At 34.3% G+C, this 72,089-nt stretch overlaps 2 protein-coding genes and 1 long non-coding RNA gene across 3 annotated transcripts; 2 read left to right on the forward strand and 1 right to left on the reverse strand.

Annotated features, from left to right (window-relative positions):
* The first annotated feature begins 3,633 nt into the window (after positions 1–3,633).
* Positions 3,634–28,502, forward strand: LOC123666497. The gene is made up of 4 exons (XR_006745254.1): positions 3,634–3,645; positions 12,165–12,169; positions 13,916–13,924; positions 28,437–28,502. It is a non-coding gene; the product is annotated as an uncharacterized LOC123666497 (long non-coding RNA).
* A 1,188-nt stretch (positions 28,503–29,690) lies between these two features.
* Positions 29,691–32,520, reverse strand: LOC123666496. The gene is made up of 2 exons (XM_045600584.1): positions 30,134–32,520; positions 29,691–29,829 (listed from the first exon to the last, which is right to left on the reverse strand). The coding sequence occupies exons 1-2, from the start codon at positions 31,925–31,927 to the stop codon at positions 29,761–29,763; spliced, it is 1,863 nt and encodes a 620-aa protein (XP_045456540.1). The 5' UTR covers positions 31,928–32,520; the 3' UTR covers positions 29,691–29,760.
* Positions 32,521–54,650: 22,130 nt separating this feature from the next.
* Positions 54,651–56,513, forward strand: LOC123666483 (piggyBac transposable element-derived protein 4-like). The gene has a single exon (XM_045600573.1). The coding sequence runs from the start codon at positions 54,651–54,653 to the stop codon at positions 56,511–56,513; it is 1,863 nt and encodes a 620-aa protein (XP_045456529.1).
* Positions 56,514–72,089: the final 15,576 nt, after the last annotated feature.

Genomic DNA, 72,089 nt, shown 5'->3' on the forward strand with positions numbered 1-72,089 from the left:
ACGACTTAGTAGATTCTGTTCGGTTATGCCTGGTGAAGGAAAAGGGTTGCAAATAGTACATATAACAGTACGTTTATTTATCGCCTAAGTTGTATGAACAAAATCAAACCTACTGTGTCTCGAGCACAATATTACTAAGTACACAGACACAAATGTTGTACATTATCTTTTCTCGATTCAATATTCAAAATGAACTCAAGAACGTTTCTTCGATATTAAATCTATTCTTTGTTCTCGAAAATTCGATTCGATCGTAACCGTGGAATTCTCTGGAAATTTTGCTGAATTCATTCGATAGATTGGGTAGATATTTGATCTGGTTTCGTACAGCGATAACGTTAAAATGTCCATCGAGTTTGTAGATTCGATTCCCGCTTCTGTGATATTATTTCACTTTGGTTTGTTTATGGATATTCATTGAATTTTCGTTTTGATTGTAACAATTAATATATCAATAAATCCTTTAGTGTCAAAAAAATTATTTGATATTATTTAGCCGTAATACATAATGACTGCTCTTTTGTTAGTCATGATTATAAAGATAGTATAATTTAATGTTTTTTAATGGATCTATATTGATGTTATAAACCTAAAAGATTGTTTGTTTGTTTAGTCCAAGCAAGGCTGTAGGCAATTTTTTAACTCAAATTAACGCTAGTCAAACTGCGGGCACAGCTAGTAGCATTACGAATTTATAAAGTAAATACATCTACTATTCCTAATATCTATTGATATATATTATATTTGGGAAAATTTTCAAAAATGAGAATATATTCCTTAAAAAATTGCACAAACTAGAACAACGCATACTTTTTTTTTGGTATCGCTGGGGTACCCATTTACGGGTGATATCCAGGATGGTAGGCATTCCTAGACCACAACTACAACAACTACAGCAACGCATAGATACTAATCTCAAAATATCAAACACGAAAAAAAAATCATACAAAATCAGAAACCTAGTTTACAACAAACCTACGCCTGTTCTCTTTATACATTATTTAACTTCGTGAAAATTTTTCAAGAGAAAATATCGTTGTTTATTTACTCTCATTCCATTCACATTTTCTTTATTAGAGATTTATTAGAATATCCAAATAAAAGATTTCCACTTTTATCTTGAATAAATTTACGAGGAAAGGGAATCTGTTTTTTTTTCCTTCGACAGATCAGCAGAAATCCTATTATGCGGTTAATAAAGGTCCAGAGTGCCATAAATTAGCATTAAAGGGAAATCATTTGATGCCCGGTCGCGATCAGATGGTGTGTTTTTGTCTTCTATTTTCTGGTCACCGTTGCCCATTTTCAAATGTTGCGCGTCTGTTTACTGTTTCTGTAAATAACATGTTTTATATGTAAACGTTTCCTTTGTAGATTATTATCCAGTATTTGGAAATGTAAAAGAATCCCACCAGCTATTCAAAAATATATTTGTCACTATTTCAATACATAGCAAAAAAGTTATTCGACGTCACAGGAGACCGAAGAGCTGGCAGCTACTTCGGACAAAGCATTAGTCTAGCTATTCAAAGGCGGAACGCTGCCAGTATCTTCGGAACCTTGCCTAAAGGGACTCCTTTTAATAATGTTTTTTAGTTATTATATTATTATGTATATACCTATATATACTTAAGGTTTTTAGTTTAGTGTAATTTATCTTATTATTATTATAATATCTATACATATTCCAACAATTTTATCATCACTATATCAGAATCTTCCACTTTTATATTAAACTCTGTTATTAGTATGTAAACGGTATTTTAACGAATCTCAGACTAAATTTACGAAAATTATAAAGAGAAATATTTAAGCGGACACTAAAACTAAACTTGACGCAATATTAAATAAATTTCGAAGTGAGGAAATTACGAAACGCAAATGTTTATCTGCAGGACGGAGTACAAACATGCAGTAATTCCTCAAGTTTCCACTGTACAACATCAAGTATTCATAAAGTTTCACTTTAAAATTTCAGACGTTACTATCTCGTGTATGGGATACAAACTGTGGCTTTGTGTTTAACTAGCCTCATTAAAAGGGGACTATGTTTGACGTTGAAACATGAATAATGCCGGAGTTTGAGCCATTCTCCAGGGATTTATAATTCTTTCTCTGTGTGTGCTTTGCACTCCACATTCTCACATGTTTTACCTTCTATTTCGTTTTTAATGCAGCTATACGTTATATATTTTATGTAATTAATAAAGTTATTTACTTATAATATATTATCTATACAAATAAATAAAATTGGAGTGTCTGTTTGTAATATTAAATTAACCGCTTTTTACTAAATGTATATGGATGTGTACATGGTACATATACCAAAATGACATTTTTTTACAAATTTTGTCTGTCTGTCTGTATGTTTCAGTTAATCTCTGAAATGGCTGGACCGATTTTGACGAGACCTTCACTGGCAGATAGCTGATAATATTAATAAGGAGTGATTTAGGCTACTTTTTTTCAGGAATTTATTTATTTTATAACTCTGCGAACTGAATAATAACTTTTTTGTTAATTTCCAGGCGGACGAAGTCGCGGGCACAGCTAGTTATGTAATAAAATGTCAGTGCCCAGTAGAGTTCTACTTCAACTATCAATTCAATATATCGTTCAACTTCAACTATCTATTTAAAGTATGAATTATGTTTTAATATAATGAAAAGTAATAAATATTTTACATTTACAGGACCATATTTGTATTTATTTTTGCGTTAATAAGCGTGCTTACTGCTTACAGATCTCGTAGTAAAGGGTGGCGACCTCTCTCATGTTAAGGGGGTGAAACCACACCAGTAATCTAGTACACAAATATATATTTAATTTATGAGATAACCTTTTAATTTATAAATATTCATTTACAAGTTTGTGATATTTAAAAAATAAAAAGAAAGCCTTTATGATTGCGATCGTTAAACTTCGATATTAATTAAAGTCATTAATATTTAGTCATTAAACATTTTAATCACACGAGACGATATTTTCTATCGTAGAGGTATGTCATTAAATTGAGTTACACGGTTTTTTTTACTTAAAATTTAAACAAAGAATTTGAGATGCCAGCGAGGTCTAACAGCGATTCTTTGCTATGAGCAACACTCTTGTTGCATCTTATGTGATTTTCTGTTTTAAAAAATATAATCTTTACATAGTATTAATTATATTCATCCTAACATCATTGCCACGGTAGGTTAAGATCAAACTACAAAAAACTCCCATTACAGAGGTCTCAGAACTCCCATTACTTAAAAATCGTGTCTGTCAACCCATTGATATTCCACGCGCCTTCCATCGGCTCACCATCAAAAGAAATAGGAATTTACTCGAGCCCTTTATTTTATTGTAAATCTGTGACCACACTGTCGACGAGCCCTTTTAGGGCGGAATTGAAAACGTTACAGTGACACTAAACGTTGGGGTGACGCTTTAAGACCGCGGTGAAACTTCGCTTTTAAGTTACTACTTAATGTTTTTGGGTGATACTTGATTGAAATTTTGTTTGTTTTACTTTTTGTATATTTTTGATTTATTGATTTTTAAGTCTATACTTATATTACGAAACTGATGTATTTTTTTAAGTGAGAATTCTTTAGAATCGTTGTTAACGCTTTGCAAGTGTGTGTCACACACACATTCGCATACGTCGACCGATTCATCGGACGCGCCCGCTGCGGCGGCCCGCTCACTTCATTCTCGTTGACGATTGTACAAACACAGGTCTATGTATCTTATTTATACTTGCTCATTAAATTTGTATTACTGTTGATATCGAATTTAAATACTACCACAAGCGAGCACCCACCAACACAGACGACCAATCCATACAATCGTTGTGATTTGAAACTCGATGAAACGAAAATGCGTCACAATAAAGAAACAAACGCATAAATGTATAGAATAGACTAAAATATAAGACATAATTGGGTTTGCTAGCAAACGAAAAAAAAAAACCGACTTCAATTACATCGACAATTAATACAACGCAGGTAGACGAAAAAATAGTCAAGTAAATACGTGTTATCAAAGATAACTCAAAAAGTTATAATTAGATGTCGATGAAATTTAAATTTAACCACATGGTAAACATCAGCTTTCGATTAAATTACGCTTAAAGCTTCTACCTGTAATATCCCACTATGGGCATAGGCCGCTTTCCCCATGTAGGGGGAGGATCAGAGCTTAATCTACCACGCTGCACCAATGCGGGTTGGCGGATATATTCCCTACTATGAAAAACGATCGCTATCAGGTGTACATGATAACAACCGGGACCCACGGCTTGACATGCTCTCCGAGACACGGTGGGGAGGCTCACAAGGGCTGTACAAACACCCAGACCACGGCAAACATCTGTATGGCCAATACAAATGTTTATCATGTGCGGGGAATTATACCGCAACCGCCAGCGCAACAGCCACTAATCAGTGCTGTGCCCGTTGTGTCAAACGTGTCATAATTTTATCGTTATAGCAAATTGACTTTATCACGAACACACACACCATTATCACACATAGCGTTATCTGTACTTTTTTGACAAACTCATCTTATATACGATATATTATTTGGAGGTTCTGTAAGTACAAACAATTTCAGATCTTAACGTCTTTCGGACAAAGTTTTAATATGTGTATCGATTATTTCATCTAACGCCAGCCATAAATCACTCGCAACGATGAGTGTCTCTCAAACTAAGTTTATTTCATTACACTTATATATTGTATTATTATACACATCATGTACGAGTCATCTATCATGGTTTATCATCTATCCGTCTTTGGGCCACGACTCTCGTCAAAGTAAAGTTTTGTCTTAACTCCTAAGAGTTGTGAGACGGTGTTGTATAAATATTTTTCTACTTAAGAAAAGCGAACCGACCAATCTCTAAAATAAGAATGTTTTGAAGATTGTTCTGATTGGAAAATTAGATGGAGACCGGATGAAAATTGCTGAGCGTCGAGAGATTTGGCTCAAACTTAAGGACACATACAATACAATACAATACAAATATACTTTATTGTACAACCAAATGCAGTACATGTAACATAAAAGAAAAAGAAACAAGCAAGAAAATAATAATAATAATAACAAAAAAAAGGAATCTACAAAAGGCGGTCTTATCGCTAAAGAGCGATCTCTTCCAGACAACACTGTCCAGCAGTAGACTGCGATAGGCAAATGTGATGTCTTATGTAGTTTAAGGCTGAACATGTTAGTTGTATGGGACTTGTAGTTATAAGGTGGCGTGATAAATAAATTCTTTTAATGAACAATGTTAATTTTTTTTTAGTTTTTAGTATAAAATAACGAGTACTACCTAAAATTTAAGACTCATATTGTATTTTATTCAGATATTTATTAATCCAAAATTAAATTCAAGTAAATCCAGGTCCAGCTGTATGAAAAGTAGTTTCTCTATTGACACAATTTAAAACAATCTAAAAATCAAATATTTCTATAAATTCGAAGACATATAAAGCTTAAAATGAATTAAAGGTAAAAAAAGAAAGTTTAAATCGTTAGAAAAACCGCAGGACCACAAAGAACAATACGCTGCTCCAATTTGTCGCTCCAACTCTGCCCGTGGTTTCTTTATGAAAAATCTGAGTAGATTTTTTTATGCGGACGGAGCACATTCTTTGATGGAGCTCGCTGCTCGTTTTGAGCTACGTCAACTACAGATAAGCTGCATTTTAATAGCCTTTTTAAGCTGAATATAAACAGTTTAAGTTTTCGGTATGAATATTTTTTGAAACAAAAATTTAATCTTAGTTAAATTTCATCGTTTTTAAATTTTTATCGTCACAGGAATTTTAGTTCGGTTTCTTTTGAAATGGGGGTCATAAAAATTACGATCACAAGATAACTTGTTTTGTCGTGTTCACGACATTTTTTACCGTTTCAGGGCGATATATGTATATATATTTATACAATTAGGTCGGTAAACAAGCGTACGGCTAGCGTAATGGTAAGCGATTACATTAGCGTTGCCAACCATATTCCCAATACCCCTCAGAAAACTCTGATCACCATACTCACCACAGGAACACAACACTGCTTGAAAGCAGTATTATTTAGCTGTGATCTTCTGTAAGGTCGAGGTATTTCCCCAGTCGGGCTGCTTCAGATTTTGAGCAGGATATTTACTGCCCTAACGCTTCAGCCTGTAATATCCCACTACTGGGCATAGGCCTCTTTCCCCATGTAGGAGAAGGATCAGAACTTAACCTACCACGCTGCCCCAATGCGGGCTGGTGGATATATTCCCTACTATGAGTAACACCGGGACCGACGGCTTAACATGCTCTCCGAGGCACGGTGGGGAGACCCACAAAGACTGCACAAACACCCAGACCACGGTAAACACCTGTATGGCCAATACAAATGATTGTTTACTGCCCTATCTAAGTTAATTATTAATATAATATTTGCAATATAAAATAATATTTGCAAGGAATAAAAAGAAAAAGTTGACTTACAGGTTCGTACTTACTTCTCTTTTATGATTTTTCTTAATTTGTATACCCGTACTCAAGTTTGATGTTATTCATATCGCTTATAGACATTTCACTTTTTATATTTTGTTTTTCCTAATGAACACTATAGAGACTGATTCAGATACCAGTAAATTTGCCTAATTGCAGCAATACAGTGAGTTATTCTCCATCTGGCCTTCTTTTTTGAACTAGCCCAGTGGACATTTGTGAATCGTTGGAGTAAATTAAGAAAACGTAAATTGAGAACGTTAAAAGAAACTCTTTGACGAATGCTGCTAACAGATTTTCCGGCCAAAATTAGGAGTGATTCTGCGAACAACATCTAGTTAAGTAAAGTGGGGTATACGTGATAAGGCTATATTATTCAGAGCGAGGAGTCATCGCTAGTAACGTAACCGAGTTAGAAGTTAGCGAGACATGTATATTCAGTACCGCATAAAACGTAAAGTGAATCACGGAAGTCGGTAAAACTTATACGAGATAAAGTTTAATGGTCCTTGAACCGCCTTCACCCCGCCTTATCTTAACGGAGCTTTGCGTTCCGAAAAATAAAAATTCAGTTTTCGTCATGTTCCACTTGTAGCCGGGAAATTTTCGTGTATAATTTTTTGTGATTTCTTCTGTTATACAAACATATTGAAGTAGCTTAAGTAAGTTACAATTATTCTCCTTCATATGGGACGAGCAGTTGTTTCTAGTTGATTATTATATTTTTTGTGTCACAAAGGTGGTGAACAGGTGTATGGTCCTACTTATGGTAAGCGGTTATCGTAGCCAATGGATGCCTTCGATACCAGAAGCATTCCAATTGCATTGCTGACTTTTGCCCTGAACTTCACCAGGAGCTGTAGCTAACTTACTCACCTCAGGAAAATAACTTATAATATAATTAAGCCGTGATCTTCTCTAAAGTTGAGTTACTTCCCCGTGCCCCCTCCTGCTGGTCCAAAAGCAAGATATTTCTTGCTATGGTCTATACCTCATAGCAAAAAAGTTTCAAAACAGAGTTAACTCTACAAAGGTTAGTGCAGATAATAACTCTAACTAATAACAGGTCAAATGTTTCACCCTAACGACGTTTTATAACTTTGGTAGACAAATAGTAGATAATGAATAACAATTATCTTCAATACTGAAGTTGTTACTATTTTTTACTAGAATTCAAATATTCAGATACAGTGGGCAGACCAACAAATTAAAAACTCACACATACCAGAAATTAAAGTTACTGCTTTAAAATGAACCCGTGGCTAGTGTTAATGAAACTTATTCTCCACTATACTAAAAGAGACCATTCTTACTGTACATTATATATCAGCATATCTCGTAGAACTCAACAAGTTTCCACGGTAAAGTCTAATTAACCTTAGAGGAAACTTCTCTTCGATGTGCAGATAACTGGAGGTGAAAAATAAGTTTAATAAAATGTTAGCTACATTAAGATTGTGTAGCGATAATACTTTTGTATTACACGTTTCAGAACGGAACTAGTTATTTTCATATTACGTCTCAGAATGTTTATGTAAAAAGAAAAATATCTCTTCAGTGTAAAATATTCTAAATAGTTTTACGTTATCTAAAAATGAAGCAAAACATTTGAAGCAAGTGAAACCCTTCTAAGTCTAACTGGGGTAGTAAGTGTTAGTTTATCTGAGGTAGGGAACAAAAAAGGAAATCAGTCAGTCAGTTCAGCCTATTGCAGTCCACTGCTGGACATAGGCCTCTCCAAGTTTGCGCCAGACATCCCGGTTTTCCGCAATCCTTATCCAGCCTATAAAGGAAATATGTTACTCAAAATCATCTGGAATAGACCGACTGGGGAAGTACCTTGACCTTTCAGAAGATCACAGCTAAATAATACTGCTTTCAAGCCGAGTTGTGCTCCTGTGGCGAGTAAGGTGACCAGAGCTGTTGGGGGGAGGGGCAACTCGCTGGCGACCTTACCATCAGGTGAGCTATCACTTGTTTGACGACCAAGTTGTATAAAAAAAATGTCAGTCAATTTAAATTTTTATTAACCTTATTTTTCGACGTAATATTTATTTTACGCCTTTGTTAAAATCTTGTGAGTACAGTTACAGTATCTAGACATTTAACGTTTGAAATAAATGCATTATAAAATATTTATAATACAGAGAAACTCGAATAATTTTAATAGACGTCATACCAAAAGGGTGACCCTACAAGAATTCACTCAAAAAATCTTAAGTTATGAAATTATTTCTACTTACTTTTTACCCAATTTATTGTAACAAAAATAAAATTCGAAGCGACGTTGTATATCTAACAAACACTCAATCGTCTTAACACACATGTGTTTCATATTTAAGAAATCTCACCCATAAAAGTCATTTTTTCCAGTGACAAAGTTACTTGCGGTCAAGAAAGTAAATTAACGGTATAATAAAATTCATCAACGCTTCGAACAGAAAACGCCTCTTAATTGCTTGTTATAATTTATTTAATGACCGTTTAAAAATTCTCAAGCTCGAGGCGTTTTAGGAGCGAAGTAGAACGAAACAAAAGGTATAAAATCTTTATAAATAAAATCTCAACTCGTTTCGTGTCTGTGCGTAAAGGTATTACAGAATTTATTGGTGAGCCATTTTATCGGAAGTTATAGAAACTATTCAGTATAAGTAATGTACACATGTCGGATGAAGGAAGTCTATAAAGCAGCGGATTGATCGGACCTATGATGAAGATGCTAAAAATCTCATCTAAAATCGACATAAAGTTGACAACATACAATGTAACGCACCTTACATCACAAAAGCCATCAAATAAAACATAGGTCTTTTTCTTTTTTAACCGACTTCAAAAAAGGAAGAGGATAGTCAATTCGACCGTATATATTTATATATCATAATATATATAAATCTCGTGTCACAATGTTTGTCCTCAATGGACTCCTAAACTACTTAACCGATTTTAGTCAAATTTGCACAACGTGTGCAGTTTGATCCAACTTAAAAGATAGGCTATATTTTATTTTGATATATTATGTTATTATTATATTTCAGAAAAAAATAAGGTGATACGAAGTTCGCCAGGTCAGCTAGTAATTATATATATATTATGTATATTCGAGGATAACTTCGTCGCTTATAAACCGATTTCGATAATCCTTTTTTTTTGTTGGAAAGGAGATATCCCAAGTATCGTACCATGATAAGGAAACCAAGATCTGATGATGGAATCCCAGAGTTATCGTGGGAAACCCTCGATAATCGTAGTGACGACTAGTGCGTTTGTTGTTTTCGTCTACTGACGTTGTATTACTCATTGATGTAATTGAAGTGAGTTTTTTTTTTTCGTTTACAAGCAAACACAATTATTATTATACCCAGAAGCACTTTACGATCTTCGTTTCTTTATTGTTGAGGAATTTAATTAAAGCGTAAAATGTTTACATTTTAAAACAAAAGTTTGAATAACAACCAGAAAATTACACAAAGTTATTATTAGCATTTGTATTTATATTTTTCAGTAGACATTCCTCCTGGCTGGTCTTGTGTGCTTTTTTCTACTTTTCACTCACATAATCTGAAAGTTTATCAAGAGAAGAAATTGTCACTGAGCTAGGGGACAGTAGAAAATACCCTGCTTAAAATCTGAAGCACGCTATCCGGGGAAGTACCTCTATCTTACAGAAGGTCACAGCTAAATATTTATGTTTTCAAGCAGTGTTATGATCCTGTGGTGAGTAAGGTGAGCAGAGCTCCTTGAGTTGGTGGGTAGGGTCGGTCACGCGCTTACGATGCTTCTCGTGTTGCAGGCTTTTATTTCCTATTATAAAATCAATGAATACCTTGAAGATTAAAAGGCATGAGATTGAATAAAGGACAATCAGGCTCAATCTCAGAGAATTAGTTACAAATATTGTGAGCAAGTGGCATTTGGTGATTTCAGTACACACGATTGGCTGTCTCGTGTTTGTCCTGATCATTTCATGGTCATACTGTTGCGTTTTTTGTCTCATATGTGACTATAAATTTTAAAAGAGCAGCAAGATCTTTTTCCTTCGACTTTATTTCTCTCGTCCTACACTAGGGGCTTACTTTATTTTATTTCTTGTAATATTTAATTAAGTTGGGCATATAATAGGAAGGTAATGTCTACCTAGGCATTAGAAGTTGCTGAGGCTTGCTAGGTACATTACCTATGTTTGTTATATGATATTAAATGTAAAATTTTATTTTATTGATTGATATTTTTGATACCTTAACTTTCTTTTATTTTTGTTGATTTTTTTTTTCATATAATTTTATTTCATATTAGCTACGGTAATCGCTTACCATCAGGTGAGTGATACGCTTGTTTGCCGACCTAGACGTATAAAAAAAAAGTATGCTTTAGACCATACGATTAAAGTATAACTTCCGCACAATAGGCCTGCACTGTGTCATCGATATACGAAATGTATGTGGCTATGAGAGGAAGAGAGAAAGAAAATGTGTGATCGCACCTCTCTTTCTTTCTCGATTCACTTCGCCTGATCATACTTGTCGTAACGCTCTCGTTACGCATTCACCAGCTTACTTCCCAAGTCAAGCGTGCGTGAAGTAATTTTACAGTAAAGCAATAAGCAAATACGAACAATCATTAAAAAGTATTAATATTAAATGCAGGTAAAGCCAAGCAATAGTGTAGTCTATGCAAATAAATAAAATTGGAGTGTCTGTTTGTAATATTAGAATAACCGCTTTTTACTAAATGTATACTGATGTATACACGGTACATATACCAAAATAATATTTTTTAATTTTTTTGTATGTCTGTCTGTTGGTTCCGCCTAATCTATGAAACACCTGGACCGATTTTGACGGGATTTTGGCTGGCTTGGCTATGCTTGGGGTTTCTCTCAAAGATAGAATTAGAAATGAGACTATACGCGAGAGTACGAAAGTAACCGACATAGTCCACAGAATTCTGTGGTCATCTGTGTCGCAAAACCGATGGTCGTTGGAAAAGATGGGTCCTGGGGTGGCGACTGCGGCTTGGCAAAAGCAGTGTCGGACGTCCTCTGGCTCGTTGGACCGACGATCTACGTAAGATTGCCGGTGTAGGCTGGATGAGGATTGCGGAAAACCGCGATGTCTAGCGCGAACTTGGGGGGCCTATGTCCAGCAGTGGACTGCAATAGGCTAAATTGACTGACTGGACTGACTGAAGTCACAAAACAATTTAATTTATCGTAATGAGTTTTTAGCTTTTCCATGAACTCAATTTACAATTCGAAAAAAATAATTAAGATTCGGTCCCAAAAAAAGCCTAGTAGAAGTCCAGTCGTTGAATCTAATTTCTAAGACATCGAGCCCATTGTTATTCCACAAACACCTCAGTATTGGTTTCGGCACCTTTTAAAGGAATCCTGAATTCATTTATCCCAGTTTTATTTTAATTCTGTGACCTCAAATATCTTTCTCTCGTGTATAAATACTCGTACAATGGAATAATGTACCTGCATTTTACACCTTAGTCCTATATTTTTTTTAAGTCGTGTTTTAGTGTTTAAAAAGATTTTAAAATGTTTATGTAAATATGTGTGCTTGGTATTGTAATAAATTTATTACAATAATTTGGAGCTCAAAACGATAAAGTATACATATGGGGATAAAGTATACATATGGGGATAGTCAGTGGGATATTTCTTAAAAATACTAGTAGTAGTAGACCTAAGTTATAATTGTTCTGTAATAAAATTTACTTAAAAAAAATTAGTTACGTAAGATTTATCAGTTGTTTTATAATTAAGAAGAATAGTGAATTAATTTACAGACTGAGGAAATTTTATAAATATAACTAGCTGACTCGGCAAACGTTGTCTTGCCGCTAAACGCTATTTAAAAATAGGGGTTGATCGAAGATCGTTGAAAATTTAGGGTTGTATTTATTTTTTAATGTTGTATCATAAAAAAATAAAAAGTAATATATAATTTATCTAAAAATTAAAAAAAAATTTGGAGTGGATTACCCTTATCATTTAGGGAGATGAAAAATAGATGATATTCGATTCTCAGATCTACCCGATATGCACACAAAATTTCATGAGTATCGGTCAAGCTATTTCGGAGGAGTTTAACTACAAACATCACGACACGAGAATTTTATATATTAGATTTATCCACAAACATTTTCTGATTTAATTTTTAAAATAAAGACTAACATTATATTATTATAAGTATATTTGTGTACAATATAAATCAACTGTGACATTCAAGTAAACACGAGCTAAAAAGCGGTCTTTTGTAGATTGTGTGGAACCTTGAAAAATTTTTCCTTGTTTATTTCTCGTACTTCAAATAAAAGGGCATTTTTTTGGAGTTCATCGAGTGAGCTGTCATTGAAACGTCTTTGAAGATCAAGTGGCCGTTTCTTTGCGGTTTTCGAAATCGATCTCTGCATAATACTTCGACTTAAAGTGATCTCAAATTAAAGTTGCTTCGACATTGAAAATCATTCTACAATACAATCTATGATTTTATCACTACTCATTCATTTCTATGATTTTGTGAATTTCTAATGTATTTTTAACTTATAACCTAGAAGGCAATCTAGCCCTCTCATCTATCCCTTCCATAACCTAGGAGGCCTGCCTTGTAGGTTATGAGAGGGATTATGAAATAGCAACGGAAATTACTCATAATTTTAAACAAGACATTTGCTGCTTCGCCCTTCCTCATTTATTTTATATAAATAAAAATGGTTCTGAACATCAGTTAGCTTAAATTAAACATTGAAATAAAGCATCAAAAAAGTTTAAAACACACATGCATAATATACTCGTAAGTGATGATTAAACACAAAGTGCTTCAGCTAGTATAAACATATTCCGTTTCAAACGTGCGTTGAATGCAGATAACGCGGCGTCATGACGGACAGAGTGACGCGAGTGACGGCCATTCATTATGTATCTTAGATGACCATTGTGTTGAACATGGCTTTAAGCGTTTGGAGATTGAATTATTTACCCGTGTGTTTGCGTTTCAGTTGTTAATTGAATAAATGTACCGTTTTGGTTTATTGTTTATAACTTTTTATAATATTAACAATATTTAAAATTTGGAATTGTTGCCTAAATTGCATTAACAATATTATTTTTAAATTTGGAATTGTTGCCTAAATTGTATTAACAATATTATTTTTAAATTTGGAATTGTTGCCTAAATTGTATTAACAATATTATTTTTAAATTTGTAATTGTTGCCTAAATTGTATTAACAATATTATTTTAAAATTTGGAATTGTTGCCTAAGTTCGTAGGGTAATGATTAGAAAAGTTGTTCATTTTGTAACTGAGATTGGGTATAGCAGGAAATATCCTGATATAGGAATATCATCAAAATCTGGAGCCGCCTGATTGGGGAGTACCTCAGCCTTACAGAAAATCACAGCTAAATAACGCTACTTGAGAGTAGTGTTGTGTTCCTGGGGGGAGGGGGGGGGGGGGGTAAGGATGACAACGCGCTTGCAATGCTTTTGGTGTTGCAGGCGTCTGTAAGCTACGGTAATAACTTACGATTAGTTTAAAATTAACTTTATTAAGCTTGAATATCATTGTTTATTTTCGATACAACTTATGCTTGAAAAGTAACAAATTGGAATCATTACGTTTTGCACGTACATGTGTGCATAGATTGTTGTACTAATCATAAATTTCGACTGGAAGGTTAGACATGGAAATGGCGAGTGGTAATAGTTCCATTTACGAACTAAATCCATTATTAAGACCAAATGAGACAAATCAAAAATTTAGTGGTAATAATTGTGTTTGCTCGCAAACGAACAAACACCGACTTCAATTGCATCGACGAGTAATACAACGTAGATCGACGAAAAATAGTCAAGTAACTACGCGTTATCAAAGATTACTCAAAAAGTAGTGATTAGATCTCAATAAAATTTATATGTGACCACATGACAAACATCAGCTTTCGATTAAATTAAAAATTATCAAAATCGGTACACCCAGTAAAAAGTTATTGCGGATTTTCAAGAGTTTTCCTCGATTTCTCTGAGACCACATCATCAGATCCTAGTTTCCTTATCATGGTACTAAACTAAAAATATGTTCTTTCCAACAAAAAAAGAATTATCAAAATCGGTACCCCCCGTAAAAAGTTATTGCGGATTTTCCAGAGTTTCCCTCGATTTCTCTGGGAGTCCATCATCAAATCCTGGTTTCCATATCATGGTACTAAACTAGGGATATCTCCTTTTCAACAAAATAAGAATTATCAAAATCGGTATATCCAGTAGAAAGTTATGTGGTATAATACAACGTAGGTCGACGAAAAAAGCGTCAAGTAAAAACGCATTATTAGATATAACTCGAAAAGTAGTTGTTAGATCTCAAAGATATACAAGGCAATAATACTTCCAACCCTAATGTACTCCGCTGAGACCTGGTGTACATACAAAGGTGATATTAAGCGACTTGACAGCTTTCATATGAAGTGCTTGCGTACTATTCTCCGAGTGAAATGGCAGGATCGAGTGTCTAACTCTGAGGTGTTGCGAAGGGCGGGAATGGAAGGTATTGAATGCTTACTGATGACCAACCAACTTCGATGGTGCGGACATGTAGTACGGATGGACGATACCAGACTGCCAAAGGCATTGCTTTGTTCGGAGCTTAGTTGTGGGAAGAGGAAAGCCGGAGGTCAATACCTCCGATATAAAGACGTCCTTAAGCGCCACTTATCGGCTTGCGGCATGTCTGTGGACTCGTGGGAGGAGCTGGCACAAAATAGGACAGAATGGAGACGAACCATCAAATCAAGTATATCAATCTTTGAATCCAGTCGCTTGGCAAGCCTAGATGCTAAGCGCGAACAACGGAAATCTCGTCCTAAGCCCTCCTACGACTACACATACAATAAAGACGGGCAATTGTACTGTTTCTCTTGCTGCCGAACGTTTAAAACAAAGTTTGGCTTCGCTAGTCATCTCAGAGCGCACGCCAGGCGCTAACAGAGGGTCGCCGTAGACGGATACGTCTTGGACGACATCATCATCAGATCTCAAATAAATTTAAATGGGACCAATTGACACACACCACCTTTCGATTAAAAAATAATTGTCGAAATCGGTCCACACGGTCAAAAGTTCTATGACGTAACAAATATTAAAAAAAAATACAGTCGAATTGAGAACCTCCTCCTTTTTTGGAAGTCGGTTAAAAATCGGTAAATACGTAGAAACCGCGATGAATTTAGTAACTGGTATAAAGTATTATTACCATGTTATAGAAGATAAAATAATAATAATTGTGTTTGCAGGCAAACGAAGAAAAACCGACTTCAATTATATCGACAAGTAATACAACGTAGGTAGACGAAAAAATAGTCAAGTAAATACGCATTATCAAAGATTACTCCAAAACTTGTAATCAGATCTCGATGAAATTTAAATGTGACCACGTCATGATAAACATCGGCTTTCGATTAAATCAAAAATCATCAAAATTGGTACACCCAGTAAAAAGTTGTGCGGATTTTCGAGATTTTCCGTCGATTTCTCTGGGGTACCAAACTAGGAATATCTCATTTCCAACAAAAAAAGAATTATCAAAATCGGTTCATAAACGACGGAGTTATCCCCGAACATACATTAAAAAATATATACGGTTGAATTGAGTATCCTCCTCCTTTTTTTGAAGTTGGTTAAAAATTCCAAGTAGTAGCGCTCTTAGTATTCAGCCTGTAATATTCCACTACTTGGCATAGGTCTCTTTCCCCATGTAGGAGAAGGCTAAGAGCTTAATCCATCATTCTATTCCAATGCGGGTTGGTGGATATATGTTCTACCATGAGTAACGATCGCTATCAGGTGTACATGATAACAACCGGGACTGACGGCGTAACGTGCCCTCCAAGGCACGGTAGGGAGACCCACAAGGACTGCACAAACAGCGAGACCACGCCAAACATGTGTATGGCCAATACTAATGTTTGTCATGTGTCATGTGTAGTAAAAGCGTTGTCTTTTCTTAAGTATACTCCGTTCTAATCCGTAATCTAATGCGTTCAGAGGATGTTACAAATCTAAAGTAAGAAGTAGGCACTTTTATTGGTCAAACTGAAGTAAACGAATAATTTGAAAACAGGAAATGAGAGATGAAAATTTTTAAAAACTGTTTTCAACTACTCAATTTTAATTTTTTTTTTGTTTAATCTAAGCATCTACGCTTTTGTACTTATTAAATATTGGTAATGATTTTGTAATATTTGTTAATTATAAAATTTAATGTACACGCTTTGTTTCAATAGGAATCTATAGAAATAAATAAAATTGGAGTGTTTATTTGTAATATTAAAATAACCGCTTTTTATCAAATGCATATAGATGTATACCTATACCAAAATAACATTTTTTACAAATTTTGTCTGTCTGTCTGTCCATCTGTTTGTTCCGGCTAATCTCCGAAACAGACGAACCGATTGTCGGCACTTTCACTGGCAGATAGCTGATAAAATAAGGAGTGACTTGGCTACTATTACTTTAGAAAATTATTTATTTTATAACTGCGAACTGAACACTAATTTTTTTGTTAAATTCTACGCTTAAATTATACGCGTATGAAGTCGCGAGCACAGTTAGTATATAAATAAAACAAAGATACTATTCAACAAACAGTTGAGTCACGTCCGCACTTCTACAAGCATGCATAGTCAATGTAAGGAGATAGGAAGTCGAAAATCCTTAAAGATTCCCTTTTACCTGAATTTATCCGAGCATCATTTAACCTTCGCTTAAAATATTTTCACCCAAAACTCCTTTATCTTTAAATCTTTCTTTTCATCTCAGAATCGCCTCTCAAGTTCGCTTTAAGTTGAATTCAAGCACTAAAGTGTTCGGTTAATCTCTGAAACAAAGAGGGCAGGAGGGGGGACTCTTATCAGTATTGTTCAAGATCGTGGACGATGGAGTTTCACAACTATGAGACTGCTATACGTGTGACGCGGTTTTATCTTTGGGTTAATATATATTTTTTTTATTTAACAATCGATGCAAAAAGACGCGTGGTGTAGGTTTAGTCCAATGTCTATCTGTGGCTTATGGCAAATCATAATAAAATAAAAATAAAAAAAATATGCCAAACACCGTCCCTAACATTTCCTAACACTAACATAAGAATTATACATATTAGATACATACACATTGTAACTTTTATATAAATTGAATTTAATATTATGCAATATACAATAAAATTAAACAACAATACTAAACATACACGAATAACAATTGTTAGCAAAGTAGAACAAAGTTTATTATGCTTTCAGACACAATATTTTAATGAGGCCGATCAACACAATGCGACGGTACGAACTACTTATGATATTAACAATGCTAGTTGGGATGTTGAAGAATATTTGGAAAAAGCTAAGAATATCGAGGTATGATATAATTAATCTATTTTGCGTGTTGCATATAGGTTGGAATACGGTTTTTGTGTGGAAGGCTAGCGGTCACATAAATTATCGCTTTTAACGAATGTTGTGTTTATTAAACAAAAATATTAATTAGAAATTCTTAAGATGGGCATAGCAGAAAATATGATGTCCAAAATCATGAGAAGGCTGACTGAGGAAGTACATCAAAGTTACAGAAGTTCACAGCTAAATAATATGGCGTTAGGTATTGTTGTTTTCCTGTGGTGAGTAAGAAGAATAGCTCTTAGGGAGAGTTGGAGATTGGCAACACGATTGTGATGCTTCTAGTATTGCAGGCGTCTAATGCTACGATAATCACTTACCATTAGTTGGATGTACGTTCTTAACTGTCTGACGACTGCACTAATTTGCATAATTATTTATTTGTGTGTGTAATTGTCAGAATAATGTTTAAAAAAGGAAATAAAAAAATTATATTGACAAAGTTCGTTCGATAAAGATATTTTCTCAAAAATTAAAATGTAATTAATAATTATTCTATTTAACTTAGTTGCAAAATCGCTTTTACGTCATCGTTGTATTACACGTGTGCTGTATGGTTACGGCATTAAGAATATAGCCACCCCCTCTCTTCCCGTGGGTGTCGTAAGAGGCGACTAAGGGATAACAAAGTTCCACTACCACCTTGGAGCTTGAAAAGCTGGCAGATGGCGGGATAACCATCCAACTTCTAGCTTTGAAATACACAGGCCAAAGACGGGCAGCATCGTCTTCGGTGCGACAAAGCCAGTCCTGCGGTTACTAACCCTCCTGCCTAGCGTGGTGACTATGGCCAACACACGTAATTTCACGCCATTTTTGGCACGAACTTGTCCAGCCTATGTCCAGCTGTGGACTGTATTAGGCTGAAGTGAGTGAGTATATTACATAATTCTCTAAATGTTTGGTATGATATTTTCTGTTTCCAGTTCATCAAAATAGGATTATTATTTAATTCTACTCCAAAATTAAATTCAAGAGTAAGGGCGCTGATCGAGAAGAAAATGAGATTTTTGATAAAAAACTCACACAGAAATAGCGTGAACGAAATCTGATGATATTTAAGTTTCGTAATTCCATTCATTCAAATATTCATATCTCAAGTTAAATGTTATTAATTCGAAGAGGAATTTTTTTAAAACATTAAATTTCTCTCAAACTGTGAGGGAATGTAGACAACATTTCTGATGTACTTTAAAATGAACGAGAAGTGATATCAAGTAATTTGAAATAATATTTAAGGGAATATTAGAAACCTTTTACTTATTCCATTTTCTGCTGTTCATATTTAAAAAGTCACTTTGAGTAACACTTACATACATTAACATCCTTTTAAAACCGATTACAGCGTATCTCTGAAAAGTTTTGATGACCTCTTTGAAATTATTTTTATGTGCTTCGTTGCAAAAGTGTAACGATCAAATTTAATACAATAAATTTGCAAAAAGTATTCGATTATTTATAGTGCAAGGAAGGAATGAAGGAACTGGAAAAAAATATCAACTATAAATAGAAATAAAACTAAAAAATAAATAATAATAAACGCTACACACTCAACGGCCCCCAGTAGGACTTTCTCCTGTGTCGGGGGTCCGGAAACACCTACAATACACAAGCTCAACGCCCAGACCACGACTAACATCTATATGGACGATACAAATGGCTGTCGTGAGCGGGCATCGAACCCGCGACCGCCAGCGCAACAGCCAGTGCTATTACCGCTGCGTCAACGCGTCGTCAACAAAAATTAAGGGTAAAATTATTGCTGTTAACATTTTTTGTTAATAACTTAAATACGTACAATATGATTCAGTCTGTAATATCCTGCTGTTGAGAATATGCCTCTTTGTCCATGTAGGAGAATGATAAATTGAATATGGATAAGTTGTTTTCACCTATCTTTGATTGTGCTTACTAGAGATAGAGTTTTGATGTTAATGCCGTACAAATTGTATCAAAAACCTATCGCTAATAAGCAAACCAGGGATAGATAGATCATCGAAAACGGACGTTAGATAGAGACGGAGCCAGTTACACAAGTCAAATAGATGATAAAAAAATACCGTGTCATAAAAATGCTTATTTATAACTGTGAATATTTTAAAGAATATAAATCAACAAATAATAAATAAATCAAGTATAAAAGAAACTCAGGGTACTCAAAAGATAAAAATATAAAATAATAAGGGGAGAGGAGGGCCCTTGAAATTGTACCGCAAGTAGAATTCTCAAGTAGTTCGTACCTAGTACTGTTGGCGCTTTGTGTGTACCTTTATCACATGTTTGTTTAGACTGTATGAATTAGATGAATTAATGAAATGTAATAAAAATATTATTTTGCGTTTAGGTGATTATACACAATTAATACTCAAAAAAAATTATGTGGTATCATGGGACACCAGGTAGGAACGAAGTTCCTTCGGATAGTATAGAAGCAACACAATTTAAAAAAAAATGTTGAATTTTATATATATTTTCTAGTTCTTGATTTTTTTTTAATTTTTTTGATTGATTTTTAATTAAGTACATAAAAGTATTTAGGAAATTTAGTATTTTAGAAAATAACAAATACCGTAAGATAAAATAAATCTAACAAAATAATAATAATAATAATTCAAACTATTAAGTGAAATAAAAAAACATATGTCTTTATTTATTTTTGTCGACAGTATAAGATTACATAAATAATTTAAAAAAAAAGTTTACTAGTAATATTTTAGTTTTATAAACGTCATATTATACAGTCGTGTGACTGATATTACGCCACATCCGTTATATATTTTTCTTACGGTTTTAGTATCACATTTTTTTTAGTTCGGTCGCCCACCCAAATGTCAAGCCTGCCCTAAGGAACTTCGTTCCAAAAACTACACTCCCAGAAAAAAGTGTGCGTGTGTATGTACTTATGTGCGCACGTCAGAGTTGTGCATCGTTGCTATCTCATTGACATTCTAACTTCTTCGTTGACTAGCTAACTTCAGGGTGTCGGTTTTTTGTGACTGTGTGCGGGCGGAACTTAAAAATGCACTCTCATCATTTTCCCCTAACACACCATTAGAAGTATAACTTCAAAAATCACATCATTTCATCAACAGTATCATATCAAATAAATTAACAGGTATCATCATTACAGCCAAAACAGTCCACTGCTGGACATAGGCCTCCACAAGTTTACGCCAAAAAAAACGTGAACTCATGTGTTTTGCCCATAGTCACCACGCTGGGCAGGCGGGTTGGTGACCGCAGGGTTGGCTTTGTCGCACCGAAGACGCTGCTGCCCGTCCTCGGCCCGTGTATTTCAAAGCTAGCAGTCGGATGGCTATCCCACCACCGGTCGGCTTTATAAGTTCCAAGGTGGTAGCGGAACTGTGTTATCCCTTAATCGCCTCTTACGGCACCCACGGGAAGAGAGGGAGTGGCTATATTCTTTAGTACCGTAGCCACACAGTACAATTAACAGGTATAATTACAACATTTTAACATTAGGTACATTGCAAACTTAGGTAATGTACGCAGTGTTATGCGATACCATGAGTTGGAAAACTATATTTAATAAATAATCTCTCGAGTCTCGATAGCTAATTTCTAACGCGTCGTCGACTTTATTAGGTGTTTATTGTATTAACATCGAATTCTGGGTGAAGGTGTTTGTGTTATGTGTTTCTGGTCCTTTAAAATAGGATTTTATGTAGTATTTACGAGTACAACTTAACGGTTTGAAGTTTTCCTCCACGATGGCAAACGTAAATTTTAAATATTTCAATAATTGTGTTTGCTCGCAAACGAATAAAACCGACTTCAATAACATTGACAAGTAATACAACGTAAGCAGACGAAAAAAATTAACAAACACACAAGTCGCCATTACGATTTTCGAAGGTTCTCCTCGATTTCCTTTGGATTCCATCATCAGATACTGGTTTCTATATCATGGTACACCCTTGGGATACCTCCTTTTCAACAAAAAAATTATCAGCAAAATCAGTTCATAAACGACGAACACACATATAAAAAATATAAAAAATATATAATAAAAAATATATATAATAAAAAAATTCAGACAAAATATAATATAATTTATCATTTTCGACGTACTTAGTTTTACGAGTCTCTTTCATTTACATTAAATGGAATCATGCAGGATTTATGGCGTAGTAAATTTTTTTCAATTTCGAATAATAAAGCGTCGGACGAGGCGAATAGATATTGGAAATTGTCTGACCGAGAACAGCTCTTGAATCACCAATACATATTTTGGTATGCTAGGATTGTGTTTTATTTATTTCTATTTTTTATTGTACAGTTCGCCTGGTAAGCTATTACTGTATTATGGACCCCTGCAACACCAGGAGCATCACAAGCGCGTTGCTGAACATAATATCTTTGTCAAAATAATGCATACCATGGTATCGCTTACGCGTCATGTGAACACAAAGGGAACACGACCCACTTGAGGGGCAGTATTAAATATATATAGATTGACTTTTACAGTCGGGCCGTACCAGGTGTTGAACAATATTCCAAAAAAAGAACTGTAATTCCGAAAACTTTAACAGTTTTCGAATGAGGGGTGCGCTTGAACGGTAATGTGCCTTAGACGCGAGTTAAGCTAGCTACGCCACTGCTTGCAAATATTATTCTAGTAACAAAATATTTAATATCTTTTGACTTCATTTAAATAATACATATTTTATTTATAATGTAATAACAAATTACTCCTCACAAACATCTGGTGTGAGCGAAGCGGTTGCTATTGCTGCGGTTAAGTCTCAGACGACGTTAGAATTTTCTTTGTAATAAAAGTATTTGCAATATATGTAAACATTAGTTACAACTAAATTAATGTCCTTTCTGGAAAATAAATTAGAAAATATAATTGAATATTAAGGAAATGTTATTAACTGGATTTTATTTTTGCTTTATAGAATGTTTTTGAAGCTATGCTTCTTTTGGCGTGTTAGGAAAAAACGATGAGAGTGAATTTTTACGATGCGCGCGCATACCGTCACAATAAACCGACACCCTGAAGTTAACTAAGCTAGTCAACGAAGGTGAAAGTTAGCTAATCAATGAAGTATAACTTCTTACGTGTGTACATATTAAGTACACACACTTTTTAAACCCCGACGCAAAAAGAGGGGTGTTATAAGTTTGACGTGTCTGTCTGTCTGTCTGTCTGTCTGTTTGTTTGTCTGTCTGTCTGTCTGTCTGTGGCTCCGTAGCTCGCAAACGGATGAAGTGATTTCAATTTATTTATTCTAATTTATTATTCGGATGTTGTTAGCGTAAATAAGCTATAGCAATCGCTGACCTCCAAGCCTAGCATAGTCCTATACGCATGGTGGTCAGCGAAAAAAAAACTATTTTAGTATTGTACAAATTTTAATAGCTAAATATGTCACTGCTGTTTTACTCACGTGAATTTGAGGAAAAACGAATGGACTATCCAACACAAAAGAAATTTTCAACTTTTTATTTCAGCCAGTTTCTGAGATTAACCTTCCTATACGCTCGTGAATATGTGTAACACGTATATTCGCGCACGGTCCGCGGGACCGACCTTTCACCGTTTAAAAAAAAATAGCAAATGTGTCATGGAAATAGTGTCGTTCTGACGACCAACGCGCCGATATATAATGGTTAACAAATTGAAAAAAAAAAAACATTTTAGCTTTATAACATTAATATAGATTATTTTTATACACAAGTTCTTCGAGAGTCATCATTACTCTTAAATATTATCTCGTGTCCTCCATTATGATTGTATTTGGTTTCGAATTTTGGCTACGAATCGTATCGCATTATCATATCAACCGCAGTTTGTGATTCAGTTTCAATTAATGCGACGACTTCGCCACTGGCTCTGAATGGCAGTATGCCAGCTCGTTTAGCTGCAAACATTCACTGTACTAAGAAGTTTCTTAAGACTCAATACGAATAACTCAATATATATGTATATAAATGTATAATTATTTAGTTTATTTGAAATAAATTACTATATATATATTGGCACGATACTTGCTGGATAGTGATATTTTTGAAATAAAGTTTTACGTGGTTAAAACAGTATTGAAGCATTCTTTAATGTCACATTTCTGGAAAAAGGTTCCTTATTCTGCATAGTAAGAATCAAGGAATCGCGCTACTAATTCAACATAACAAATCATCTAAAATCCGAACTAGATATGACCTTCAACCATCTGCTTAATGAATGTAAATTATTTTATATTAATTTTAGTTTATCAGAATAATAATCGCAAAAGGGTTGACTGAGAAAATTCCAAGAGGAGCAAATATTTGTGTCAACTATAAAATATATGAATTAGAATAGACTTAACTGAGGTAGGGCACAGCAGGAAATTTCCTGTTAAAAATATGGACAAGCCCGACCGGGGAAGTACCTCGACCTTACAGAAAATTAAAGCTAAAATAATACTGCTTTCAAGCGGTGTTGTGTTCCTGTTGGTGAGTAAGATGTAAGAGCTCCAGAGAGAAACTATGTTATAGGGTCGGCAACGCGCTTGCGTTGCTTCTGGTGTTGCACACGTCTATAAGCTACGGTAATCGCTTACAATCAGTCGAACCGTAAGCTTATTTGCTGACCTTGTAATATAAACAAAAAGTCTATCAAACATCACTTACGACCGCTTGTATCAAATATGCCAGAATAACTTGAGAAAATAACAAATCACACGCAATAACTTTCACAAGCACTTCGAGAACTCGGTGAAAACAAAAATCAAAGAAAGTATAAACAAATATCAAACACAAAACTTGAAAATGTAGTCAACAAAGTAGTGGATGAAATTATTCGCTGGAAGTGAAAAGCCGAGGGCGGAGCTTGTCATAACAGCAAATGTTCGTAATTTCCCCCAGGAGTGTAATAGTGATGTGCCCTTTGGAATTATTTTCATCGATTTTATTAATGTTTATTAATGGTTAAGATATTGTTTTTGTGTCATTTATTATAAATGGTTTTTTTAAATAATATTGTTATGTTATTTGCTACAATTAGTACATCATTATAATTTACACCTTTATCATTTCAATCAAGTCTCAACTCGATGTAAAGTGAAAACATAAGATTAGATATTAATGTTACCAACAGTTTGGCTTAAAAGCAAAAAAATGTTAGTACTGTTATTATATCACAATACAATTATATTACATTTTTACGTGTTTCACAATTTTCGTTTCTTTAAAGAATATTTAACGCAGAAAAATGTATCTTCGTATAAGATCGTAGAAATAACAACAGTGAGTTTAATCAAAACTAACAATTTACAGTCTGAGTCAATCAATTTGTACTACAGTATAACCACTAAGGTATTAAGTATTTCAACCAATTTTCGTATTTATCGATACTAATGGTCGGAATTCGACCATAATTAATTTAAATTATAATTTTGAATATTATTAAGGTTCCTGTTGTCAAAGACTATACTTCTAAGATGTGTGTATGTCAAATACTAATTGACTACATGTAATTTTTAAGCATGGTTTAAAAAAAATATTAGTATTCTGCACTCCTTATCTATATAAACTATAAATGTACGAAATTTCATACTCCTCCGTCCGTGCAATTTTTGTAAAAAGTCGTACAAAGTTTTTGATTCACGTATTTAATATATATCGATATTTTTGAATATCATATCAAAAATTGACCGCTCCAGCGGGGTTCGAACCCGTGTCTCCAACTGACCGTGTCGGCGCTCTAGCCAATTAAGCTATGGAACGATGTACCCGCTAGATCGAAATTTTTGATATGATGATTTTTATATTCGGTTTAAGCGAACCGTGGCGCCAACGTTCGCTCGTTCGCGGGTTCGAACCCCGCTGGAGCGGTCAATTTTTTAAATATGATTTTCAAAAATGTTTAGAATTCCTATTGTGTGGGTAACACAAAAATAAAATCGTAGATATATCGATATTATAAAATCCAACTGAACTTTACCGGATACAAGGGATAGCGACATTCACGTGTTTCACAACACTGGTGCTCTCAGCATTATGAAGAGAATTCCTCTTCAAATGCAAATAAACCCTTTCACGTTATCACTAATTCCGTTTTAGATGAGATGTTTTGTCTCTCGCCACTCATTTACATGTTATATAAATGAATGAAAAATATTTTCTGGTTTCCGTCGCGTTGATTGTGATGCTAAGTCACTAGGTTATGGGAATAAAAGATGTTTATTTTGTCTCATAAATCTGGCTCATGATTAAACGGGAATCTTGTTTTTTATTTCGTGGTTATGGAGTTCGGTTATGTTAAATAAAGTTGAAATGTCTGTAGGTAGCTTTGTAGTTGCAGAGTTGGTTAGATTTTTCTCTATAAATAACTTGTTTTCGTTTCTTGGAAATGTTTTTTTTATGTATATTTTTATACGGATGTAAATATGTATCATTGATTGTTAATGAAACATACTTTAATTTTCTCAATAACTTTATTTTATTATTTTGACTCTAAATTAATGCACACAATTTTTTATATGTTAACGCAATGGCCGTCCAAGAGAGAAGAAAAAAAAGGAAAATTGCCATACACAAAACTTTAATATTAAAGATAAATTATTGCCATTATTACACCTTTTTTGAGACTTATTTAATTAACTAATTTTATTATCTATGATGCACTATTTTTCACTATAATTCTACAATAATTTTACAATTTATGTTCATGTACTGAACATAGTTGGCGGGGCAAGCTTGACAAAAAACAAAACTATACTAGTATGAGAATATAAATTGTGTAAAATGTGTATGTATGAGAAATTAAACATAGTCTTACATCTTAAACCTAATGCAACTTTAAATTAAAACTAAATTATTTTAACAATATTATACCATTCTAAAGATATAAGAAACTTTGGCCTATAAAATAATCTACTAGTTAACTAAAGGAAGCGGACATAATTTTTGATAAGAGCGAACATAGGTTCTACCATTTGCCATCTTTACTTCAGCCACTCTAACCTTATGGTCAGAGCCAGGAAATGTTTTAACAATGCGCCCCATGGGCCAATATAATGATGGCACATTAACCTGCTTCACAATGACCAAGTCACCCTCTTTTAAATTATCATAATTATATTTCCACTTGGGTCTATTTTGTAGTTGAGTTAAATAGTCATTGCTCCACAATTTCCAAAATTCTTGTTTAATTTTAGTACAAATTTGCCAAAACTTAAGTCTATTTATATTAATATCTGAAAGGTTCGGTTCTGGTATACTAGTGAGAGGAGCCCCAATTAGGAAATGTCCCGGAGTCAAATATGTTAAGTCAGATATATCGCTACTCATAGGGAGCAAGGGCCTAGAGTTTAATATGGCTTCTATTTGAGTTATAATAGTATAAAGCTCTTCAAAGGTTAAACAGGCAAAACCCACAACCCTTTTTAAATGATACTTTACGCTTTTTACCCCAGCTTCCCATAAACCACCAAACTCTGGGGCATAACTAGGTATGAACTTAAAATTAATTAATTTATCAGAGCAAAAATGATGTACAGAGTCCATATTATGTTTAGACGCTAAAAGATTATACAGTTCAGTTAAATAATTGGAAGCACCCTTAAATGTCTTTGCATTATCACAATAAATTCTATTAGGTACACCTCGTCTAGATATAAATCTTCGAAGACATGCTAAAAAGGTTTCAGTGGTAAGGTCACTGATTAATTCTAAGTGTATTGCTTTAGTAGAAAAGCAAACAAATAAGGCAATATATGCTTTTGTAATTAATGGTTTACGAATTCTAGCTATTTTCATTTCAAATGGACCACAAAAGTCAACACCGGTTACCTCAAAAGGTCGAGCGGGAGTAGTTCTCTCTGCAGGTAATGAACCCATGAGCTGTTTAGCAGTTGCGGCCTTGATTTGGAAGCATCCAATACACCTATGGAGTACCTTTTTGACTTCGCGAATACCACCTACTATCCAATATGCCTGCGATAATGAACTGAGAACTAACTTAGCTCCAGCATGTAATAGTCTTAAATGTTCAGAATTTATAAGAGTATGTGTAACATGGTCTGACTTGGGTAAAACTATTGGATGCTTTTTATCATATGAAATGTTTGGTGTATTATCTAAACGTCCTCCTACTCTTATTAATTGTTGATGATCAAGAAAAATGTGTAAGCTACTTAAGTTTGATTTTACAGGTTTATTTAATGTAAGTGATTTTATTTCATTATGAAAATGTATTTCCTGTATATGTCGAAAAATCATAACTTGAGAAGTGCATAATTCTTTAGGTGTTATTGCACCACATAATTTATTTTTAGGATTCTGTGTGTTGTTTTTAAATCTTAAAATAAGTGCAATAATTCTTCTTAACTTATAAAAATTTGAATATCTATAGAATATATCCTCACTTAAATCGAACTGTCCTACATTACAAAATTTTTTAACTGATTTATCACTATTTATAAGGGTATCACACGGCATACTATCCGTCACTACACAAGATTTATAATCATACATAATATGTTCATAGTATTTATCAGACAAGTACTGTGGTCCATGAAACCACATGTAGCTCTCCTCCAATTTATGTGGAGCAGTTCCCCGCGACAACAAATCTGCAGGGTTGTCTTTACCTTTGACATAGGTCCAGGTAAAATCTTTAGTTAAATCTGTAATTTCTCTTACTCTTCTTGAAACATAAGTATTTTTCTTTATGTTCTTGTTACCTAACCAAGCTAAAACTATCTGTGAATCTGAATGCAAAATCGTTCTTAAAGGAAAACGCGCCTTAAGTGTATTATTTACTTTGTGTGTTAATTGAGAGAGAAGAAGAGCACTATTTAGTTCTAAATTTGGAATTGTGAGTGTTTTCTTTAAAGGTGCTACTCGAGACTTAGAACACAGTAAGGCTACACTAACTCTACCATCTCTATGAAAAACTCTTAAATAGAGACAGCATGCTATTGCATCAAATGAAGCATCACAGTAACCGAGCAGCTCTACATTATTAGTATCACCAAAAACAATACCACGCTGAGTATTGATGGGATTCATCTTCTCTAAACTTTCACCAAATTTATACCACTTATCTAGCAGGCTTGAGGGTATAGCCTCATCCCAATTTATTTTTAAACTCCATAAACTTTGCATAAACAATTTAGCTGTAACTATTATAGGGCCAATAAGTCCCAAAGGATCATATATTTTACCTATAAAACTTAAAATTTCCCTTTTAGTTTTAAGTAACTTTAAATCTTGCGCTGGACATGAAAATACGAAGGAATCGGTAAGTATATTATATTTTAATCCTAAAGTTTTAATCATGTTGTCTTTATTAATATTAATATGCTCAAAATACCTCCTATTTGATGGTATATCTTCTAAAATTTGTGTATTATTTGAACACCATTTATGTAGTGTAAAACTGCCAAGGCTTAATAATTGTATAAGCTCTTGTTTCAGATTCCGAAGCTGATCTATGTTGTCAGCGCCACATATTATATCATCTACATAAGTATTTCTAATTATAGCATCTGCAGCTAGTGGAAACCTGTCTTTATAGATATAAGCAAGCTCCAACAAACACCTTGTAGCTAAGTATGTAGATGATTTCAAACCATAGGTAACTGTTTGCAACTGTAAACAAATTATAGGTTTCTGTGGATTATCTCGCCACAAAATATTTTGCAGAGGCGTGTGAATAGAATTAATGAAAATTTGCCTAAACATTTTTTCAATATCACACATCAATGTATAGCGATAAGTTCTAAATAATACTAGTATATCAAATAACTCACTTTGAACTATTGGTCCATTTAACATGACATTATTAAGTGATATTTTACATTGTGATTTCAGACTCCCATTGAACACAACCCGCAATTTGGTTGTCTTGCTATGCTCATTGTGCACTGCATGATGAGCTAGAAAATAAACAGGGTCACTATAAACATCATAATCATTTATATCTACTATTTTAGCATGTCCCAAAGATATGTACTCGTCAATAAAACATTTATATTGGTTAAAATATCTAGGATGAGCTTGAAACATCTTTTCTAATGAATAAAATCTCTGAAGTGCAGCTGTAAATGTATCTCCAATATGCAACATATTTAACGAAGTCTTTAGCGGTAAATCTACATAAAATCTGCAATTTTTTAAACTCATAGTATCTTTGAAGATACGTTCAGCCTTCTGAAATTCACAATTTACTTTATTAGTCACCTCAGGAACTTTTTCAGACAACCAAAACTTTTCCATTATGTCACTCAACTTATCTTCATTTTCTACCGCATGGTTAATAACTAAAGTAGTATCATTTTTTATATTATTACATGCCATTGAGCCACCCACTATGTACCCGAATAGAGTATTCTGTAACACCAATCCATTATTTAAATAAATGTGACCATGTAATAAGGTCTTAAAGTACAAATCTGCGCCGAGTAATAAAGAAATTTCAGAAGGGACATTAAAATTGACATCAGCTAACGTAACACTCTTGGGTATCTCCAAGCTACTTAAATCAAAATAATTTTGAGGCAATTTTGTGGTTATGGAATCCACTACATGACATTTTACCTGAAATTGAGTATTTTCAATTAGTGAGCTCAATGTGACATTTACAATTTGACTGACCTGATTATTATTGTTGCCTACACCTATGATATTACATGTTTGAGAAATAGGACTTAAGTATAACTGTTCAACAAGAGACCTTTTTATAATTGAAGCTTGACTGCCACTATCTAGTAGGGCCTTTACATAAAATTCTTGTCCATACTTATCAAATATCTTTACCTGTATAGTAGGTAACAAAACAGAAGTTACATTATTGAATAACAGTCTGTTAGAGTGCAAAGTTACAATATCTTTTTTCTCTTCATGTAAGAGTGAATTGTGTGCATGTTTACAAGTTTTACATTTAAAATTAAACTTACATTTGTCGCTGTGCTCACGTAGACATATTTTACAAAGTTTATTTAAATTGACAAAATTGAGTCGCTCATTTATGGTACTCATTTTAAATTTAGGACATAAAAATATAGGATGATCCATACTGTTACAAAATAAACAAGCTTTTTTGATAACGGTGTTTATTGCCTTAGGACTCTGTTTAAAACGAGGACCTTCATAGCAAGGTGCACCCTTTAATGTGGGGCTATCCTCAAGCGCCATAGCACGCTTTTCCAAAAAAGTCAGAAATCCATCAATAGTAGGCATTTGATCAAAGTCCACCTTATCCAGATGATAAGCCCTATTGGTGTATGAATCTAATTTGCGACTTAATATTGATATTAACAACATATCCCAACTATCGGTGGGCATATTTAAATTTTTAAGTGCATACAATTGTTGTCTTATATCAGATACGAATGACCGAATTATAGCTGCAGTTCCTCTTTGCATTTGAGGTAAATCTAGCAAAATGTTTATATGATTAGACACTAAACGTGGTCTGTTGTCATAACGCTTGTTTAACAATTCTAAGGCAATTGGATATGATTCATTTTCAATCGGTAAGTTAATAATTAAAGAAAGAGCATCATCAGTAACATATTTTCTTAAATAAAATAATTTTTGAACATTGGAAAGAGATTGATTTTTATCTATTACTGCCAAAAATAAGTCCATGAAAGATTTAAATTTTGTAAAGTCTTTTCCATCAAAACTACATATATCAATATTTGGTAATTTAGAATTAGAAATGCTAACACTAGCTAAACTCTCACCGTTTCTTAATAAACCTAGGGTTTCATTTAATTTTGACAAAATTTGAAAATACTTTTCCTCAACATCTGATATGTTTTCACCGTCTTTCTCATCAATTGACAATATATCTAAGGATACTTCTTCGTATTGTTTCAATGTACTTACAAGCTTCTCCTTTCTTGCCTGCAACATGTCCTTGCTTGCAGCAGCTAGCGCAACCGGGTCTTTTATAAAAGACTCGATCCTTGTAATTATTGCTTTAAGTTGTCGCCTTTTTATCCTAAGACGTTTAATTTCCGTCTCCATTTTATAATGTTTACGTGAAAAATATTCCAATTGCGAAATAAACTTATAAAAGATTTAAAACACGACAATGTATTGTCCGAAGCTATAGGATGACAGCCGGGAGGTGTCAAGTGCAAGTGACAGATGATTGTCACCACAGAACACTATTGTCACACTTGACTGACGTTTCGTGCTGAAGTTAGCGTCTCGCTGTTCTTTGATGCGGCGAACGAAATGCAAATGGCTGCTCTATTTATGCGTTGATCGTGACGTCACACTCCCAACCAACTTCACACCAATTGAAAAAACTCCAACGAAGAAAGTATGAAATTCGTCCACAAATATAGATTTGGGAACTTACGTAGGCCTCCAGCAACTTCTTGGGCACCATGCATAGGATGAATGCTCCACGAACTTGTGTTTTCACCATAGGTATCCGCCACCGACACTATGTGCTTTCATAGCAAGCACGCCAGGTAATATTACGACGAATCACTGATTTTATTCAATTAACAATCGAAGGACCACTAAAGTATGTTAATGAAACATACTTTAATTTTCTCAATAACTTTATTTTATTATTTTGACTCTAAATTAATGCACACAATTTTTTATATGTTAACGCAATGGCCGTCCAAGAGAGAAGAAAAAAAAGGAAAATTGCCATACACAAAACTTTAATATTAAAGATAAATTATTGCCATTATTACACCTTTTTTGAGACTTATTTAATTAACTAATTTTATTATCTATGATGCACTATTTTTCACTATAATTCTACAATAATTTTACAATTTATGTTCATGTACTGAACATTGATCGTTTAGGTTGATTCTTATTCTTCTTAGAAGTGTTTGATGGTTTGCAAGGGCGGTGCTATAGAATCAATGATTGAATATTATTGAAGTCAAATTATTATTATTTGAAGTCAAATGCAAAAAGATATATTTACATATCATAAAGTGAATAAAAAGGTGAACAAATCTTATCATTCTTAAAATTTCATCTCCAAAGCCATCTCTACTTCTCTTCACAGAGAGGCTTTTATGCCTAACGAGATGAATTTCACGGGTAAAAAAACATCATTCCCTATCCCGAATAAGCAACTATCTATACCTAAATACGTTCTAAAAATACCCAATTGTATGACAAATGGTTCATATGTATACTACATACATACGTACAGAAGTAAGGACAAAATTGTCAATATTTTCGCCCATCTGATTCTTGCGGATAACCGCTACAATTGAAAAGCGGATTTAACCGGTTATAACTGGACCCGATCGGCTTTAGTATTTCTATAAATAAATAAACAATACAATACGTCCTCATAAATTTATTGTAAATTTGATTTTATAAATTGTGTGTGTTGGAGTAAAATTATATCGAAAAAGTAATACAAACTCCAGACATGTTGTAATACAAATCATCGTGTAGTTCATAGTATTTACCCTCAACCTTCTAAGAAAACATATGTATGTATGTTACAAAGTTTCGAATTACAAGCAACTAGTCAAAAAATTGTTCTAGGTCTTTCTAATATTCGCTGATTGATAATATTGTTGGGCAATAGCTTTGAATAATGATAATGACAAAATTAATGAAAGTATCCATGTTTCTTATTAGTGCTATAAAAGCCTACTGAGGTGGGGTACAGCGGGAAATATCCTGCTCAAAATCTGGAGCAGTTCGACTGCGGTAGTACCTCGACCTTACCGAAGATCACAGCTAAATAATACTGCTTTCAAGCAGTGTTCTGTTTCTGTAGTAAAGTGACCTCCTTGGGGTATTGAAAGGTAGGGTCGGCATCGCGCTTGTAATACTTCACCAGTAACCGCTTACCATCAGGTGACCATCAGGTACGCTTATGCCAATTACTTGTATAAAAAAAGCCGTGGATGTCCCATTACGGGACGTAATTTTATTCTCTTCTCTACTAGGTGTTCAGAGGACGATGTTTACAGAATTATTTCAAATTTTTATTTTCTCTGTCGATATATTAGCGCTCAGCAATAATTAGATTGAAATTATAAATAAGAGCTATGTCATCATTCATCATCATCATAATTACAGCCTATACAGTCCACTGCTGGACATAGGCCTCCACAAGTTTACGCCAAAAATAAAGTGAACTCATGTGTTTTGCCCATAGTCACCACGCTGGGCAGGCGGATTGGTGACCGCAGGGCTGACTTTGTCGCACCGAAGACGCTGCTGCCCGTCTTCGGCCTGTGTATTTCAAAGCCAGCAGTTGGATGGTCATTCAGCCACCGGTTGGCTTTATTAGTTCCAAGGTGGTAACGGAACTGTGTTATCCCTTAGTCGCCTCTTACGACACCCACGGGAAGAAAGGGGGTGGCTATATTCTTTAGTACCGTAGCCACACAGTACGAGCTATGAGGCTATGTATAATAGATATGGGCAAAATGGGATAATGGGCAAATTTACCGTGATTATTGCTAAAACCATGAAAATGAATTTAACATGTAAATTGAGCTAAGTTCATTCATCATTCATTGAAGAGTTTTTCATACTAGGCTATGTTATATCGTAGCCAATGTCTCAACAATTGTAATTTCGGCAAAAGAACAGCGCATAACTTTCGCTCATCATAACGAAAAATACAGTTTAAACAAGGAAACCTTTCTCTTCATAAACCGTTTAATTAAAATTATAATATTTCACGCTCACCTTGATCTGCACCGAGCAAAAATTAGACAAATGAAATTAATTAAAAAATATATAATTGGAAGAAATACAAAAAAAAAAATGTCCATCATTGAAGCAATTAATAACGTTAAGGAGTATTTTTCAAATGGCTGCCCTTTTTGTAATTAATGTTGAAACGTTGAAAGGTTGACGAAGTATCTGTAATTGATTCCGAAATAAATTTTCCCTTTCGTTGTAATTTCTTTCTTTTCCTTAAGGGAGGGGATTGTTTTTGAATATATTTTTAGTATGTTGATTCTTTGTGTAAACGATCAGAACTCTATTGTAAAACTCATCTATTTCTGATTCATCATCATGTATGCAAAACATATATTGGCATAGCCTTAGATACTAAATTATTAGAAAAAAAAATTGGGTACAATAAAGCTGCTCAAAATTCTCCAGTAAAGTAAATACTTTCTAACAATTAATAAAATACGATGCATATAATAACATCCGCAGCGGAACAGCATGGTGGATTAAGTTTCGATCCTTCTCCTACACGAAGAAAGAGGCCTATGCCTAGCAGCGGGATGTTACAGGATGAATCGTTACTGTTATCATTAATGATGATAAATACGTTGTGAACAAAGTTGTTGCTAAAGATTTTCGAAGTAAAACTTCATAACGCGCGCTTGACGAGTAAGCTGGAACGGAAGTTGAGAGGGAAATATAAGTTAGTGAAGATAGAAAGAGAGAGAATTATATTTGGTAAGTTTTACTTCAGTCGTATGGACTAAAGCACACATCAATTTTTTTTAAGTAAAACTTCTTTATGCTCGCTTGAATTGGGGAGTAAGCTGGTGAATTCGTGACGAGAGCGTTACAAAAGTGTGGTAGGCGAGGCGAAAGGAAGTCAAGTTGGAGGTATAAGTTAGATGGAGCTAAAGACACTTTAATTCAGTCATGTGGTCTAAAGCACACTCGTTTTTTTAACTACCAATTTCTATAACAGACACATAATTTTTTATATTTCATAAGTTAAAAGTTTATTTCTAAATGTATTATGATAAGATAAAAAATTGTTATCCAAAGTTTAATGACATATATAGCCTTTGTTCTAACAAAAAGAAGCTGATCTTAAAAATATTATTTATATTTTTAGTACCTACCTACGTTTGCGTTCATAGCTTGCTGTCATGGTCGCATCACTTCTGATCCCGAGGCAATGTCTGTTGTTTTTATCAAAATTTAAACCTGAAACCTGTTGGTATTTAAACTGAGGGTAGTTTTTTAAAATTTGCAAATTAGAATTTTTATGTTTTTAAGCTTTTTAATTTCTTGTGTCAGATATTTCGTTTCTCCGCAGATTATTGTTAACTCACTTTTTTCAAGAGTGCTATTCTAAATCTACGCAGCAGCACACAATTTTACCATGAAAAAAATAAAAAAACAAATTCTAGTTTTCAAACATTTGTATGACAATTGATCGTTTGCATTTCAATGTACATTCTTTGTACAAAATACGAACAAACAAAAAGAGTTATTGCAAACAAAAAACACGATTCTAAAATTGGTGTATCAATATAAACGTTTGTTTTGAGCCTTTAGTTTTTATAATAACTTTTGTTTCAAAAAAAATATATCAAAACTAATTCTCAGTATTCATTCACGACAGGTTCGATGTTTTTTATTGAATCGAAAAAAATTGTTTTAAATGAAACGGAAAAGTTATTTAATAAACATGTATGAAATAAACATTTTTAGCTTTCGTTTTACGGTTATATAAATAATACAGCGATAATTCTGGCTCTTCACTTCGAAGATTCCGCAATGCTTGAAGACAAAAGTCTTCGAGCAATGCGTCCTGCCTGTGTTAACATACGGAGCCGAGACGTGAGCACTGACGAAGGGACTGGTCCACAAGCTTAAAGTCGCTCAACGAGCAATGGAACGGGCTATGCTTGGGGTTTCTCTCAAAGGTAGGATTAAAAATGAGACTATTCGCGAAAGAACGAAAGTAATCGACATAGCCCACAGAATTAGCAAGCTGAAGTGGCAGTGGACTGTTCATCTGTGTCGCAAGATCGATGGCCGTTGGAGTAGACGGGTCCTGGAGTGGAGACCGCATCTTGGCAAACGCAGTGTGGGACGTCCTCTGACCCGTTGGACCGACGATCTACGTAAGATTGCCGATGTAGGCTAGATGAGGGTTCCGGAAAACCGGGATGTCTGCCGCGAACTTGGGGAGGCCTATGTCTAGCAGTGGACTGCAATAGGCACCCCTTAAGGTCTATTACAAGAGTGTTTTGGTTATCATCAGTTTGGTTGCATGCAGTTTGGATCAGTATTCCTTAACCACCAAAAGGCAAAATCTAGAAGAGAAGAATTCAGCCTCTGATTTTTGTAGAATTCAATATTTGTCCACATATTTTCAAAAGAAAAAACTGCGCTACTATTATTGATATCCAGACACTAAACCTTGTTTCCTAAAGACAAAAACACTCAGCACAATAACTTGCAATAAATTAATATACCGAAAGGTGCAAACTTTGTACGAAGTAGAAAATTAATCAATGTTACGCGATGTTCCGTGAAACGATCCACTACTTTCAGCTGAGTTAACTATCAAGTGGTATGTTTCCACTTCTCAAATATTCGTTCGTCTATTAATTCCAAAATACTGTTGTTAAATCAATGCTTTTCGTTATACAACTAGTCTTACCTCGCGGTTTTGTCTGTATTGAATTCAGATGTTTGTGATATTGTTGTATCACTTTAGCTTATCGCGGTCCACTGCTGGATATAGGCCTCCACAAGTTCGCGACAAAAATGTCGTCAACTCATTTCGATAAATTTTGATTCATTTGAAAGTAATTCCTTCACTAGAAGAATGCTTCATTATCACTGACTGTATATTATAAGTTACTATACGACAATCTGTGTCTGATGTGTGGTTACAGCAGTTAAGAATATAGCCACATCTCTTCGCTTTCTTCCCGTGGGTGTCGCAAGAGACGACTAAGGGATAACTCTGTTCCACTACCACCATAGAACTTAAAAAGGCGACCGTTGGCGGGATAACCATCCAACTGCTGGCTTTGAAATACACAACCAAAGACGGGCAGCAGCGTCTTCGGTACGACAAAGCCAGCCCTGCGGTCACCAACCCGCCTGCCCAGCGTGGTGACTATGGGCAAAACACATGAGTTCACGTCGCTTTTGGCGCGAACTTGTGGAGGTCTATATCTAGCAGTGGACTGCTACACGCTGAAGTGAGGTTAACATCCTCATAGTCTATCTATACCAATATGCTTCCATCTGGGAAAAACTTTTTAGCATAAAGAAATTTTATAATACGTAAAAAAGGTAACTGAAAACTGTTCTTATTTTATTTTTGCAAGAGATAAAAAACAACATAAAACCCATAAATTATTCGAAATCCTTAAAAACATTCACGAAAATGTTAAGCAATAAAGATAAAAACTAATGCGCGACTAAATTTAATACAATTTCAAAATTTACACGAAATAAATGTAAGCTTTTCTAAAGGCTAATAAGCGTTAAAACTTTCGGCCCCCGGTACAAACAGAGCGCAGTACGAAACGTAGCTGAAAATTTATGACCACTTCGGATTTTTTAATAAAACCCGACAAATGTACGAAATTTTCTGACGTTATCGATTTTTTTACCGGCTTTTTATTAATTCCCTCTATCCCCTTCACATGAACGAATGGAGAACGCATATACAATGCAAAATTTTCGATAATTAAATTTTATTGAATCCATTCTTTGCTTTATTGCAACGACCTGAGAATGTTCAACTGTTGAGTTGAATTTCATGTGAGTCTACTCCGACGAAGAAATGGGCCTTAATCTGCCAACTTAATGTACATTCATTTCTCTCTATCCAAAAATCTTTCATAATATAATCCTCATTAAGCACAGAATGAGTGTTAAAAACAATCATTACGGAAAATTAAGTATGAATGTTTCAACGAAACTAATAAGATCATCTGTTCTAAATCAGCTAAGAACATTTTAACATATACCTAGGTTATGATTGTGTGCTGACAGCTAGATGTCGGTAGGAAATCTAATGCCATAGAGGTAAAGTCTAGCTGTAGGTAAATTATTAAGCTTACGACTGTTTCGATCAAGGCAGTTTAGTAATGCGTTGCTCATACAGGAATACGAAATACAATTTCATATTTCATTTCACTAGGATTATTATAATACATTTGCGTTTTTCAAAAATGCTATTAAAATAAATGGCATGGTTGTCAAATTCAGTAATGATTTTTGAGACAAATCAGGATGAGAGAGAGGGGGGGGGGGGGCAGAGAGAGATATAGAGAGTAAGGGAGAAAGTGAAAGGTTGTCATCTCAAAAGGACGTTGTTTAGATACTTGTTATGGCACATATAACAATAACTATTACTGAGGTAGACCTTACAGGCAGAAGATCACAGGTAAATAATACTGCTCTCCCGTACTGTATTCCTGTGAGTACTAAGATGGCCAGACCTCCGGGGGGGGGGGGATAGTTGAGTCGCCAACGCGCTTGCGATGCTTCTGGTCTTGCTAGTATCTATCCGCTTAACAGGTTGTCTTAAGCTCGAACGTAAGTTTTTCAATCAAGTACATAATTCTCAAATTATTTCATATGGAGCAATTTATATTATTCGTGCTTACCGAATTCTGTAGATTTACTGTAGCTATTTTAACGTGGTTGTTTCTTTGTGGTATAGTTGCACTTACCTGAAAATAAAAAATATATTAAGAAGCTATATTTAAAAAAATAAATAACATAATAGTTTCTAAGTTGTCAGATAGTCGATAGCTAAATAGCAATGTATCATTTTGAAATATCTTGAAATGTCGATTTTAGGGATTTAACAATTCTATTCGCATTAATTTTTACTTTTCAGCTTCCTTTTTTTCTCTTAATCGCACATATTAAATAAAACCAAAAAGTATACAACATTCACTGTGAATCATGGAGACCACAGCTAGCAATAGTAGGTACTGCTCTCAAAGTGTTGTGTTCCTATGGTGAATGGCCACCATGGCTAGAGCTCGTGGGGAGGGTGGGATTGGCATTACGCTTTCGATACTGCTGCTGTAGCAGGCGTCTAGGCGTAGGTCATTTAGGTATTAACGGTAAAAGGAAATATAAGGAAATATATACATATAAAGCAATTAATACCGTTTCAGTATGTGCGGGAATGATCTTCTTTTATTCCCAAATCAAAAAAAGCACCCCAAAATATAAAACACCCCATTTTCCTCACTTATCACGTTGAATATAACGTTTAAAAACATATAAATAATACAAAGACCTGAATCCAGAACTTGGACGTTTTCAGCAAACTAGAAACAAATTAATACACCAACACACAATGTACGTTGTATTTTCAAAGGCAGTAATGAGGTAACCCCGATGATGCTACACCAGACGCTGGTAACAATGTCTCGGCCTTGTCCGAACATGTATATTTATGAGATTAAGCTGGTGTCGTATGGCTAACCGAGCGAACTGTTCTGTTATTTGTATTAATATCGCAAAGTTATATTATGTTACTGAATTTCAATATTGAATCTAATATTGATATTACGCTAAGCTTTAGCCTGTAATATCCCACTGCTAGGCATAGGCCTTTTCCCCCATGTAGATGAAAGATCAGAGCTTAATCCACCACGCTGCTCCAATGCGGGTCGGGACCGATGGCTTAACGTGTTCTCCGAGGCACGGTGGGGAGACTTAACTCTCTGGAACTACTGAATCGATTTTAAAAACTCCTTTGTCGTGCATCATTCCGTAAAATAAGTTTTCTGTCTAAAAATATATTTCCAATATTATATTTTGTAATTTAAGGCCGGAGCTTCTTATCCACATAAATTTCTATTATTTTTACAAAATAAAAAGAGAAATGTTACGTCTCTTGGTAAATGACTTGGTTTAGAGGGACGAAGTCCAATCTTAGCGTCCAAGCTCGAATTTAACTCAAATTCTTTTGCACGTAGAGGCTTTTGACCTTCTGTGGGATGTTATAGGCTAATTCATTCATAAATAAAGTTATAAGTAATAAGATAAATTTAAAGTTCGACGATATCAAATCATCATTTCATTCATCTAAACTATACTTATATCATACGAGTTGACCTAGCCAAGCGTTACTGTGGCTCGGTAATTATAATTTATTATAATATGTGTAAATTATATATTAAAACGCGCCATCTATAATCTAGAAATAAAAATATGGCGCCATCTACCGGATATCGGAAATAACAGTTAAATACACAGTAGTCGTATAATAAACAAATATTAAGATCAATAATTGAGATAAAAAATACCCTATCTCCCAAGTTTGACCAAATTACAAATGCTTGCATAAAAATTGGTTCAGTAGTTTCGGAGTTTATCACTAACATACATCGTGACACGAAATTTTTATATATATATAGATGTCTTTAAAGTCATCTCTTGATTTAATTTCTAAACAACTTAACTTTCTGTTTTATTCAAATACTCAAATACCAATTATCTCATAGTAAAAATGTCAGTAATGCAAATATCAAATGATTCATCATTCACGCCAGCGAGGTGCGATCGACGCCGACAATACGACACCAGCTTTCAAGTCCAGTAAGCTCTGGTTCGTTACAAAATAAATTGGCCTGTCTCCAAGCTTCTCCAGTATTTTTGTTCCGAATAACAATTTTTATTGCTACAAGCCAAGTAGAGTAGAAATGCGAAACTAACGTGGATTTATTTGTGATTGTGGTCTTTGCAGCGTCTCCGAACGTTTGGTGGTGATAAAGGTTTAGAGAATTGCTTATTTTCGGTGCGTTTGGGATTGAATTTGTGATGGCTTTGATGTTCTAATGTGCTAATTAAGAATTGTCTAATTTTATCAGTATTATATTTTGTAATTTTTTAGAAGTAAAACTTCTTTACGCAAGCTTGACTTGGGTAAGCTGTTGAATGCGTGACAGGCTGTGGCGAAGATACGTTGAGAGGGAGATATAAATTAGTGAAGATAGAAAGAGGGAGGAAATAGAGAGAGTTACGTTTCGTAAGTTTTACTTCAGTCGTGTGGCACATTCGTTCTTTTTTGGGTACCTTAGATTGATTTGGGTAACTTAGATTTAGAGGACAAATCTTCCAGTAAAAAACCTACGTGGGTTATAGAAAAAATAATTTAGGCTGTTTGTTTCTTTTAACATACCAAACGAAAAATGTGTATATAGCAAATTAAAAACTTATATACTTTAAAAAAAATAAACATCACTACAAAAATACTCGTATATAGTATTAGGTTATATTTTACAAAGTCTGATTACAAAAAAAACACACAAACACAAATATACTCGCAGATATAAATTTAATAATTGCATTTTTTTTTCTATACATATACATATGTATAGAATTGACATTAAATAAAAATAACATAAAACCACTTAAAATAAAAGTGAGCTCTGTAAGCCGTGACTTCAAAACTGATAAAGTCTAAAGTAACATTGATGACTCTCGACAATATTTCATAGAGAAATTCCATTCAGTCGAGTTCTGTAACTAAGTGTCAACATTTGTCAGGAGCTTGGCTAAATCTAGTTCCTACTGTGGAACACTCTGGAACACTCTGGAACATTCTGGAACATTCGGACATAAAAACGAGCGTTCTCACTTCAGGAGTTCATTATAAAAGTTATTTTTCTTCGCTAAGAACGGTCACAAGTCAAACTTCTCAACTGTGCCACTGAAATTATTTGATGTCATTTTCGACCGTTTTATGCTCGTTTTGGCGTTAGCTTTTCCATGTAAGTTGGGGTTTTACGTAGTTTTTTCAAATATGAACGTAATTTTATATTTAATGTAGGTAGTTATTGCTTGGAATGTTTGTTCTTATACTTTGTATGTGCATCTTTCATAATGTGTGTGTCCTATTAAAGACTTAAATTTTCGTTACAGAAAGGTGTTCCATCTAAGTCAAGCATCTATCAGAAATTTTTGCAAGTCTCCAAACAATGCTTTCCAAAATAACATTTCAAAGATATAATTATATAACAAAACTATTTAAATAAAGCAGAAAATATTAAAAAACTAATTTGACATTGCCTAAATAAACAAGTTTCTTTAATATGGATATATTAAGCACGCCAAGCACATCAAATCAACTTAAACCAGCTCAGGTCTGACCTGTGACTATTCTTCTAAATATATTGTGCATATTCTCATCTAAAAAAAATGTAAAGCTAATTCACACACCATTTATTTGGCTTACATAATAATAATTATTATATTTCAAACACATTTTATTTATATCATTATTAATTAAACAATGACGATTCAGCCTGTAACAACCCAATGCTGGGCATTGGTCTCTTCCTCTGTGTAGGAAAAGGATCGAAGTTTAAGCCACCGAAACTTTACTTAGCTTTGCAAAATTAACCAGGACCAAAAGTTTTACGTGCTCTCCGAAGCACGATGGGGAGACCCAAAAGGACAGACAACCATACCGGAAAGAAATATTTGTACAAATTCCCGTAATCGCCAGCTTGTGACCGTCCAAACGGTGCACGAACCACTATACCAGAATGATCTCAAATTATCAAATCAAATTACGTTATCTTTAGACGATGTTACCTCATTGCCTATTCATAATTTGACAAATTAAAATACGTTTTTAGACTTCATAAAGGTATTCAATGTAACCTTTTCAACACACCTACGTAACATTCAGGCTGCGATAACGTACGTCAACCTGAATATCAAATGCTTCGATCGTTCGTCGAGTCTGAAGCTCGTTTTGAATAGGTCTCGATTTATCTTTGATAATTTCAATAATTGATTTAAATTTTCTACATACGATGTTGGTATTTTTTGAATAGTAAAAGTATGATTGGGTGGTTTTGAATGTAAAATACACATAGGTAAATATTTTTCTTTAATTCAAATTATATTGAGATTAGACATAGCAAGTTTTATCCTGATCAAAATCTGGAGCGGCCTGTCTGGGATCGTAACTCAATTTTACAAAAGGTCACAGCTAAATAATACTGCTTTCAAATAGTTTTGTGTTACTGTGGTGAGTAAGGAGCAGAGCTCCTGGCGGTGATTGGGGGTAGAGTCGGCAACGTGTTTGCGATTCTTCTGGTGTTGCAGGCGTCTATAGGCTACAGTAAACGGTACGTCTATAGGCAACAGTATCAGGTGGACCGTAAGCATATTTGCCGACCTAGTTGTTTAAAAATTATCTGTAATTCTTTTTTTTTACTTCCCCGCTTCAATCCCTTTTAGTCCCATTTTTTATATATTATGCATACAAGTAAAAAAAAATGTTTGATTTAATAAACTTCACGCCGGTTTATAATATAGCTAGTAATTAAATAGCCTTCATATCAATATACTATCAATATATTAATACTGTAATAATACCTGAAAAAATTGTATCAAAAATAATTTCTAATTTATATTTCGCTTGAAATTTTTTTTAACTTTTTGACATTTTCTAAACTTTTTACGATACAAAGCTTTTAAAATATTCCAAATCGGTTTTAATAGAATTCGTTTCGACGGGATCGTTCACCACATATTTCACATGTTTGATGTTTCGTATACCTATTGAATAACCTAATTGTTAATCAATTGACGCCGTGTTGGCACAACGGTCGCAGCCATGGATTGTAGGGAATATATCCGCCAATCCACATTAGAGCAGCGTGGTGGATTAAGCTCTGATCCATCTCCTACATGGGAAAAGAGGCCTATGCCCAGCAGTGGGATATTACAGGCTGAAGCGTTAATCAATTTTCCAATTACGCCCTTACTATAAAGGTCTAAGTTTCGTTGTCATATTAACTTTTACAAGAGTTTTTTTCTTCTCCTTGTCTGATATTTGTTTCGCTAAATAAACTAATAATTGATTTACTTATTTCCTAAATCACAAGAAACTTTGAAAATTTATTAAAAAACTAGCTGTTTCTGCGACTTCGTCCGCGTGGAGTTTAACAAAAAAGTTATTGTTCAGTTTACAGAGTTATAAAATAAATAAATTTCTAAAATAAAAGTAGCCTAAGTTACTCTTTTTTACATCAGCTATCTGCAAATAAAACTCCCGTCAAAATCGGTCCAGCCGTTTCAGAGATTAGCCGGAATAAACAGATAGATAGACAAAAATTGTAAAAAAAGTAATTTTGGTATATGCACCGTGTATACATCTATATGCAATCAGTAAAAAGCGGTTATATTAATATTACAAACAGACACTCTAATTTTATTAATTTGTATAGATAATTGTAATAGCTTGCAAAATGATATGAGGTAACTAACACCTATAAAAATAAAGTAGAATTTAGTCGTCCTACTTTTTTTGAGGACAGATAAAACCAAAAACTGTATGAAATTAAAGGAAAGAAAAACTTTAAATATAAAGGCATACTTTTTGAGTTCTCAGACTTATCTTAGTTCTAAATCTCAAAGCAACACACGAGCAGAATAAGTGAGCCCACTTCAATAAGTCGCGGTCCTCTCGCGTGCGTGTAATTTTTACGGATCGAGTCGCCGGCCGCCGGTTCAGACCGCTCCAAACTGGTTTTTAAAAGACTTCCAAAAAAGGAGGAGGTTCTCGATTCGATCTTTTTGTATGTTACCTAAGAATTTTTGACTGTGTAGACCAATTTGTTTGTTTTTGTTAATCAAAAGGTGTTAGGTTTCATTTGGTCACATTTAAATTTAATTTAGATATAACAAGTACTTTCCGAGCTATATTCAATTATCTATCTTGTTATATTCAATATAACACATAACTTTTCACTGATTATACCGACTTTAATTATTCTTATTTTAGTTATTTTTCTCTGTGTGGCTACGGTAGTAAAGAATATAGCCACGCCCTCTCTTCCCGTGGGTGTCGTCAGAGGCGACTAAGGGATAACACAGTTCCACTACCACCTTGGAACTTATAAAGCCGACCGATGGCGGGATAACCATCCAACTGCTGGCTTTGAAATACACAGGCCGAAGACGGACAGCAGCGTCTTCGGTGCGACAAAGCCAGCCCTGCGGTCGCCAACCCGCCTGCCCAGCGTGGTGACTATGGGCAAAACACATGAGTTCGCGCTATTTGTGTCCAGCAGTGGACTGTGATAGGCTGAAATGATGATGATGATGATTTTAGTCGAAAGCTGACACTTGTCTTGTATTCAGCTAGTATATAATAAAGAAGTAAAGGAGACAAGACTTAAAATTTTCTGATAAATATTTAATACAAACTGAAAAGGTCACAGTACTCTTTTTGTTTATATTATGATATCCTTATTTTAATACGGGTCCTCGCTCTCAGGTGTCCTGGAAAGTAGGTCAATTAACTTACGTTTCATATTTGTTTTGTAAAAGTGCGAAAGGTATATTAATAAAACACGTTCTCCAAACAAAAATATTAAATTAAGATTATTGATACATACTATTGAAATAACCCCTTTGATGATTAATAAATTGCTTATGCTAACAAACGAAAAAAAATGACCAATTTTAATTTACATCGAGAAGTAATACAACTGTGTATATCTTTTTTTATATATCTTATAACATACACATACGACAATATACATAGAAATTATACATATATAAATATATAGATACAAATATTACACCCAGACTCACTCGGAAATCGAACCCACAACACGCGGAACAGAAAGCAGGGCCATTACAAACTGCACCAACGGGCTAGTCAAGGTAAGTAGACTAAAAAATATTCAAGTAAATACGCGTTATTAGAGATAGCTAAAAAATGTTCGTTAGATCTCGAGCAAATTTAAATAAGACTACACTACACGCACCAGCTTTGGATAAAAAAAAAAATGATGTAGCAAACACAAAAAATACAGTTGAATTTAGTACCTCCTCTTATTTTTGAAGTCGGTTAAAATGATGAATAAAGTGACACGAACGAAATTAACAACAATGAAAACAAAAGCTCATAATCAACACAAAAGTGAACAAAGAAATGTCAATTTTAACAAACAAGACACGAGACTATAGAATTCGTAAACAAATGGGCAAAATATACTAAATCGAAAGAGATCATCATTTTATTAAAATATGTGAAACGGATAACAAGATGGATACAATCGTAAGAGCTAACGAGACTCAGGTGTTTGTTACGGGAAAAATCGCCAGCGTGATACATATGGGGTGATATCCTTTACCTTTTTTATGATCCAATTACGCAACAGAGGTTGAGGAGTGGGTTAAAATAGATATCAGTCAATCTTTGAATAGAGTGAGGGAATGTCGATGTGAGTTTTGGACAGTATTATTTGTACTATCTGCAATCTAATGCAAATTTGTAGACGCTAATTTTTGGGTCACAAAACATTGATTGTCTGTAAAGTCGGTTTACGGACGATAGTTTTACGTGATAACATCATAAATAAACATTGTATTATTATCACTAAATTATTTCGAACTGCTAGCTCTGACGTCACGCGAGTGAATTGGTACTGTAAAACATCAGGCTAAAGTTCAAATTTTGATACATTGCACTGCTGGTAGTAAGCAAATACGAATATTTTCAAAGACAGTCAATTGTGTTCCCAGTGTATGGTGTTTCTTAATTTAATCTGACATTCATCATGCCGAATAAACATCAAAAGTCGATTATTATCATTGATTTTGTTATTTATTATGACAATACAAAAATGGTGTAAACTTAAACTTAAACTTTTTTTGACTGAAGCTTCAATTTATTATTACACAATATTTGGTCATATAGTTGTGTATAAGGTGTTATTTATGGCCAGGTATAGACACCTGGCCATAAATGACACGCATAGAACTGTAACTTGGGTCTTGATAAAATAAGCTACTTTACTTTCTCAAGACACAACATAATTTGTGTTACAAGGGAATCAGTCCAGCAAACTTTAGATTACCTTGCACAGGAATTCCAAAGTCAGTGCACATGCCGCTACTCTATTGATAACTCAAAAAGTATGAAAAGTAGATAAATTTAAATTTATCGGGACCATTTTATCGGAACCACATGACGAGTATCAGCTTTAGACTAAAAATTAAATATCAAAATTGCTACATCCAATAAAAACGCATAAAAAATACAATCGAATTGAGAACCTTTCCTTTTTTAAACCGGTTAAAATATCAAACATTGCTACAGTATGTTCGAAAGAAAACAAGGAAAGACATACGACATTTAAACTATAAGATGTTGACAAGCATTTTGCGGGTCGTGCACGAGGGTTGGCAGTAACGAGGCAGCAGGTGAGCGCTACAGGGATCGTTTCAGGAAATACGACGACCTTTCCACGAACTACTGAAAAATATTGTATTCTAACAATCATTTGTTATATTTTTTTATAGAGTTACCGTTTTTTTATTTTGGCTTGGTCATGACACTAGCTTTTATATCTTGATAAAATCTGCATGTCTCGGTAAACGCGCATGCCAACTTTGTTTATAGCGGATTTGGTTTCTAATTAGCAAATGCCTGACAATAATAAATAAATTACAGATTTATAAAAACCGGAACAGTCCGACTGGAAAAGTAAAAAAACATTACAGAAGATCAGAGCCAAAATAAACTGTTCTCAAGCAACTTATTATTATTTCTATAAAGAGACGATATTTCTGTAATGTAACATCGACAGCAAGTGAAGTTTCATTTTATAATTCTTAAACAATTGTTTTAGATGCAATAGTTAAAAATAAATATAATAGAAATAACTTGTTGTATGATAGAGATAGAGATACGATATGATTCAGCCTGTGATTACCCACAGCTGAGCACAAACCTCTTTTTCCACGTAGGAGAAGGATTCGAGTTTAAGTCACCATGCTCTAGTGCGGGTTGGCTTAGATGGGAACCCACCCAGTGTGTGAATGTGGAAAGTATGAAAGAAAGAAATTAGTATGTAGAATGAAAGTGCGAGAAGAATAAATGCGAGAACTGGTATGGATGAGCAGTTTAAGCACAGACCCCGAAACCATGTCGGAGGTTTAAAAAACGAAAAAAAAAAAAAGTGCGGGTTGGCGGATATGTACTCTACTATGAGTAACGATCGCTATCAGATTTTTATGATAACAACCGGGACTGACAGCTTAGTTACAGAAGGATATATTTGTGCATTTTTGCTGTTTTAGGCGATAACGCGCACCACTACACCAGAGCGGTTACGACACCTTGCAAAATATTTGAACATTTTCGGAAAGTTCTTTCTTAGTAAATGTATTAAGGGCCTCATTTTATTTCCATCACGATTTATAGCGACCAAAATGATTCTGTTTTAACTTTAAATAGTTTAACAACGTAATTTCACATCGTCCATCAATGTTCGGGAGCATTTGTTGAGCGGATTCTTGAGCAGTTTCAACTGGGAGCGAAAGTAGGGGGAGAGGGGGGATGATCTTAATTATATTAGTAAGAAACTAGCGAACTTCGGGCACGCGACTCGCGAACTAACCACCGTATATTTTCCTTCGTTTAGTTTAATTAAAGGGTCGCCGAAGTTGGTTCGTGGCGAGTAATAGCTGTTTACTGGGGAATTTTGGTTGTTTGTTATATAAATTGTTTTATGGATGGATATTATTAGTGTGGGCGTGAATTGGTTTAATTAGTTTTAAAAGACTTGACTTGAGTGGACAATCGAGGATATTCTAGTAAATTAGACCAAGATATAGATATACACGACACGTTGGCGCAGCGGTCACAGTACTGACTGTTGCGCTGGCGGTCGCGGGTTCGATCCCCGCTCACGACAGATATTTGTATTGGCCATATAGATATTTGTCGTGGTCTGAGCGTTTGTGCATGTGTATTGTGTGTGTTTCCGGACCCCCGAGACAGGAGAAAATCCTACTGGGGGCCGTTGAGTGTGAATCGTTTATTTATATCTCCATAAGACTGCTTAGGTTTTATTTTTGTTTTTAACGATCTTTTTTTCTAGAAGTATTGGTAGTTAACCTTTTTAAGTTCTTGACGAATCCGCATGAACGCACATGTTGCAAAAAAATAGGTTTATCTGCTACTAGCGACCCGCCCCGGCTTCGCACGGCTGCAGAAACTATCAATGTTCCTCTATTATATTACGCATGTATTATACATATAAACCTTCCTCGTCAATCACTCTATCTATAAAAATAAAAAAACCGCATCTCAATCCGTTGCGTAGTTTTAAAGATTTAAGCATACATAGGGACATAGGGACATAAGGATATAGGGACAGAGAAAACGACTTTGTTTTATACTATGTAGTGATGTGTTTCGTCATCTTAAAGCAAATATAGCTTATGTTCAAGTAAGTGCGTACAATTAAACTTTATGATAGATGATAAATTTTTAAAAAATAATCTTGACCAGTTCTTTGCAAGAAAACATCATTAGAGAATTACGTACTGAAAAAAATAACCCTTCCTTTATTCCTTGGTTTCCTTAATGTAATGCATGTATTGCACCACGGTAAATTGGGGACAATATTTCTGTCCAAAGTAACATTAAATACTTTTATGGTTTTGCTTTACTTAGATACTTCGATTCGTCGCTGTGATCATGACTGTCTTTTTCGCTGGGAAATATTCTCGTCTCGTCGTTTGTACTTGTGTTGCGAGTTTCCGGGTCTGTAATATAAGATTTTGAGGGACGATCAAAAAATGGAAAGTCTTTGAGACTAAACTTATATTTACAATTTTAATATTTATATATGTAGCATAACGAAGGAATTTTCGCTTAAAGATAATCGGGATTAAGTTTTTTAACTTTGACGGAAAGTATTTAAATCCTAAAATTGCTTTATGTTCACAAATTTGAATTCTAACTCACAGCGAGGTGTGAATACCATCTGTCGTTCATAATATCCAAGTTGCCATCATCCCCCTACTCACAGCCTCACGTCGGTTGCTCACACCAAATTTATATTGACAACGCATCTTCCGTCTAACAGACTGAATTTTGAAAGGTTTCCCTTCAATACGATTAGCTATTAAGTTAGAAGCTTTAGCGATTTATTAATTTATTTTTGTTGGTCAGTAATTAATTTATGGTTGTAGTAATTAATTTATATTATAATTTTCACTTTTCATGTTACTATATTATTTCATATTAATAGAGGAGTGCTAATTAGGATTTTATTTTATAAGATCAAACTGGAAAGTAACCGTAATTCGTCCCATTTGCAATATTACTGTAAATAATTTGTGAAAATGGATTTCAAATGGAGGAGCTATTGAAGCCATTTGACTAATAATACCTGAAAAGCTTAAAATCATAAAATAAAGTCATCAAAAACATAGCAAACGTATACAGTTTCCAACTGACATAGGGTACAGCAGGACTTTTCCTTTCCAAAATCTGGAGCAGCCCGACTGATAGAGTATCTGGCCCTTACAGAAGATTACAGCTAAATAATACTGTTTTCAAGCAGTGTTGTGTTCCTGTTTGTGAGTAAGGTGACCAGAGCTTCTGCTTCCTATGCATGCCAACCTAGTTATATAATAAAACAGTTTCGCATGACAAAACTGATTTGCACCAAGGAACCAAAAAGGAAGGCAAGGAGGAAAAAACCCTCGGAAACATTTATTGATTCAATAATGTTTTTATTTAAACTTGAAAAGGGCCAAATGACACACTAAGACAAACTTAAATCTCTTTCAATAATTTTGTATTATTTACTTATTAATTTACTTTGTGTAAATTGTGACGCCGCGTTGGCGCAACGGTCATAGCCATGGATTGTACCTGTTGCGCTGGCGGTTGCGGATTCGATCCCCGGGCATGACAAACATTTGTATTGGCCATACAGGTGTCGTAAGAGGCGACTAAGGGATAACACAGTTTCGCTACCACCTTGGAACTTAAAAAGCCGACCGATGGCGGGATAACCATCCAACTGCTGGCGTTGAAATACACAGGCCAAAGACGGCCAGCAGCGTCTTCGGTGCAACAAAGCCTGCCCTGCGGTCAACAACCCGCTTGCCCAGCGTAGTGACTATGGTCAAAATACATGAGTTCACGCCATTTTTGGCGTAAACTTGTGGAGACCTATGTCCAGCAGTGGACTGTGATAGGCTGTAATAATGATACAAGTGTTTGCCTTGGTCTGGGTGTTTGTGCAGTCCTCGTGGGTCTCCTTACCGTGCCTCGAAGAGCACGTTAAGCCGTCGGTCCCGGGTGTTATCATATACACCTGATAGCGATCGTTACTACGCATTGGAGCAGCCTGGTGGATTAAACTCTGATCCTTCTCCTACACAGGGAAAGAGGCTTATGCCCAGTAGTGGGATATTAAGGCTGAAGCGACTTTGTGTACATATTAATAATTATTGCTCTAATCTCCACACTTGTACCACGCAACAAATTCAGAGTACGACACTAACGAGAGCTAACACGTCGCGTTCACTTCAAAGTGTCTGTTGAAACCGATGTAAGGGATATTTACATTTATCGTCATTACTCAATACTAGATGTAGCCGTGGCTTCACTTGTATTCAATTTTGATATTAATAGCAAAGTAACAGTTCTTACATATACATAATTATTATTCGTATTCTAATTATTAATCTGCGACATTTATTATGAAATATATATTTTTAAATCTTAATGTGTCAAAAGCTGTCAAAACCTATATAACCTATTGTAAAGTATATCTTTTGACACTCAGCTACTAAGGTTGTGATGTTGTTTAATTGAGATAGGGCACAGCAGAAAAAGTCCCACTCAAAAACTGAAGCAGCCTGACAGGGAAAGAATTTCAAGCTTACATAAGATCTCAACTAAAAGTAATGATCTCAAGCAGTGTTGTGCTCCTGTAGTGAGGAAAGTAGCCCAGAGCATAACAGAAAAAAAATAATAATATATATTTAAAAAAATGAGAGGCAATAAACAAAATCAAATAATGACAATGATTTAAAAATCGGCGCAATATAAATAGCGACAGTGTGAATTTATATAATAAAAAATATAAAAAAAGCCCAGAGCATTTGAGGAAGGTCAAATATAGGTTCAATTAAGAAAATGATCAAAATCGGTCTACGCTGTCAAAAGTTCGAAGTTAACATACATACATACATACATACATAAAAAAACAAAAAATACAGTCGAATTGAGAACTTCCTCCATTTTTGGAAATCGGTTAAAAATAATATATTAATTTACGAACGTCTTCATTTCATTCGCCAACCCGCAGTGGAGCAGAGTGGTGGATTAGGCTCCAACCCTTCTCCTACATGGAGAAAGAGGCCTTTGCCCAGCAGTGAAATATTCTAATAGATACTGAACCGTCGTGATGATTGAACTTGTCTTTGAAAAAGTAAATTTATAAAGTTTTATTACAGGTTCGAATCACTTAGTGAAAGTTTTATTATACGTTATAGGTATATAGTTATTGAATCAATAATTTAAATAATTTCAAAATGTTTGTGTTTACAGATAATAACCAAACAAACGTTTTCCCATAACGTTAGTAATGATTTCCATTTGCTTAACCCACATGTAAAAGACATCAGATTCAAAGAACCCAGCGTCCTTTGTTAAATATAAAATTAACTTATTCTTTTGTACGTTTTTTTTTCGTGCAATATTTGTAAAATAACGTACAGCGCTTTGTCGGAGACCAATAATTCGTACGATATTACGCGCCGCGGAATTCATAATGTTACTTGTTTTGAGTTTATTTCTTTTATTTCGTACAAATATTTGAATCTTATTTACTATACTAAGCCTCGCGACTTTTTAACCGACTTCCAAAAAAGGAGGAGGTTCTCAATTCGCCTGTATTTTTTTTTATGTATGTTACATCAGAACTTTTGACCATGTGGACCGATTTCGACAATTTTTTTTAATCGAAAGGTGGTGTGTGTCAATTGGTCCCATTTAAATTTATTTGAGATCTTACAACTACTTTTCGAGTTATATCTAATAATGCGTTTTTACTTGACGCTTTTTTCGTCGACCTACGTTGTATTATACCGCATAACTTTCTACTGGATGTACCGATTTTGATAGTTCTTTTTTTGTTGGAAAGGAGATATCCCTACTTTAGTACCATGATAAGGAAATCAGGATCTGATGATGGTATCCCAGAGAAATCGAGGGAAACTCTTGAAAATCCACAATAACTTTTTAATGGGTGTACCGATTTTAATAATTTTTAATTTAGTCGAAAGCTGATGTTTGTCATGTGGTTACATATAAATTTTATTGAGATCTGATAACCACTTTTTGAGTAATCTTTGATAACGCGTAGTTACTTGACTATTTTCTCGTCGATCTACGTTGTATTACTTGTCGATGTAATTGAAGTCGGTTTTTTTTCGTTTGCGAGCAAACACAATTATTTACTTTGATTTATAATAAAAAACCTTAAAACAAAACTAGAAAAACTTATCATACCATCAAATATATTCCGTAGTTCTGTAAAAGCAGTTAGATATTACTCAGAATCAACACACACACATCAGCATGTCGAAGTCCACTGTTGGACATAGGCCTCCACAACTTCGCGCAAAAATAGCGTGAACTGATGTGTTTTGCCCATAGTCACCACGCTGGGCAGGCTTTGTCGCACCGAAGACGCTGCTGCCCGTCTTCGCCCTATGTATTTCAATGCCAGCAGTTGGATGGTTATCCCGCCATTAGTTGGATTTTTAAGTTCCAAGGTAGTAGCGGAACTGTGTTATCCCTTAGTCGCCTCTTACGACACTCACGGAAGAGAGAGGGTGGCTATATTCTTTGCTGCCGTAACTGCACAGCTGCCGTAGCCACTCAGAACCAACAGACATTAACCTTTAAGTACTGACGTGGGTGTCTCACAGACGGTGACAAAACAAAAATGAGCCTTATTTCGACGCCTTTAAAGTTACCCCCGCGCCCTTTTCTGTAGCTTACGGATCGAACGTGACGATTGATCAGTCGAGCGCTCGCAAGCGGCGCATCAACACGTTCGGTTGTGGGGCTGCGCAGTGTCTCTGAGACGTAAGGTCAGTATTAATGTTTCGGGTCTGTTAGACGTCAGGTCATTATTGGTGTATATCTTTCTAAGTGTCTATTATACGTCACCTCATTATTGATGCTATTTTTTAGATGGATCAACCAAGTACTTCAAAAAATTCTCGCAAAAGAAGAAGAGTGGTTGCAGCTACTAGTGAGGACTTCGAAAATACTCTACAAACTTGGTTAGAAAAGGAAACGGAGGGTGATTTTAGCGACGTTGACGATGATCAGGCAGACCCAGACTTCTTCTTGCAATCTGATCACGAAACCGAATCCGAACAGTCAGAAGACGAACAAGAGAATGAGAATCAGCTACAAACTAGACCGACCAGTGTGCCTCTTGTTGATGTCAACCGAACTTTAAGATCCGAAACTACGAGTCCTATTTCAATTTTATCTGGTAATCAAAAGTATTATTACGGAAAAAATGGGTACAAGTGGTCATCTGAAGAACCTATTAACAGATCGAGTCGTACAGCAAGTCACAATATTGTTGATATTCCACCACGTCAACCCAAAACATTCATCGACTCGGAATCTTTATGGCTTGAGCTATTTGACACGAAAATGATTGATACAATTGTTACTTGTACTAATCAAAAACTTTCACAGGTTTGCACAAAGTACAAAAATCCAGACAAAGTTGAACTTAGATCAACCGATCGCGAAGAAATGAAAGCTTTCTTGGGTTTATTATTTTATACCTCAGTTTTCAAATCAAATCACGAAAATACCAAATGCCTTTTTGCTACTGATGGTTCCGGGCGTGAAATTTTTCGCTGCGTAATGTCTCAATTCCGATTTCTCACCCTCCTAAACTACATTCGTTTCGATGACAGTAACAGTAGATCACAACGCCTTGAAACGGACCCATTGGCTGCAATTTCAGAAATTTTTGGGCTGTTCATTGCCAATTGCAAGAAAGCGTATACTCCCGGAGCATACTTATGTGTAGATGAGATGCTAGTTTCATTTAGAGGTAGATGCAAATTTATTATTTATATGCCCAAAAAGCCGGCCAAGTATGGCCTAAAAATTTTAGTTGTTTGTGACGCAGAAACCTTTTATGTACACAATGCATACATCTACCACGGAAAAGACTCTGATGGGCTAGGACTACCAGAAACCGAGAGAAAGCTTGCCATCCCAACTCAGTCTGTATTACGTTTGTGTAAGGATTTTGAAAAAACCAATAGAAATATTACAGCCGATAATTGGTTTAGCTCCATAGAATTGATGGAACAGTTAAAAGATAGGGGTCTCACTTACGTTGGAACACTGAAAAAAAATAAAAGACACATCCCACCTGAATTTCAAGCATCTAAAACTCGTTCGCCTGAATCGTCGCTACACGGCTTCACGAAAGACTTCACTATTGTGTCTTACGTCCCCAAAAAGTCAAAAGCAGTGTTATTGATATCTTCTATGCACCACACAAAGCAATTGGATCCACTAACAAAAAAGCCGGAAATTATAATGGATTATAATAGAACAAAAGGGGGTGTTGACGAAATCGATAAAAAATGTTCGAATTATTCATCAAGTCGTAGAACCCGACGTTGGCCTCTCGCTATTTTTTTCAGAATCTTGGACTTGAGTGGAGTCAACGCCTATGCTCTGTACAAGACCTGCACTGCCGTTCCTAATATTTCTAGAGCTCAGTATCTCCAGGATCTTGCTCGCAGTTTGGTCTTACCACACCTAAAACGTCGAGTGTATAATAATCGTTTACCAAGAGAGCTGCGATTGACAATATCACGCGTACTAGGTACAGATAAACCACCAGAACCTGAAATAACTGCCCCTGAAGATACAGAAGCAGCGAGAAAAACATGTAAAATTTGTCCATCAAGACTCAAAAGACGTACTAAGTACAGCTGCATCGAATGTCGCAAGGCTATCTGTCTCGGATGTTCAAAAACAGTATGCGTGGAATGTGCAGACAATAAGTAATTTTTTTTAAATATTTTTATTGATTAGAGAAGTAATGATTATTTAGGCAATACTACGATAAAGACTGATGTTAAATTATAAGAAATTTGCCAAAAAAAAAATACAAAATAATTTAATACAGCCTGATTATAAATACTATGTTTCTAAGAGAGCGAAATATTAGTTGTTTGATTAGTACCTAATAAATGTTGAACTCATATGAAAATATTGTTGTTTTTTACACTTCCTTCGTAAATTAATAATAAACGGATCATATTGCAATTAAATAATGTGATTCAAGTGAATAGCAAAAGCTCATTTTAATTATTTAAATAACCGTCTGAGAGACGTCACGTCACAATTTATGATCTGACTACACCACCTCAGTACTTAAAGGTTAAATTAATTATAATAATTTTAACATTCATTTAAACCTAATTAGTAATACATTCGATTTTATTACTTTATATTTAACTAGCATCCCGCCCTAGCTTCGCACGGGTATTTAGCAAAAATTTCAAAATATTTTTGTTTTTTCGTAATTTTTTTTGAAAATATAATATAGCCTATGTCACCCGCGAACAGTGTGGGTTCCCAACAGTGAAAGAATTCTTCAAATCCGTTCAGTAGTTTCGGAACCTATTCAATGCAAACAAACAATCAAATCTTACCTCTGTATAATATTAGTATGTATAAACGATTGATACATCGTAGTGAATAATACAAATAAATAGATACCAAAAGATCCTGAGATTAACTTCGAGTGTATTGTTGGTGTTTCAAGTTTTAAATTCGTGTTTGCGATCCCTACTTAATGTTAATACTTGCATATTTTGAACAACCACCGCCGAGCTACGTCGCAAAATTCTTTTCTCTTCTCATTCATAACAAAAATGGCATCATTATCTGTGACGAGGCTATTTATTTTTATTCATAATTACAACATCTATACAAATAAATAAAATTGGGGTGTCTGTTTGTAACATTAAAATAACTGCTTTTAAATAAATTCATATGTATACTAATACATATACTAAAATAACATTGTTTACTATTTTTATCTGTCTGTCTGTTTGTTCTAGCTAATTTCTGAACCGGCTGGACCGATTTTGACGGGACTTTCACTGGCAGATAGCAGAGGTAATAAGGAGTAACTTAGGCTACTTTTATGTTAGATTTTTTTTGCAACTCTGCGAACTTAACATTATATATTTTGTTAAATTCCACGCGGACGAAGTCGCAGGCACAGCTAGTGATATATTAAATTACAATGGTTTCATTTTGTGTAGGAAACTCACTAGTCTTAAATTCGATTCAAACGTTTACTACACATTTGTCTGTATTACACAACGCAATTATATCAAGCGAGACCAACCGCATTACCAACAACGTTTGACCTCCAAACCCTCAATTACCTGCTATTAAAGCGACCCTTTTATAATATTTCGACTAATTTTCAAAAAGTTCTTACTTCGCATCCTCCCTTTTATGGAGGAACCTTGTCACATTAATGGTCGGACTTTCAATTGTAATTACTTCGGACCTTATTAACATGGCAGTTAATAGAGGGTTGAGGCCCTGCTTGTGTTTCAAGTTGGTCGATTCGGAGCAAACATTTCAAATTTAGGGATTCAATTGTTGTTTTACGATAGCCTTTTGATAGTTTCCACTGTAGTTATTTCTCGAAATTCAACTTTGAATATACTCTGCTACGTTTATGGGCCCCTGGTAGCTTCATTTACAAATAATCATACATTTCTATTCCAAAATAGCAAAATTATTTAGGATGCCCTTTGTCTCTCTGTCCTCGCTAAATTTGAAGGGAGTTGGATTATAATGTTTTGTTACTTAAAATTTCATTTCAAACCGAGGTACTTGAATTCGTTTCACTATATTTTGGAGTTCACCGTTTTAGAATTAAATTTCTATTATATAACAAAAGATTTTAAGGACCTTTTGTATGTATTGTATCCTTAATAGAGTTGTTATGCTTGTTATAATTTCGCTAGTATCTGCAACACGCAAGATTTTATCTCTAACAACGCTGGCGTTTCTGACCCTAGATCTCCCAAAATGTTCTATGCTTAAACTATAATATATTTTGGGTATCGGTTATGACTATCTTGCATATAACAAAGTCGGGATAATTCGGTGGACACAGTATGTGAATCGCAACCGATTATTGCAAAATTACTATCCAGGTCAGAGTATTCAAGTAGTTTTATCAAAGCTTGGCGATAAGGAAGCGATATCGCAAACATTCTTATAGAGATTATTTTTTCAAAATATAGTCTGATAGATAAGTGTCTTCATAGTAAAATATATTTGTGTGGTTCTACCAGGTCTTTTAACTTTTGTCTCATCTCTTAAGAGCTATATTTTTCTAGATGCTATCTTGATTGGCAAAAAAATTATTAATTTTTTTTCCCACTCGTGGGGAAAATAGCTGGTCTAGATTTTTCTGTGCGTACCATGAAATAACACGATTACAATATTAAAAAAAGAAGTACATTACTACAAATGTAACAAAATTATCATATACAGTTCAATTGTAGCGTAATTTTATTTATTTACTAGCTGACCCCGCAAACGTTGTTTTGCCATAACACAAAATTTCAAATATTCTTCTCAATTTGATCGCAGCACCAACTATCGGGACAAACTGAAATTAAAATAGAATAATATTTAATATTTGATGCTGCGATGGTAGCGCAGTCTACCAGATCCAATGTAAAACATTCCGAAATTAACAACTACTTATAAATGAAAAATAAGTTAAATAAACATTTTCTAGTGGACCAAATTGTGAATCTAAACCATCCTCGAATGCCATTGAACTCACACAAAAAAATTTCATCAAAATCCGTCCAGCCGTCTAGGAGGAGTTCAGTGACATACACACGCACACAAGAAATATATAGGTATCTATATAAAGATAATGTTTGAAATATACTTTAATGTAATTAATCTCAATTAACAATTAGTAATTTCGTTATTATTTCCTATTTGTTAATACATTACCACAGTCATATTGTTATTTATTTTGAAAAACAATCATTATAAAAACTAGCTTTACCAGTGGCTTCGCCTGCATGAATAATACGTTTTTGACTGTTCCGTGACGACGTAGCATTCGACTGATCAAATAATTTTTAGAATCATTTTAGTATTTTTTTTAATTTCACCATTTAAAAAAAACAAAATAAAAAAAACGAATATTCTTTTTGTTCTTTAACTAACCAAGTATGCAATAAACCAACTAAAGTCCATCTAAGAACAATACGTCAACTAAAAGACTACTAAGTAAACTAAAGTTACTATCTAGATTTTTCGTCTTAATAACACTTCAAAGTGTAAAGGTACTCAGAAGTGTCCGTTTCAGCTGTTTGTCAGCGTCGCATTCAATTGAGAGGGTAGTTACAAGTTTGACTGCAAGTTGCCGAGCGCTGCGAACCGAAGTGACGCAGAGGAAATTTCGTGAGATAATTGTTGTTTTAATTGGGCGTTTTTCTTTACTATTAGATTAAATTTTAGTTCAGACTTACGTTACACTTTTTTTTTTTATTATCAATTGTTTTAAATAGAATGAAAGCGATGTATATGTTGCTGTTAGTTACGTACACACACTTTAAACTTTTTGAATTCGTTTTACTGTCATCATCATCATTTCAGTCTATCGCAGTCCACTGTTGGATATAAGCCTCCACAAGTTCACGCCAAAAATGGCGTGAGCTCATGTGTGTTGCCCATAGTCACCACGCTGGGCGGGTTGGTGATCGCAGGGCTGGCTTTGTCGCGCCGAAGACGCTGCTACCCGTTTTCGGCCTGTGTATTTCAAAGTCAGCAGTTGGATGGTTATCCCGCAATCGGTCGGCTTTTTAAGTTCCAAGGTGGTAGTGGAACTGTGTTATCCCTTAGTCGCCTCTTATGACACCCACGGGGAGAGAGGGGGTGGCTATATTCGTTACGACCGTACAGCACACACGTGTGTAGTAATAGTCTTAAGAGACTCTATTTTTAAGAATCAAAATTGCTTTTAAAAAATGACGAAAATATATAATTCTAAATGAATGCGAAAACATCACTTTAATTTGAAACTCGAAATCTCAATATAAACCTTAGCGGGTTATTTCGGAAGACTTTTCTGATTCGGAAACGTTTTCCCAGTTTGTGCTCGAACCATGTGCTACCTATTCGCAAATCATATTAGAAAACTCGACGCTGTTATTGCATGCCTAAATTGGTTGCCTTTGTCCGCGAATACCCCAAAACCTATTTATTTGCTAACACCATACTAACACTTTTATCCCTAACTATTTTGCCAAAAATTGGCTTGTATGAATTACTATAGTTAATCTTGTAAATCATGAAAATCTTCAATTTTCACTTCTTAAATTTCCTTAATACTATTTATCTTAAAATTGAAATATTTGTAAAAAATTTGATAGCTAATACTTATTCGATTATTTGGTCTGCAAACTGAAACCTTTCTTATCACCTCCAAGAATTAAGCAGCGTTGTGGATTAAGCCCCGAGTCTTCATCTACATGAAGAAAGAGGCTTATGTCCAGCAATGAATTATGTGAAACTCATTTTGTAAATAACACTTCAAGGTTAAGTAATGGTAGATTTTCAGTTAAAATACCGTTTAAAGAATCACCTGAATATTATTTGTGTGAGTCATTTTACAGTGCACGCGGAAGATTCTTGAACCTTGAGAAGAAATTAAATAAAAATTTAAATTTTAAACAAAAATACGTTGATTTTATTAAAGAATATCAGGAATTGGGACATTTATCAGAGGTTGATCGACCTTCATTCGGTTTTTATTTACCTCACCATGCGGTAGTACGTGAGGAGAAGGAAACTACAAAAGTGAGAGGCAAGGCTGAATCAATCTGAATCCGCGGTAACTTCACTTTTACCGATAGATAAAAATTTTGATTTGTAAGATGATCATTCAAAGGTGCTTTTGGAGCCTTTTTTATACAATTATAGGCTTGCGTTTGACCACTATTTCATCTGATGATAAGTGAAAACGCTGTCTAAGATGGAGCACGCTTACCTAGAAGGAACCTGTTCACTCGTGACTTAAAGATCCCCAGGTTATAGCTTTCCGGAAACACAGACTATTCTATTTGAACAATCGCGGTTCTAATATTAGGTTTTATACATATCTGAAACGCTGGACATTAAAAAAACCTAATAAACCACGATAAAATCCGAAAAAGTTGTTTCATTATAATGAGTGAAATTTGCGTAAATATTAGAAAACAATAAATATACATTTAATATTAATAATACTTAAATATTATTTATTAAATCAATTATCCATGAATGAGTGTCTACAGTTGGACAAAATATCATCATCTTAATAATAAATAAAATTTGTAATTAAAATTGAATAAAGTCAAGTCTTATACATCACTAAATTCTTAGTCTACGTCATAGGAATTATTCCTAATTAGTTTAAATGAGTCTTGAGACAACTTAGCTAAATTAATGTAGACTAGCTCATTAAACAAAGTAGGTTTGACTAAAACAAATTGGGTGAAATATACTAAATTAGTCACACTTAATTAAAAGTTTGCAAATTTCTCACAGCTGGGAAAGGGATATCACTCATTATTCTAATGTTAATGATTTTGCTTTATGATGTTTGATGATATTTTAAATACGGTGCTTAAAATTTTGCCGATCTTAGGATATATTTAGGTGTACTTAGATTTAAGTTAGTCAAAATTTTTAGGACCAATCTAGTATTGAGTCATGGCTGTGGTATGTCATGTGGCTATATCAATCACACGTTATCTATAAAATACGCGTTAGATTGCCTAAGAACAGACGACTCTGTGCGTAAAGATATATATTTTTTAGCTTTCCAATGGTTAATTTTTGCTCGATATGAAATTTTCAATTCTAACAACAAAGACACTGCTGTGTTGTTACGGCAATAAAGAATATAGCCAGCCCCTCTTTTCCCGAGGGTGTTGTGAGTTGCGACTAAGGGATAACACAGTTCCACTACTACCTTGGAACTTGAAAAGCCGACTGATGGCGGGCCAACCACCCAACTGCTGGCTTTAAAATACACATACCGAAGACGGACAGCAGCGTCTTCGGTGTACCCAGCGTGGTGACTACGGGCAACACATATGGGCTCACGCCATTTTTGGCGCGAACTTGTGGAGTCCTATGTCCAGCAGTGGACTACGATAGGCTGAAGTGAATGAGTGAAGTGAACAACAAAGACATACAAACAGAATATTCAACTAGACGACTGGCCGCTCCGTCATTTGTTTCTCATGTACATAACAAACGCAACTGTGCCATGAACTAAACGAGATTCGACCGTTGAAAAAACTTTGTCTGTAATTGATAACTTGCACAAAGCTTACATTTGGTAAATTTAAGATGGCCACGACATATGTATACCGTCTGATAGGAGTTAATTTATATTTTCATATACCTAATAATGAATGAGGATAAATCAGTAAACGTTACACTGTTGAATCTTTTTATTTGCTCGCCTTCTATATGAATAATTGTGTTTGCTCGCAAACGGAAAGAAAATCTTCCTTCGTAAATAGGCTATCCAACACACAAAGAATGTTTCAATTGGAATCAGTAATTCTTGCGATTAGCGCACTTAGATAAACAAACAAACAAATTTTTAACTTTATAGTATTAGTACATATGTACATAGTCAAGTTAAAAACTGATTCGAACATTTTTTCTAATCCGGTATCCGGTGTATATCTGCAACCGTTAATTCAATCACTGATCCAATCGGCTTACATCGAGATACTGGATGACGTTTTTAAATATTTCCAAAACTATTGCAAATGTCATTCAGTAATCATCGCTTCACCAGCTATTGTTTATAGTTTTTATATTCATCGGACGAAGCAATAACAGTTGACGTTTGATTGAAAACATCAAAATGTTCGATGTAAAATGTACAGCGTGCATCAAAGTTTTAACCGGATTTTTCCAGGCCATCGCTGAATTATAAAAAACCGGATCCGATAAAACATCAACGAAGTTTTCAAAACAGAAGACCATATAACACACACTGTATATGTTAGTAATTTATTGGAGAATTATTTTCTTTTTCTAAGTGACTTCAAAAAAAAAGTGTGTGCGTGAGCTGTAAATAAATGAATAACGCCATTTATCGAAACCCGCCATTTATTAGGTTCCGATAGATGGTGTTACAAAAGCGTAACGAGGTCATTTAGTTTCGTTTATTTTAGTTCAGTAGATTTCACTCCTCATATTTTTTCATACCGGTGGCCTTATATGAAAATCGATTCTTGAGGAGGTTTTCAATAGAACTGTAGTTTTTTTATCTTAACTCATAACTTTTTACTGGTGTACTGTTATGATGTTTTTTTTTTTAAAGAAAACATGGCGTGTTATGTGATTCAATTTAAAATCGATCGCGATTTGAGAGTTTATACCTAATGGCGTGCTGCATTAATTATATTTTCCACTAGGTTTTCGATTAAGTAGTCGACTTTGTTGACTTGTCGATGTGAATCGATATCGATTACCAAAACAAGAGTCCACAAATACACTGACTGTAAAAGTTCGTAATTTGTTTGAGAAACGTTTTCCCGTTTATTGATATCACATCCGCATCCTAACAGCGCGAACCTTATTGAATTTCCTGTCGGAAATATCTAGACAGGTCGACATTACGATAAAAAATTTATGACATGCAAATTAAAATCAGAGTAGTCTTTAAGAGTACCATTAAATCTGTATTTTATGATAATATTGTTTTAATTAATGGCAAGGTTCAGAAGGTTCCAAACCGTTGTTTTGAATGGTGATTTTGTTGGGAAAAAATGGAAAAAAGCTTCTAAAATGTGCCTTTAAAATGTTTATTCTTCTTTATATGTTAAGTTTTTTTTTCAAACATCTTTTTAATGTTCAATCATAATTCTTGTTTGAAGGCGTGAAATTATATAATAAAGTTCATAGTTCATTCTAGTGATGTAAAGAGGTCACAATCATTACAAAAATATAAAAAGCCTTTAAAACATTATATAATAAATGATTTCTGAATAAAATAAAATAACTAGAAATATTAAATGTAATATAATTATAAAATAACAAATTAACTTAAGTGCCCTGAAATGCCATGCCACTTCTGGTCTGTGTTTGATCTATGTAGAAGTACATTCCACGCATTCGATCGCTGAGTAAACTGAGTGTTGGATTTCTACCGTTTCGTTTTATTTTTTCTTTTGTGTTGGACTCGCAGTAATACTAATGTTATAAATTACAAATTGTATATATAGTTAAATTTCTCATGTAATTGAATTTATTGTAATTCTTTCTGAGAATAACGTTTCTTTAACCATTAATAGCTATGGTTTTTTTCTACAGGTAAACGTATCTTAGAAACTATATCTTAAGAAAATAAGTGGTCAAAAGGCGGCACAGGGTGCTATCCTTTATACTGCGCTAGGTACTTACCGGGCACAGCTGCTTCGGTAAGTACCTGCATCAGATTGTGGGCAGGGAGGCCGATAGATACGGCGCGTCATACTCTCGAGGATTGTGTCGCTTGGGGGCCCGACGGCAGAGCTCTGGCGGCCGTAATAGACGAAGACCTGTGGTTGCCAAGCGTGGTCCGAAGCATGCTCGGCAGCGAGAGGTGCTGGTCAGCCGTGACTATTTTGTATCGAGCATGCAGATATGGTATGTTCTGATTGCTACACAAATAACAATATACCAGGTTAAATTTTTTTTTTATAATTTTTTATTATAATTTTTTTTATTTTTATCAAATAGAAGAGTAGCTTAGTCATAAGATAAAGTCACAGGTGAACAATACTTACGCTATTTAGGCTGACTTTTTGTATATTTACGCTTAAGATAAGGCTACAACCGAATTTGCATCAATGCTTCTATTCTATTAAGTTTACTACTATATATAAAATTTAGTTTTCGTAGTATTCGTAGTAAATATAATTTTGTATTTATTATATAAGCAATAAGTATTTAAAACGTATTCCACATCCATTTCCATCGAACGCTTTGTTCGCGATGAAACTTTCAAATCATACTAACTCCGGATCAACTGCGACCTATAAATTTTTATTCAGAAATTCAAGGATTTTTATCGCGGTTCAGCTGCCAAACCGCAAAATTTGTTTTAAATAAACTCACCTCGATTTCTATTCACGGTCTTGTACTGAAACGTGTGAATTTTTCAGTTTGTCTGGAGGGTTCAACCCCTTCCCCCCACCCTGCATTTTCCCCGGGAGATTGTCAACGTTTCGGAGATACGATTCGTGATACAGATTCATTTTTACCTCTTTACATTGTTGACTTCAAAGCAGTTTTCGAACCTTCTTTTGATTTGTTTTTTATTTTTTCATTACTAAAATTATTTAAAACGAAATGGACATTCGTAGATAACGTCGAAATATCGAAATCCGAAAAAAAAAATTAAAAAATGGTAAAATACCGTTTTGGATAATTCTAGCAATGAAAATAGCTTTCTTTTCATATATTTTACTATGGTAAAATAATACGAAATTAAATTATAATAAAACTTATCTCTAACGAAAGGATCTGAATAAACAATCATTGAAATAACAATAAAGTAGTTTATTTGAGACCATGAACAATAAGATAACTGGTACAATTACAAAAGTGAAAATACTGAAAATTAGTTAATTTAGTGCTCAATTAAGAACAAGAAAATAAATAAATAAATAAATAAATATTTACACAATACACACACGGTCGTCTGTTCCTAAAGTAAGCAACTTAATGCTTGTGTTATAGGTAACAGCCGACTGGTATATAGCTACATTTTTTTTTCGATAAACATAATTATAAATAATACATATATAAATACATAAATAAATATTTATATTACACCCAGAGTCGGGGTGGGAATCGAACCCACAGCCCTCGGAGCAGAAAGCAGGGTCACTACAAACTGCGCCAACGGGCTAGTCTATAACTATAAACTAAAATTATTTGATTAGTTAAAAAGAAAATACAAGTGACTAATTAAGATTTTTCTTCTCAAGAAGAATATCTTTAGATTTCTGTATCCAAAGATAACTAACGTCTTTTACTAAGACTCAGATATCCGGCCGACGTCCACTTGTCTTTCTATCTGTGTGCATGTATATCAATACACGTCTTTACAAATAAATAAAATTGGAGTGTCTGTTTGTAATGTTAAAATAACCGCTTTTTATTAAATGCATATGGATGTATACACGGTACATATACCAAAATAACATTTTTTTACAATTTTTGTCTGTATGTCTGTTTGTTCCGGCTAATCTCTGAAATGGCTGGACCAATTTTAACGGAACTTTCACTGGTAGATAGCTGATGTAAAAAGGAGTAACTATGGCTACTTTTATTTTAGAAATTTATTTATTTTATAACTCTGTAAACTAAGCAATAACTTTTTTGTCCACGCGGACGAAGTCGCGGATACAGCTAGTATGTAATAAAAATATAAAGGATCGCTGTTTGTGCATGGAAAATATATTGTAAAAAATATTATTGGGACCTTTGTCAACGAAAATTGTTAGAAATATTGTCTTTTTGTCTGTGAATACACTTTACAGCTTCAGTTTAATAGCCCGTTGGCGCAGTTTGTAGTGACCCTGCTTTCTGCTCCGAGGGTTGTAGGTTCGATTCCCACCCGAGTCTGGGTGTAATGTAAATATTTATTTATATATTCATATATATATTATTTATAAGTATATTTATCAAAGAAAAAAAAATATATGTAGCTATACCAGTCGGCTGTTACCTATAACACAAGCATTAAGTTGCTTAGTTTAGGAACAGACGACCGTGTGTGTATTGTGTAGATATTTATTTATCTATACATATAATAAAATGGTAGGAAAGTCAAAACTGAAAATGGAAATTTTTTTAAAAGAATACTTGAGGTGTGATCTACAATCGATACTGAAGCCAAAAATAGAGTTTTTAGAATTTTTGTCTGTTTGTCTATTTGTCTGTTTGTCTGTATGTATGTCCAGGATAAACTCAAAAAGTACCGCACGGATTTACTTCAAATTTGGCACGAATATTATTAAGAAGTTGGGTCAACATATAGGCTACAAATTATCACGCTATCACCTACGGAGAACGAGCAGTGAACCTTTATTTCTTCAACGCATTCTGTAACAACGTGTAATCTAAACTTATATTTGAATGTTGTTATTATGTTAATAACCATGCTACAAGCTAGCTTCACACTATAAATAAAGACATTCTGTAGTATATTTAGTATCAGCATTGCACCCGTGCGAAGCCGGGGCGGGTCGCTGGTTTAATAATAAAAATTGTCTTTTGAGTGTCTGATTTACACATGAACCATCTACAGTTTAAAGGGTGTTTAGAAAACACTTTGTTATAAAAATAAGCACAATATCCAACCCGCAGTCGTAGCTCTACACTTGAGAACGTGGAGAGGAAGACCAGAACGTTTGAAGCTACAAAGTGAACTCGCATCGCAAATAATTGTACTTTGTTCAAATGAAAATGGCCGTCGTAAAGGGAACTTTGTAAGCGGTTGCATTTCAAGTGAATTACTTTATTATGTTAAATTATGAAGTGCCTCTGAATAAGAGATTCTGGCTTGAAATGGTTTCTTATTCTATATTTATTCATATAGTAGTGGTCACCAGTGGTCGAAATTCGACCATAATTAAGTTATAAGTTTGAACATTATTAAGGTTCTGTTGTCAAAGACTATACTTCTGTAATAATAAACAAGAGTATACAAAGAGAGTGGCGTTTTTATTTAAAAAAATTAATACATAAAGCTTATTACTCGGTGCAGGATTACATAGTTGATAAATGTCGGTTCTTTGTTTTTTTAGAGCAACACATTGTATAATTTTCCGATTCCAATTTTAAGTAATCAACTAATGTCATATAAAACGACATTTAAAGCTATTTACCAATTCCTATACATAAAATTAAAATTAAATATTTCTTCTTTTCTATATGTGACTATTATGACGTGTCAAAAATCTCTTTTTAAAACAATACATATTACTACTGCTATAAAAAAGGTACTATACAAATATACAAACTCAAAGGAATATATTCCTTTATACATATTTAAGTTCACTCAATTTTTGGTGCGAACTTGTAGAGACCTATGCCCAGCAGTGGACTACGATAGGCGGAAGTGATGATATATTTAGTACACAATTTTCAACGCTAAAACATTATAAATACAGATAGATGACTGTAGACGAAGTTAGAATGTGAAAATGTTCACATTAAATGTAAAAATTGCAGGTACTGTAGCGGAGGTGTTAAAACTTTAAAATAACCGAGTGCGCTGAGAGCTCTCGTGTCTTTGGAACAGCGAGTGACACTTGCACATAATGTCAGCAAGTGCACGCCGCGTCGTATATAGTTTACAATTTAATGTTATGTACGTAATTTCTTTGAGACTTGAAATAAATTTTGCTGTTTCTTTTCGATAGCTGAGTTTGTTTTTGATTTTTTTTTTAATTCTTTATTTTTTTAGGGACTTTTGACTACTGCTAGCCCCATCATACCCTAATTCTCACTTCGACAATAGAGAAGATATAATAAGGAAAAAAAATCTGAAGTGTAGAAGTTTTTGATTATAATTATATAATTTTACTGTCCTATTTTTAATATGTAAAAATTTGTACAGCTTAGAGCGAAGGACTCGAATCCAGCTCCCAATAAAAAAAAAAAACCTAATTCTCACTATGTCTAAGAAATGGAGAAAGAAGCATTGATGATGTAAGATCATATTAACTGTTTTCGTTTTTGAAAATTGAATTTTCATTAACTTTTTTAAATCGTCTTTAGTATGGCACGTCTAAAATATTAGGAGAATTTTAAGATCACTTTTAAGACTCAGTATTTAGTTGGTGAGCTTGGTTGCAAGTCCGATTTTTGTAAATGAAAAATATTTGTATTTATTTTAAATATTTTATTTTTATTAATGTGAATTAGTTAAGGATTTACTAAAGATGTTTGGTGGTAAAAATAAAAATTATCTGATTTTTTATTGTCATCGGCGAACAGCTATTCTGAACTGAGTAAATTGTGATTGTCTGCAATACAGATATAAGTAGATATATGCGTAGATATATATATATATAAAACTTGTAACATCTAGAAAATAATGGTAGCATTTTGATATAATTTCAGATGAAATGGAAATTAGAACAGCAAATTATTCAATTATATTTGATAAATAATCGGATTTACAAGTAAAAGCTATCTGAAATTTCCTTCTGATTTTGCTGTTAATTTAAGAAATTTTTTTTTGTACATACATTACCAAGGTTTTGAAAACAATCTCCATTTTATAATTTAATTTTAACATAATTAACAATGTAAGCACTAAAATTGGCTCCAGTTAAAATTTAGTAAAATATCATAAATAACAGACTCAATTTAAAGTCTACCGAAATTTCGGTAAACTTCGAGAACAATATCAAGCAAAACGTCCAAACTGCACGTTCATAAATTTCTGCATCATGCACGGGAACAATTATTTAGCGCGGAGTTACAACGGTTGCGGTCAGCGGGTTCGAGTCCTGAATGCATTTGCATAAAGTTACACTCATTTTAGTAGCAGTTTATGAACACTCATTGCTCAAAGTCATCGGAAGTGGAATGATCCTTAGTCAAAATGTTATAATTTATCTCCCTTTTTATCATTCATATTAATACAGTTGGGTTGATTCAGTATTGTTCAGTTGGTGCACGGGATTGTAGATTCAATAATAATAATAATAATAATACTTTATTTCAGACTTAATTTTAAGTCCATATTGGGTTAGTACAACAAAATAAAATTAAATTAAAAAAATCAATAAGTAAAAATAAAATTAAATAAAGTAAAATTAAAAACAAAAATCAAATCAAAATCAATCAATGCTCGTAAAAAAAATTCGTACAGGCAATGTAGAAGTTTGTTGTAATTATTGCCTTTCTTTGCTTGATTACCGACAGTAAAATGCCAATAGCAACTCGATGGATAACAAATGGTGGACTGGTTACGACTGTCGCAGGACAAAGACCGTTGGAGCAGGCGTGTCCTGGAGTGGAGTCGGTGTGTTGACAAATGCATTGTGGGACGTCATCCGGCCCGCTGAACCGACGATCTACGAAAGATTGCCGGAGGGTGGATGAGGATTGCGGAAAACCGGGATATTTGGTGCAAGATTAGGAAGGAATATGTAAAGAATTGTACTATGGTCCAAAAACATTCAAAAGCACCTTAGTAACCCAATTATTGTTTCTTTATGAAGTATGTGAATTTTAATGAACCCAAATTGTTTCCTTGGAAATATTTGTGGTGACTTTTATATGTTTTAATATGCTTGGTGGAATTTCTCAGCGTGACTTCAATTGTTATATTTTACAACTAAAATATATCACTGTTTAATAATGAATATTAAGATGTAACTTCAAAAATTTTTTGATTTATGTGATAGCGATATAAAGTTTTACAATAATTTGTAATTATATCTAATTGGCGTGTGATCCCTTAGAACTGTGACTGTTGTGTCGATCACATGCGTGACTGCGTGACAGAAACAGACGCTTTTGAACACATTATTATGAGTTTATTTGATCATTTCTGTTTTGTCTATTTTTAGAGATTTTGTATAGAGATATAAACATACGTCGTGCCTGATTTAAATATAAATAAATAAGTAATTAATAAGATTCACACAAACTGCGCACACAAAACACAGTAATACTTAACGACGCTACTAGGATTTCATAATCATCATCATCATCATCATTTCAGCCTATTGCAGTCCACTGCTGAACATAGGCCTCCTTAAGTTCGGGCCAAAAATGGCGCGAACACATGTTTATTGCCCATAGTCACCACGCTGGGCAGGCGGGATGGTGATCGCAGGGCTGGCTTTGTCGCACTGAAGATGCTGCTGCCCATCTTCGGCCTGTGTATTTCAAAGCGAGAAGTTGGATAGTTATCCCGCCATCGGTCGTTCTTTTTAAGTTCCAAGGTGGTAGTGGAACTGTGTTATCCCTTAGTTGCCTCTTACGACACCCACGGGAAGAGAGGGGGTGGCTAGATTCTTTACTGCTAGTCACAAAGCAGATAAGACTTTATCAACCTAATAATAATTGAAGGCTAAATTCGATTACTAACATTTCACAACGCTTGCTTAAATAGTTTTAGTAATGTCATTGTATGATAAAACATCAAATTCCTAACATAAACGTAAACCAACCACGACAGAATATTACCACTTAAAGAAACACTGATTTTGAATGGGATATATTATTCATAACAAAATTATAAATGGGACTGATTTGCAAACCAACGTGTTTCATCTATATACCGCTGCGTACATACAGAAGTACATAAGTCCCAGTACATTACTTACAGTAGTTAGTGTGGATTTTGAACATAAATGTCAAATTTGGAGATTCAAATTCGACCGCCAATATAAAGCTGCCCCAACGACAAGCGAAACCATAATTCATCGGATATTTATAGTGGAGAGCGCATAAATTGCCGACACTGGCCGAAATTGTAGCAGTTGAAAAGTACGATTC

The sequence above is a fragment of the Melitaea cinxia genome, chromosome 26 (assembly GCF_905220565.1).
Source record: "Melitaea cinxia chromosome 26, ilMelCinx1.1, whole genome shotgun sequence".
NCBI lineage: Eukaryota > Metazoa > Arthropoda > Insecta > Lepidoptera > Nymphalidae > Melitaea > Melitaea cinxia.

What these genes read in the sequence shown, in the direction of transcription:
- LOC123666496 (XM_045600584.1), bottom strand. Translation starts at nt 31,927, where the DNA reads ATGGAGACGGAAATTAAACGTCTTAGGATAAAAAGGCGACAACTTAAA. An exon ending in TGTCTGAAAAAGTTCCTGAG is followed by an intron (nt 29,830 to 30,133) that starts GTGACTAATAAA and finishes TTTATTTTCTAG; the next exon opens with CTCATCATGCAGTGCACAAT.
- LOC123666483 (XM_045600573.1), top strand. Translation starts at nt 54,651, where the DNA reads ATGGATCAACCAAGTACTTCAAAAAATTCTCGCAAAAGAAGAAGAGTG.